Source organism: Lotus japonicus, chromosome 1 (genome assembly GCF_012489685.1).
Source record: "Lotus japonicus ecotype B-129 chromosome 1, LjGifu_v1.2".
Lineage (NCBI taxonomy): Eukaryota > Viridiplantae > Streptophyta > Magnoliopsida > Fabales > Fabaceae > Lotus > Lotus japonicus.
This window is the reverse complement of record NC_080041.1, coordinates 39,755,217-39,816,164: the sequence shown is the minus strand read 5'-3', so window position 1 is coordinate 39,816,164 and position 60,948 is coordinate 39,755,217. Positions and strand designations below refer to the sequence as shown.

General features: G+C 40.4%; 3 protein-coding genes across 3 annotated transcripts; 1 reads left to right on the top strand and 2 right to left on the bottom strand.

The window, feature by feature from the left end:
• The first annotated feature begins 11,579 nt into the window (after positions 1-11,579).
• On the top strand, positions 11,580-13,458 carry LOC130735691 (uncharacterized). The gene is made up of 2 exons (XM_057587603.1): positions 11,580-12,589; positions 12,696-13,458. The coding sequence occupies exons 1-2, from the start codon at positions 11,580-11,582 to the stop codon at positions 13,456-13,458; spliced, it is 1,773 nt and encodes a 590-aa protein (XP_057443586.1).
• A 6,081-nt stretch (positions 13,459-19,539) lies between these two features.
• LOC130735682 (uncharacterized) lies at positions 19,540-26,219 on the bottom strand. Its single transcript, XM_057587595.1, has 2 exons — positions 24,524-26,219; positions 19,540-19,598 (listed from the first exon to the last, which is right to left on the bottom strand). Exons 1-2 carry the CDS (start codon positions 26,217-26,219, stop codon positions 19,540-19,542), a joined length of 1,755 nt encoding a protein of 584 aa, XP_057443578.1.
• Positions 26,220-47,341: 21,122 nt separating this feature from the next.
• On the bottom strand, positions 47,342-47,884 carry LOC130735651 (secreted RxLR effector protein 161-like). The gene has a single exon (XM_057587575.1). It carries the CDS (start codon positions 47,882-47,884, stop codon positions 47,342-47,344), a length of 543 nt encoding a protein of 180 aa, XP_057443558.1.
• Between the last annotated feature and the right edge of the window lie 13,064 nt (positions 47,885-60,948).

The window sequence follows — 60,948 nt, the reverse complement described above, 5'->3', positions numbered from 1 at the left end:
TGAACGATATAAACGTTCTAGATCGGTCACCAGTGTTTGATGACGTGGAACAGGGAAAGGCTCCAAGTGTGAATTTCTTTGTGAATCAACGTCCCTATAATATGGCATACTATCTAGCTGATGGTATCTACCCTTCTTATCTCACTTTCGTCAAATCGATTAGACTTCCTCAAAGTGAACCCGGTAAGTTATTTGCAAAATATCAGGAGGGATATCAGAAGGACATCGAACGTGCATTTGGAGTGCTTCAAGCTCGTTTTAAAATCATCCGTGAACCAGCTCGTTTGTGGGACATAGATGATTTGAGTATCATTATGAGGTCATGCATCATATTACATAATATGATTGTTGAGGATAAACGAGATTCATATGCTCAAGTTGGACCGATTTTGAGCAATCTGGGGAAGGTGGATCTAGTACACCGCAACCATACTCGACCGAGGTGTTACCCGCTTTTGCAAATCATGTGCGTGCTAGATCCGAGTTGCGTGATCCAAATGTTCATCACGAACTGCAAGCAGATCTAGTGAAGCACATATGGGCAAAGTTTGGAAATGTTTCGTGATTGAAGATGATTTGTATCGTACTAATTACGTTATTTGTGTGTTGTGTGCTTAGTTTGTTGTCTTGCATTTTAAGTTAAGAAAATAAAATAAATTATTGTGTGCTTATTTTGTTGTCTTCCATTTTAAGTTAAGGAAATAAAATAAATTATTGTCTATATTTAAAAAAAAATTGTTAAGTGTTTATTGTTTTAATTTAATTTAAATCGATAATTGTAATTTTATTTAAATAATAAAAACAAAAATATAAAATTAAATAAAAATATGAAATAAAAAAGTGCTGGGGTAGGGTGTTGAATGAAAAACCATTAGAGTGAGTAAAAGTTGAATGAGTGTTGAATTGGAGAGAGAAGATGATGTGGAGTGTTGGGAAGAGAAAAAGTGGTGTTGAGAGTAAGTAAATTAAACAAACCATTGTAAATGGTCTTATTAAGACTACTATTTTAAAAACATATTTATTAATTTACATTTTTAACTAGGCTTAATTGCAGTTTTCATCCCTCATCTTTCACCTATGTGTGATTTGTGTCCCTCATGTTTAAAACGAGCGATTTTAATCCCTTAAGTTCTAATATGTGAAAATTGTAAGACCCAAGTTTTTAAGCTTAGAATAAGTGGAAGAGATTTCCATTTACGATTAGGCTTGATGTATCGTGAAGGGAAACCTGAACAAGAGTCTACCAAATGAAATAAATTTATGAAGGAGAAAGTTCAGGAAAAGTCAAAGGATTGTATCGAAGTCGATCTAAGTTATAGCACGACTAATATTCGTTTTAAAACCAAGGACAAGAACCTTAGGAAATCAGACTATGTTCCACCCTTGGAACACTATAGGAATAAAATTTCCAAAGATGTTCCACCCTTGGAACACTGTAGGAATTTAGTCCAAAAATCTTCAGAGAAATGTTAGAACTTCTCTTATTCCATATATAACCATCGTTTCGAGGCGAAACCCTAGAATCTACGAACGTCCGATTCCAACCCTCGGAAGTTTGCCGAAACTGAAACCCTGGTATTTCAAAACCCTAAAATCAACCGACAATGAAGACTTTTTCTATTCGGAACATCAAATGAAGATTCCACACGCGTACACCCATTTCTCTTGATGATTTCAATCTTTCTTCAGAAGGAAGTTTTCTATTCCGACATTCGATGTAAAAAGTAACTTATCGGGTAAAATAGTTTTTACACCGACTTTGCATTAGCCACCTAAAATACAAGGAAACCTCTGTTGAGTTTTGGATTTATGTCGCCAAAACCTATCTTAGAATTCACGGAGAATGAAGCCGGAAAAATCAGATTCGCGAAACTTTCATTTTCCCGCGTTTTGCCAACATCTATATATAGCATTAAAAACAAGCCTCGAAAACCAAAAATCATACCGATATTTCTTTGAAGAATTAGAAGATTCAGCGGGGAGAATATCGTGTCTAGAATACATTGGAATCAGTAGGAAGAATCGGAAATCACTCATATTTTTATCTTAACTCTATGAGCTAAATCCTCCGATATCTAAACAAATCTGTACCGGTTTACAAAATATCTTTTGAAAATATCTTTACAAAATATCTATTCATCCTTATCCAATCTTTGATAAATATCTATTCATCTTTATCCAATCTTTGATAAATACCTATTCATCCTTATCCGATCTTTGATATATATCTACTCATTTCTTGGTTAATGGATCATTTTAATTTGCTCAAAGTGATCATAATTTATATTTTACTATTTCATAAAGTTCCTCATAATTTTTAGTATAGTTATATATCCATTATATATTTTTCTCTTAACTTTGTGAGCTAAATTCTTCAGTGTCTAAATCAATTTATACCAGTTTACAAATATCTTTCCTAAATATCTAAACCTCCTTATCCTCCCTCACTCACTCTGTCGACATCTCTCTCTCTCATTACACTTTTTCTTCATTTTTCTTCCTTGACCCATTTCCTACTTCTTCTTCTATATATATTATGTCCATCCTCCTTTTCTTTCTACTTCTTCTTCTGCCTATTTTCCAAAAGCTGCAGCACCCACGCACATCATCAATCTTCTCATCACCATTTTCCTCCTTGCTGCCCACGCACACATGTTTCTTCTTTCTTTCTTTCCTACTTTCATGTTGTTTCCTTTCCATTGCAACAAGCCACCACCGTCACTAACCCACCACGTGCAAGCCACCACGTCCTCCCCCTCACGAAGCCACCGTGAGCAGAACGAAGCGAAACCGACGTCGCCGACGCCGTAATCTTCGATCTTCGATTCTAGTGTCATCGGACCTCTGTTCACAGCGAGGTTAGTACCGTTAGAACCCTTGCGACGTCCACAACAAAACCCATATTCCGGATCGCCGTTCCGTCGCTGTCAACCGCCGCCGTTGCCGCCTTCGGGAGCTTTTTCCGGTCAACTCCGCCGACCAATGGAAAAACGGAGTGTACTGCGACGATCCTTGCCGCGAGGAGAGCAAAACCCTATCTTCAATTTCGTATTTGGGTCATTTTATTCGATGACCCCGACAACCACCGTCGACCTTCGGCTGAACTTTCTGGGCAAACCGTCGACTCTTTGGGGAAACGGACAGCGCCGTTGAGTTTCTGGCCGCGAAAGGATGAAGGAACAACCTTCCTTTATGTCTCCGGCGACAGTTCCTCCGTCAACCCCGTGAGCCGCAACTTTGTCTGGCGACTCTTCGCCGACAAGTTTCAGAAACTTGATTTTCGTACGATGAACGGAAGCACCTTGCATCGAAGCTACACAATGGGAGGAATCGAGCCAACATATGCAAATAAAGATGTAATCGGATCGGAGTTGCACCTTAGTATGGAAATTAGGCTAAGGTGAGGGCATCTCACTGAATCTCTAGTTAATGCTTAGGGTCGATGCTTTCGACATTGTTTACTGTTTATGCACTGGATTGTGTGTGATTGAAAAATGTTTTCTGAGGCTTCGGCTGACAATGTAGATGATGCATCTACTGAATGTTTTTGATGAGTGAATGACATGCTAAGTGCTAATTGGGTAATTTAGGATGTGTGGTGCATGCCTTATATGCTAGGTGCTATGTGGTTATTGCTTAGGATATTGACATATGACATGTTGATTGATTATGATGAGTTAATTCTGCTTTTGCACTATAATCTGAGTTTCTGAACGGTGAGAAAAGCGGGCAGGTCATGCCGATTTTATTTTGAGAGTTTTGAGAAAGCTTGAAAGGACGAATGAGATTCGGGCCTTGTTGTGGTGTTGTATGGATCGAGACATTCTCTGGAGTCATTTGGGGATTAGGAGATCCCGAGAACTTATAGGATTCGCGATAAGACTAAAAGGATAATTATTTTGTAAAGAAAACTCATAAGACATTAAACAACCTCTAAATCTTTAAGTAATGGTAATAATCTCGGAAGGAAGCTTTGGATGCAAATCATAGTTTTGGAAAACGAGAAGTGTCGTCGGATCCCAGCATTGAGAAAGTTGAGGGGCTTCGAGTATGTAGATGTTGTGGTGCTGTTGGAGCAGCGTTTGTTGTTGTGCTGTTGGAGCAGCTATTGTGGTTGTGCTGTTGGAGCAGCTATGTTGTTGGGCGTATCTTCGACTTTGCGGCGCGAATCCGTATGTCCAAACCCGACGGGTTGGGCCGATTCGGCAATAATTGTTGACACGCGCGAATCCGTATATTCAATCCGATGGATTGGATCGATTCGGCGGTAGTCACTCAGGCACGCGTGAGTCCGTATGTTCAATCCGATGGATTGGATCGATTCAGCGATTGCCATTTTACCTCGCGTGAATCCGTATGTTCAATCCGAGGGATTGGATCGATTCAGCGACTACTTTTCGACACGCGCGGATCCGTATGTTCAATCCGATGGATTGGATCGATTCGGCGATAGTCATTGGACACGCGCAACGTCCGTATGTTCGACTCCTTTGAGTGAACAGACTTGGCGTTGTCATTTGTTGCGTGTGCGAGTCCGTACGTTCATCCCGATGGGTTGGATCGACTCGACATGCCTAATTGTGGGAGTTGCGTGTGCGAGTCCGTATGTTCAACCCAAGGGGTTGGATCGACTTGACATGCCTAATTGTTGGGCTATCCTGGGGATAAGTCCGGGAAACCGGTAGTTTCCGAGTATGTGATACTCTTTGCTTGTTGAGCAGTTGTGACCATCGGATTGAGATGAGTCGGATGATCCGGAGATCATCATGAGTTACTATGTTGATGTGAAGAAGTGTCTTTTGTCGCAGAATCGATTTTACCTTAGGGTAAGCTTTTAGAGACTTTAATTTACCTAGAACACGTGGCGACGTGTCGAGTGAGAGTCGGAGACGTTGTTTGACTAATCATCCTGCATTCATGCATACTGATTTAGTTGTCGAGTGTGATTGTTATTTGTTAATCCTATTTGGAACATGTTAATTGTTATTATTGCTGTTAAGTTCATTATGGAATATGCAACCCTAGGATGTTATCCCTAGCTATAAGCCTAAGTGGCTATTCTCTTATCTATATCTATTGGTGCTATTATTTATGTAATTCTTTGGAGTTGACCCTCGCGTCTTCTGTGTGTGCTTTGGCGGACAAACGCCCTTTGTCAGATGTCTTTGGCGGACTGGTTCACGACGGTTCACCCTTCGGGGGAAACTAGAGATGGGATGCTGGAACAGGAGCGCATCGCGATAGCGAGCGGAGGACGGATGGTGTACATAGACTAGGTCGTTCTGGATTTCGAATTCGGACGACGATCATGCTAGCATGTAGGTTTTAGTGCTGGTGTGAGTTCCTCGAGATGGGATTAGTGTAGGAGTAGAGTCTTAGCTCTGAACATCATTTGTTTTCTTTGGGGACAGGGTAGTTTCCCACCTATAGCTTTTTGTGTGGTTCCTTTACGGGAATCACAGAGAGTTGGTTGGACTTAAGAGGTCTTGTTTCAGGCCATCTGGGCTGACTTATTCTTATTTTGAGGGACAGTGTTGCAGACACCTAACCTTTCTTTTGGATTATACCTTTTGCCTACGGGCGTTCTTTTCTACTACTTTCCGTCACTGGAGGTTACTCGTGACGAGGTTGGGTACTTACAGCGGGGGTTGTAAATATATATTGGATAATAGTTTTATTGCTTTTCGCATTTGGGTTTTATTTAATTCAGTCTTGTCTTAGTTATTATATCGAAAAAAAAATATTCACGTATTTCCGCATTAAGTTTACTTTTGGTTACTAAAATGACGCCACCGAAATCGGGGTGTTACAAAAATTAACCCACTCCGTCAATTTACCATCCAAATTTAAACGGAAAGTGATGAGTTTGAATTTTCATTAATATTTTTGCCACTTAATTGCTGACTTAAGCATTAAATTTTCTTTTTCTTTTAAATTTTTCCATTTCTCTTTATTCATCTCTCAATCCAATCTCTTCTTCTTCTTCCCTCACACCCAGAAAAATGGGTCCTCCAAAATCAACCCAGAAAACACCTCTTCTCAAGCCACACCACCACCGTGCAATCCATATGAAACCCCATTACCCACCTAAAATATCAACCCCCTTCTTTGTCCCACCATGGCAACTTGAAACCCCATTGTTCCTAACCCCCATGATTTACTTCATTTTTTTGCAACTCTCATCGCATCCCACCAGTTTCCATCCCACAAAACCTCATCAGTCAGAAAACCCAAATAAAATTCAGAAAAGATGAATTTCAGAAGAGAAGAAAAACTTGAAAACTCCCAAAACCTAGAAAATCGAAAAATCTACAAAACCCGCAAAATTGAATCCCCAAAACCCAGAAAACCCAAAATGAAATGAAGCAGATAAAACCCACGAAGGAAGCTTTCGACGCACTTGGAGCTCCCTCTAGTGCTCGCTCCCTTGCTTTATCTAGAAGAAGAGGAGGGAGAGATCTGAGATCCGGAGAAAGGGAGGGACCGAAATCAAGAAAGAGAGAGGGGCGGTGGAGAAGAGAGAGATAGAGCGGACAAGACAATGGGGACGGAGGCTCCGCGGCCAAACTCGTGGCAGAGAGGCTTCTTCTTAGACGGTGATGTTGTGGCTGGAGCGGCGGCGACGATAGTCTGAGGCGCAATGTTGCGGTTATGGGGAAGGTGCGATGGCTAGTGGTGCACGACGGCCGGAGGTTGGTTGTGGTGGTGTGCTCCCCTTCTCTCTCGATCTGTTTTTCTTTCTTCCTCTCAATCTCTTCGATTTTTCTAGTAATAATGAAATGATGAACACATGGCATTCTTTCTGGGAAATTTTCTCTCCCGTGGTTCTTATTGGTAGTGATTTGGGTGGATTATTTAGGGTTGATAAGTAATTGTTTCTGGAATTTTTTTGTCTCATGGTTTCTAGATTTTTTTTGTTTCTGGGAATTGTTGATGGGGTGAGATGATATATGTTTAAGGGAATTTTTGGTTTGGGTGATGATAGGTTATTGATATTTTTATTTTATTTTTGGCTTTTGTAGGATTCTGTCAGAGACATGTCATTTAATGAATGCCACCTCAGAAGGTGCGAAAAACACTAGAAAGGGGGGGGGGTTTGAATAGAGTTTTCGAATAAAGGATATACTTTTGAACTTTTTCCAAACTCAAAGATAAGAACTAGGTGCTGAGGGATAAGAAGTGAAGCACGCAAGTATTTTATCCTGGTTCACTTGAGATAAAAGCTCAAGCTAATCCAGTCCACCCGTGAAGGTGATTTCTTCCTTCTTCTGATGAAGGTAATTCACTAAAATCAATGAGTGTTACAACTGCACTTTGCTACCTGCTAAGTGACTAACAATACACTGATTTTCTCACCAGTATCCTCTTAAGAAGCTGATCTACCGATCCTCTTAAGACTAGCTAAACACTGAATCAACCTAGATTCAGTCCTCTCAAGATCCGACCAACCATGGTCTCTTAAGGAACTTTACAAAGTAATGTAAAAGGTTTCGGGTTTACAAGAAATGCTTCTAAAAAGCTAATAGTAAACTCAGATATTTAAGAACAGTGAAGAAATAATGCTAAGAGATTGGTTCGTATAAGTTGAATGATTTCAGCAAAGTTTCTTAGCTTCTTTCTTCTATCTTCAGCCTTTAAATACTCCAAGGCATATGATGTAGCCGTTGCTAGGGTTTTGTCCGTTGGAGTGGCAATCTTGTAAAATCAGACTGCTAGGCTGCACGAGGTAGGTGGCGGACAGACTGAGGCTTGTACGATTTTGTACTATGACAGCGACCTGTCCTTTCACCAGCTGACTTGAGATCTGGAGTGCTTCAGAGGAACGTTGGTGAAGCTTCTGATCATAGTCAGACGGAAGCTTGGATCCTTTGACCTTGCAACTTCTGCTTCTGAACAAGTTCCTCAGAACTTCTGAACATCAGGGCTAGAATAGCTTTGGTCTTCAGATGCCAACTTCTTTCAGGTCTTCAGAACTTGAGTCTTCTACTTCTGGATCGTTCCGCTGGAACATCTGGTCTTCAGAACTTCTGACTCCGGTTCTTCAGTACCTCTTGAGAGCTTCCATCTTCAGAACTTCTGAAGGATTTGCCACTGTTCTGAACGAACATGATAATCTTTAGAGCTCTATTTGGTTCTTCTTCTTCTGAATGAATAGGCTTGGGTCAGATTCAGAACCTGTTTGTCACAACTTAAAGAGACAAACGTTAGGGTACCACAATTGTTCATCATCACAAACCTTAATTGCAATCATCAAAATATAGAGATGCAACCACTGATCAAACCTTGATCTTACAATCTCCCCCTTTTTGATGATGACAAAACAAGTATTTTGATGAACAATTCTTAAACAATAAACTGAATACACAAGAGAGAAGAGATAAGAGATTAAACTTATCCTTGTGTAACGGTTTGTATTGCTCTTTCTGAATCTGGGATAACACCTGATTCTGAACTGGGGTCTCCCCCTGACTCCCCCTAAATCTATGACTTGATGAGTGATGAAGAGTCTAGATTCGGAGTCTAGTTATGTGATCAGAACTTGCGTAGATCGCATGAGAACATAGAATATTGTCCAGGTATAATTGGAATAAGGCGTTAGAAGCAAATAAGTTCAGAATATGAACAAAATGTATTCCTTATTTTAAGACGCTTGGCAATATCTATGTGCTATAAGTATTTGATACTTATTCTCCTCTACTGGTTTTATATAATATAAGAAAGAGTTTATCAAAACCATTTTATGTACTCCCCCTTTTTGTCATAAGCAAAAAGAGTGAAAAACAAATCCAATAACAACAACAATCAAGTAAATGATGCATGAAGACGCTGTTATTATTACTTAACGAAGAAAGAGTACAGAGGATAGAGAGGAATGAAGAAAACTAGTCCTAGATACATAGGAAAGCATGGGAGTTCTTCATGGAGAGAAGCTGAAGATGCAGGGGACGCAGGTCCTGATCAATGGAGGCTAACTGGGTAGCCAGTTCTTCCTTCAGAGCTTCATTCTCCTGGACAGCATCCTGATCGGCTTGGTCTTGATCTTCTTCATGTTCAAGGAGCATACAGATGCCCTCGAACTGAGCTTCAAGGTCCTTCCGGCGAAAGGCCAGACGAAGGAAGTCATTCAGAACCTCTTGAAGATTCTGAAGACAGTGAGTCTGATGGGATGTCAGCCAACAATTCAGAAGATTCTCAATCTTCATAAGAGCTTGAGAAATCTGAGAGGTAGATAAATTAACGCTCCAAGGAAAGACTTGGTCAAATACCATAGTCTTGAATTCAGAGATCAATTCGACAGTAGTCATTTTGATTTAGAAGAGACGAGAATTGAGATGAATGGAATTTAGTTGGATTGAGTGGTGATGAAGAAGAAGGAACGTAGAGATTATAAGGAAGAAAAGTAACAGAAAAACATGCATAAAACTCATCAAATCATAAAAGCATGTGAGTTACTAAGTGGACGGTGCATTGAATAAGTAAATTAGATTTTAACACAGTCAAACATGAGATAAATTCATAGACAATTAAAACAAATGCATGCAAGATAGATGAGAGGGGTTCAATGCTTTGATGAAGAGGGAAGATTCTCGATCACATACTTCAGCATGGCTTCCATTTTGCTTGAAGATTCCTGAATCTGCCTGCTTTGTTCACTCTGAACAAGTCCTTCTTGCTCAACCATCTGAAACAATCTCTGCTGATCATCTTGAATTCTGTCAATCCTGGCAGCAAGAGTAGCAACTTTTGGATGAGGAGAAGGTTCTGGAGCTTGGACAGGGGTAGGGACTTCTGCCTCTGATGGAATTTCAGCATCAACTTGAATTGGCACTTGCTTCTCAACTTCATTAACATCTGCATCTTCCAGAATAACTATTCCTTCAGAGCTGTCTTCTGCAACCTCTGCAGAAACCATCTCAGCATCTTCTGAGGTACATTCAGATACAACATAGTTTCTTTCAGCCATAACTCTTCTCAAGGGTTCACAAACTCTGTGCAACACTCTCTGCCTTTGCTCATAAGCTCTCTCAGACGCATTATGAACTCTCAGACGTTTCTCACTGCTAAGCTGCTTCTGAAATTCATAAGCTCTGCTTTCTGACCATCTTCCGAAGGCAGACCACAAACCATCAACAAATGAAGCATCAAACTGATTATCAGTTACCTGATATAACCATTTCAATCTTCTGGTTGCCTCTTCAGAGAACTCCTAAATGAGTTGAATGAGATTTTGAGGTCGGAAGGAGGTTGCCAAGGTCAGGACAGCCTGGGGAGTTCTGGTTGCATTTGAGCTTGAAGCATTGGAACTATGAGTTCTGGGTTGTCCTGAAGGAGTAGAATCAATTGCATGGTTCTTCTCTATTCCTGAATGGTCAGATTCATCCATATGCTCAGCTTCAGAGATCGTCACTTGCCTTTGCCTGGAGGTAGCAGTCTTCTCAGGGGAGGTAAAACTCAGATCTCGTGAGTTCACTGCAGAATAATTGGACAAGGATACATAGGAAGTTTCTGCAACATCTTGGAGTTGATCTTCAAAGTTGGAAGCCACTTGTTGAATAGGCTTCACATTGAAAGGAGGTTCAAGGATCTGAACATCATCATCCTCTTTTTCTTCCTCAGCAGGGATCTCACCAGTTTGAGTTAACAGGAGGGTCTTTGAAGTGGATGGAGGTTTGGGAGAGAAGTGTTGAACCAAATTTCTCAGGGTAGCCTCACTTTGAACGATACCTTGAATGAAAGAATTGAAGGAAGGTATAGGTTTAGTTGTGGTGGATGTGGAAGAGGTTTGAATATGGATGGATGGAATGGCAGTGGTAGCTGTTTGGATGTTTGAGTGGGGGGCTTGTGTTTCAGCTTGAGAAAAGGCTTGTGTTTGAGGTTCTGTTTGAGTGGGAGCTGTTTGGGTTGATGTTGGCAGAGATGTAGATATAGGCTCAGGTTGCTCAGGAATAACTGTAAGACCTGGATTTGCAGAACAAGTTTATTTTCCGACTCACGCGTAGAATCAGTGTAAGCGTGACAGGAGTTCACTGTTCGAGAAAGTTTAATGGAGAAGAAAGTTCAGGAATTGCTTGAGGAATTGCACTCAGTTGATGTGGATGAAACAAATGTTAAAGGAGTATAATGTGCAACAAGATGTTATGACATTGTTTTGTGACAATTTAAGTGCCATCAACATATCCAAAAATCCAATTCAGCATAGCAGAACAAAACATATTGATATTCGTCATCATTTCATCAGGGAGTTAGTTGAAGATGGTACTGTTACTTTGGAGCATGTCTCAACTGAAAAGCAGTTAGCAGATATTTTTACCAAAGCTCTGGATGCCACACAGTTTGAAAAATTGAGACAGTTATTGGGTGTCTGCTTATTTGAGGAATTATAGCAATTAAAGGGATTTTGGTGTGCCAACGGCTATTTTGTCATTACTTTTGAGGCACGCTTAATCAGGAATTTCCATTGTTTCTTGATAACCTCTCCTGCCACCTCCACTGCACAACTTCAAATCTCTGAAACTCACTCCAAAACCGTCCATCTTTTTCTTGAAGACCCGTGTTTCCTTCTTTGTGTCCTCTTCACCATGAGTCAAGATTCTAGCAAGAAACTCACTCCTGAGATGAATGCTTACGGGGTAAAGGTAATGGGTTTGAAATCCAAAACCCCAAAATCTTCAAGGGTTTCAAAATCCTCTCCTCATACCTCTGAAATCGCAATTGCTCAAGGTATTCCTCAACCATCGTCTGATCCGTGCAAGAAGAAAGGGAAAAAGGCACGATCCAAGTCAGATGCGTCCAAAGCAAAGAAGAAGATGGTAACGAGAAGCTCTGAGGCTACCCAGGGAGTAAATTCCGAGGCTGAAATCAACCCAAGTACAGGTGATGATGTTGCTGATCTTCGTATCACTGAAGTGTTGGAAACTCCTCTCAAGGAAGTTTTACATGCAGATGTAGATCCAATTGTTCCATCACCAAGCAACAATCAATCAAGCCACGGTGTTGATACTGATTGCAACAAGGATTCTGATCATCTTGAGGAAGAGGTAATGGTTCCCAACTCTACTCCCTCTGTTGATAAAGATATGCATGTCGAGGGTGTTCAGGATGTCATGGAAAACTCAGAATCTGATGAGGTGTTGATCAACACCCTTGGTGCTTCTGCTTCTGTTGCTTCAAAGAGGCAAAAGATGACTATTGTTCGTAAGTACTCTACGCGTTCCTCTGGCAAGAAGTTAGGTTTGGGTTTGAGTGAGAACAAGAAGCGCAAGAAGGTCATTATTCTTGATGATGATACTCCTGTTGTTCAGAATGTCAAGAGAAAGGTTCACAAAGATAATGCTACTCCTGTTGTTGATGCGACTCCAACTGTGGAGTTGGATAAGTCAGACACTGGTTCTGCTGCTCGAAAGCGCAAGATTGGGAAACGAATTCCAGAAAATGTGCCTGCTGCTCCTTTGGATAACATTTCCTTTCACTCTGAAGAAAGTGTTGGTAAGTGGAAGTATGTTTATCAGCGCAGGATTGCTCAAGAGAGGGAATTGACTGGTGAGATTTTGCATTGTCAAGAAATTATGGAACTTATTGAGACTGCTGGGTTGTTGAACTGTTACTGAGATTGGTGGCTGCTATGACAAGTTGGTGCGAGAATTTATTGTGAATGTGACTACAAATTGCACTGTGTCTGGGCATCCTGATTTCAGGAAAGTTTTTGTGCGTGGTAGGTGTGTACATTTTTCACCTGAGATCATTAATCAGTATTTGGGAAGGAGCACTATTGCTACAGGAAATGAAGAGCTGTCCTTGAGTGTTATCACTAATGAACTCACGGCTGGTCAGGTTATGGAATGGCTTGTCAAAGGCTTGTTGTCTTCTACTCATTTGAGTGTAAAGTATGCTATCTTGAATCACATTGGTGCTGCAAATTGGGCTCCTACCACCCACAACTCAGATATTTCTTCAGGTTTGGCAAAATTAATTTATCTGATTGGTACTAAGGCTCAGTTTGATTTTGGTGAATATGTCTTTGCTCAAACTATGAAGCATGCTGACACCTTTGCTGTCAAGCTCCCTATTGGGTTTCCGTGTTTACTTTGTGGGATTATCTTGAGTCAACATCCTCAAATTCTCCTTGTTGATGAGGTTCCTAGCAAGAAGGCTAGTCTTCTCACTATTGATTACAGGCTGCTAGCTGGTGCCCATGTTTCTGATGTTGCTGGTTTGGCTGAGATGACTCAGGGGGAGGGTACTTCCTCTCAGAAGACTCCTGAGACTCCTATTGCTGCGCTTATTGCGGTGTCTGAGATGCTTCAGGACACAATTACTAGTTGTACATTGAGGAAGAAGAATATGGACACTCTCATTCTGCAGTTGACTAAAGGCAAGAGGCCTCTTGACGACAATGCTGCTGCTAATGATCAAGATGATGCTGGTACTTCTGATGATGACACTAATGCTAGTGATTAGTGTATTTGTTCATTCTTCATTCAATCTGGTTGTAATATTTTGTTGGCTTCTGCTGGCTCTCTGCACCCTTTGACAAATTCTGCTAATAAGGGGGAGAATGGTACTGTTGCTTGTGTTTGTGCTGTTGTTGCTGTTGAGTGTTTTTGAGTTTCAGACTAAGTATGGTGCTCTGTTTTCCTAGTGTGTTCAATTCATCATATGCTGTGTGCTGTTTTGTGTTAATGGATGAGTATTGTTGTTTTTGCATTGTTTGGCTTTCTGATCATGTTTTAGCAAAAATTTGCCAAAGGGGGAGATTGTAGTTCTTTTGATTGGCTGCATTTTGCTCAAACCATGATGTGCAACCATATGTGCCAACATCTGGAGCAACATGGTGGAATTTCATATGTTGTTGGTTCATTCGTTAAAGTCAAGTTTGTTGTGAGGTTGCTGATTGTATGGGATTCAGAAGATTTATTCTATGCTGTGCGTTTTATCTTCTGAAGGCGTGTTTGTTTTAATCTTGGCTGAAGTAACAAGATTGATAACGTGTGAACCAAGTCTATCTCAAAGTTTGAATTCTGTTTTACTTGGTTCTGTTATTTTATTCTGGTAAGATTTGATTCCTTGAAGATTCTTTCCAGAAGTGTGTTAGTGGACTCTATGACGTTCAGCCCATTGAAGATCCAAGCCTCAAGTGAACGTCTATATAAAGGAGCTTATAAACCCTAGTTGTACAGGGGATTCAGAGTGATACATACTGATCTTAGGGTTTTTGTTTGTGAGTCCTCTTGTGAGTTTTGTACCAACTTAGTGCTTTCGTTCATCTAAGTACTAAGTTGATTTGTTTAGTTGAGTTGTAATCTCATCAAACTTGTTTATTGATAAACATGACTTGATCGCTGTGGCAGTGGTCATTAGGGGTTAGAGAAAGTTTTCTCATAGCTTAGAGGAGAAGGGCTAAGCTAGATTCACTTGTGTAATAGTGGTGGACATAAAAGAGGCTCTATACTAAGGGGGAGTACATAGGTATAGGAGGGACTTTCATGTGACCTGTGAGCTATTATTTGATAGTGAATTGACTCCTGGATTGGTATCCTCCAAACGTAGGTGATGTTCACCGAACTGGGTTAACAACTTCTTGTGTTTGTCTGTTTAACTGTTTGTTTAGTTTTAATACTCTGATTGTGTTTTGTTGTGCTACACATTGTTGTAACATTGGGCATCACATCTGTCCTAGGCGAATACGAATTTCAAAAACCCTTTTTGCGCACATTTCGAAACTTTAATGTCGAAAAGTCGCAATCCGACTTCGTGCCTTTAGGATTAGTTGTTACAAATTTCGTTAGGAACATCGCTGTCAAATTTGTTTTCCGAAGTTTTAACTTTGAGTTTTTGAGCTTTTATTTTGGACCAAAACGCCCCTGAATAGCCGTATTTCGATCCGATCGTACGAAAATTTTTCCGACAGTTTCTTTGCCTTAGTTTTACCCTAAAACTACCTTGTAATCAGATTAGATCGAAAAAAAATCGACCCCCCTAATTGTGCATAGTGGCCGAGAGCATGTTTGTGTGGGGGGGGGGAGTTTTTCGTTTTCGAAAACTTGTCTTTTCGTACTCGATTGTTGTATTCTGAAGCTTTAATACTTTGTCTATCGTTAATGAGTTGTATTGTGATCGAGCTAATCGATTTTGTTTGGATTCTGCTTTGTTTTCTCCGAGGTTTAGTTGAAGGAACTTTGGGTTTTTCAGAGCATTTGTGTGAAGGAAACTTAGACCACAAGACTTGAGCAACTCGAGGTTAGGGCAACTTACATATTAGCTAAGATTGCATGATAGGCGTCGATAAATTCGACTTATGCTTTACTTTGATATTGATTATGATGATGAATTAATGTTATGATGTTTTCCATAACTTATAATATTGGGATGTTATTGAATTGTGCGTATTGACGCGACTTCGGAGCGAAGAATCACTGAACTGATTCCTTTTGATTTTTCGGGTTGGATGAACAACCCTAGGCAAGTCCAAACTCAAGGGTTGAGACTTAGCTATCGTTTATATACTTAGACTTTCCCCAGGGGTTACATTTGGTGGGTTTTTGGAAAACTTAGAATGAATAGAATTTCGAAAACTAAAGGCCTTAGAGAACTTAGTCTTCAAAGAATTAAACTCATAACCTGACTTATTAAATTCGAAACGTTTTCATTAACGAATGAACCATAGGGAACTTGAATGGGTTATGATTGCGAAAGACGGGGAAAAGTCGTCAAGTCTTGAAGTTACTGGGAATTGGGGAAAGCCACTGAGGCGATCTACGGTGATGATTGAAAGTCACCGAGTACTCTAGTACTCTTGTTGTTGGAGTTGTGTTGTATTGACCGACACTAAACTCTTGGGTTATGAAATTGGGTTTTAAGCTAAACACTTGTGTTGTGAGGACGATTCGATGTTTGGCTAACCATATTGCATCATGCATCATTCGGTGAAGAACGGGAATGCTTCACCAATAGTGAAGAACGGGAATGCTTCACTAGTGAAGAACGGGAATGCTTCACGAAGGTTGGGGAATTGCCTTCATCGAAGAACACCTGGGTGTATCTTCGGCATAGCGGGCTGATCCGACTATGCATGGGTTTGTAAGCGACACCCGAGCGGAAATGGTTAAACACTAGGCCGGTGTTAGGACTGACTCGATGGTGCCCATCCCAAACAACTATCCGGATCATATTGAATTGCATTTCACGCATACATTCACTCTGACTGGAATTGTGTGTTGTTTGCATTACTGAATTATTGTTAGAGCCGATAACATGCTAGGAATATATTTATATATATATATAATAACATATTTATATTCCCCAATCACATGTTGTTTGTATATCTACTCTATTCCGTGAGTTGATCCTAGCGCCGTGGCTTTGGTTTCATGTTTGTGTTTGGGCGGTCGGCCTGCTGCCAATGTCGACGGTGGATTGGGTTTCGATGGTCTCTCCCTCGGGGGGGGATCAGGTTTGAGCTGGTTGACCGACATGCCCCCACCGCTTGGGTGATCTATCTTGTGGGTCATCGGGCGACGTACCGGGGAAGGGTCATGGAGGACCGGACTGACGAGCGTGGACGTCTGACGAAAGGAGTTTTACGACGCATGGAGCTGAGCTTCAACTTGCCAACTTCAGTTCGCTGTGGACTCGGTACCGGGAAGGGTAGGTTTAGGCAGGCGCCATATTTTGTGTAGAGCTCTGATTCGTTTTGCTTTTGGGACAGGGTAGGTTCCCGATGCATGGCTTTTTCTGTGGTTCTCTTGCTGAGGATCACAGAGAGTCTGTCGGACTATAGGGGTCTTGTGTTGAGGCCATTTTGGGGCCGACTTTCTCTTGGATGACTGTACGTATGATCTTATTACTATCACTACTGGTTCTGTATATATTTGCCTACGGGCACACCGCTTTGGAGTCACTGCGAGTGCGCGTGACGTGGGAGTGCAGCTGAGGCTGTACATGTTTATATTTGATGTACATCGGTTAGTTTAGTTTGTTGGGTTATGTCTTTATTTTCTATCGCTTTAATTTAAAAAGGAATCGAACAAAAAAAAAATATACCGGTTTTTCGCGTAAAGTTTATTTTTAGTTACTAAAGTGACACCTGGAAATCGGGGTGTTACATTGTGGTATCAGAGCTTAGTCGAGTCTTTTGGGAGTCTTTGGGGAATAGGTCTTCTGTGCTAGGTTGTGTGACTCTGCAAAGAGTGAAAATTGATTGTCTGCAGAGCGATTTTCGCTCTAATTGTTTGCGTTACTACTTAATCATATTGGATGGTTTGTCTGGTACTACCTTATGGTTAGTACTAATTGGACGTTTGATGAGATATAGGATGGTGGACCCTAACCGGATGGCGGAGGCAATAGCTACACTGATCGAGGCAATGATGAACCAGGCTGCGGAAGACGCTTATATGCGCGCTGAAGAGGCTACACGTGAGCATCACCAACGACTGATGGCGACGGCGATGTATCAACAAAGAGGAATGAACCGAACAGGAGCTGGGGGACCAATGAGGTCAGGTTCCCAAGGCTACAACGGAAGGGAGAGCTACCATCAGTGGGGACCGTATCAGCGTCCCGAGGGAAGAGATCTTATCTCAAGAGCGTACGAACCAACGAATGCTGATACTGGAGGGAAGCCAGTTGGTGACAAAGGTGTGCATGTTTTCGTTGCGGAAAGTTTGGGCATTTTACTAACAAGTGCTCAGGGATTGGACGAAGATGCTTCAAGTGTAACCGAGAGGGGCATCTAGCTGTGAACTGCAAGACACTCCAGGGGGGAACGTCTGACAGTAAGATGAAAGGGAATGATGCTACCGGAGGGACAGGAAACAAGACTTCGGGAAAAACAGTGACGTGTTACAGGTGCAGGAAATTGGGGCACTACAATAACAAGTGTCCAGACGGGGGACCTCTATGCTTCAACGGTGGGGACATCGGGCACTATGCCAGTAGGTGCAAAATCAAGGGAAGTCTATGCTTCAATTGCAACCAACCGGGACATATCTCCAGAGATTGCAAGGCACCTAAGGGCGAATCATCAGGGAATACTGGAAAAGGAAAACAACTTGCTGCAGAGGAAGAGGTTCACACCAAGGAGGGTGCAAGAGCTGAGGAGTTGAACGAGGAAGAGCGTGGGGACGACGATAATATTTTAACTGTTTTCTTATTCTAGAAATAACTTACTCCTTTATCTTCGAAACGAGTGTGACGCGCCTAACTTGTATTTACTACTTAGACTATGATCTTATGATTATTATCCCTAGTAGGACCTTATTCAAAGTTGCTCGTGATTTAACTATAGAGGTTACACGAGGTCTAGGATAGCACGCTGAGCTAGGAAGTTGTTTTACCGATGCGTCGATAAGGAAGCTAGGATTTCAGGGAAATTCCTTATGGGTACGATACGTAGGATTTTAGGGCGTTTAGTTTTGAAGCGGAGTCGTTAAAGGATCTTTCGGCAAAAGGGATTCATTCGACCAAGTGTTTCACCGTGGGGAGCGCCAGTGCTTTTAGTCAAGAAGAAAGACGGGAAGTCGAGATTATGTGTGGACTATCGACAACTAAACAAGGCGACGATCAAGAACATATACCCGTTACCGAGGATAGATAATTTGATGGATCAATTACGAGGGGCTGCTGTATTTTCCAAGATAGACTTAAAGTCAGGCTATCATCAGATCAGAGTGAAGACTGAGGATATACCGAAGACTGCTTTCAGAACTCGCTACGAACACTACGAGAACCTAGTGAAGCCGTTTGGAGTGACGAATGTACCTGCTGTTTTCATGGATTATATGAACCGCATCTTTCATGAATTCTTAGATCGGTTTGTGGTGGTGTTTATTGATGACATACTGATATATTCGAAGGACGCGAAGGAACATGAAGGACATTTGCGCCAAGTTTTGGAAGTGTTGAGAGAGAAAAAGCTGTATGCGAACCCTTCCAAGTGTGAATTCTGGCTGGAGGAAGTCAATTTCTTAGGCCATGTTATCTCAAAGGAAGGCATAGCTGTGGACCCAGCGAAAGTGGAGACTGTTTTGGCTTGGGAGCAACCGAAGACAGTGACAGAAATCAGAAGTTTTGTGGGTGTAGCTGGATATTATAGACGCTTCATTGAGGGATTTGCCAAGATTGTTGGACCTTTGACTCAACTGACGAGGAAGGATCAACCTTTTGCATGGACTGAGGCGTGTGAATCAAGTTTTCAGACTCTGAAGGAACGTTTGACGACGTCACCTGTGCTTATTTTGCCACAACCGGAGGAACCTTATGAAGTTTATTGTGATGCTTCGCATCAAGGCTTGGGATGTGTTAAATACTTGTTCGATCAGAAGGAGCTGAACATGAGACAACGAAGGTGGATGGAGTTTATCAAGGACTACGAGTTTACGCTGCAATATCACCCTGGGAAGGCAAATGTAGTTGCTGATGCTTTGAGTTGGAAGATGCATGTCTCGTCAATGATGGTTAAAGAGCTGGAGTTACTGGAACAATTTCGAGATATGAGATTAGGTGTGACACCGTCTGAGGGAAAGTTGAAGTTCGGAATGATCAGAATCGCCAGTGAACTGATGAAAGAGATTGGAGAGCAACAATTGCAAGATGTGTTTCTGCTAGAAAAGAGGAACTTAGTAATTCAAGGGAAAGACCTGGAGTTCAAGATAGGAACTGACAATATCCTACGATGCAAAGACAGAGTTTGTGTACCCAACAATCCAGAATTGAGAAGGCTAATCATGGACGAAGGACACAAGAGCAAATGGAGCATTCATCCTGGAATGACAAAGATGTATCAAGACTTGAAACTGAATTTTTGGTGGCCGGGAATGAAGAAACAAGTGGTCGAGTATGTAGCTGCATGTTTGACCTGTCAGAAGGCTAAGGTAGAGCATCAAAGACCTGCTGGTATGCTACAGAGTTTAGACGTGCCAGAATGGAAATGGGATAGTATATCCATGGATTTTGTGGTAGCTTTGCCAAGAACACAGAAGAGACACGATTCAATTTGGGTAATTGTGGATCGTTTGACCAAGTCAGCGCATTTTCTACCAGTTAGAACTACCTACAACGTGGAAAAGTTGGCTGAGATTTATGTGGCGGAGATTGTGAGACTACACGGAGTTCCGACGAGCATTGTGTCTGATCGGGATCCGAAGTTTACTTCGCACTTTTGGGGAGCTCTTCATGATGCGTTAGGAACCAAGTTGAGCTTAAGTTCGGCGTATCATCCACAAACTGATGGGCAAATAGAGAGAACTATTCAGTCGTTAGAGGATTTACTACGTGCTTGTGTGTTAGATAACAGAGGAAGCTGGGATGATCTTCTGCCATTGATCGAATTTACGTACAACAATAGTTTTCATGCGAGCATTGGGATGGCACCGTATGAGGCTTTGTATGGTCGAAAGTGTAGGACACCGTTGTGTTGGTATCAAGATGGGGAGAGTTTGTTGATTGGGCCAAAACTTCTGCAACAGACGACTGAGAAGGTTAAGCAGATCAGAGAAAAGATGAGAGCTTCACAGAGCAAACAGAAGAGTTATGCTGATCAGCGACGCAGAACCCTAGAGTTTGAAGAAGGTGACCATGTGTTTCTACGAGTAACTCAGACTACGGGAGTTGGACGAGCTATTAAGTCAAGGAAGCTCACGCCAAAATTCATTGGACCTTACCAAATCACTCGACGTGTTGGACCAGTTGCGTATCAGATTGCGCTACCACCGTTTCTTTCCAACATTCACGATGTTTTTCATGTGTCGCAGTTGAGGAAGTACATTCCAGACCCGACTCATGTAATCGAGCCAGACAACGTTGAACTGAAGGATGATTTGACCTTTGAGGCACCGCCAGTAAGTATTGGGGATAGAAGAGTGAAACAGCTGAGAGGGAAGCAGATTGCATTAGTGAAAGTGATATGGAACAACGATACGGGAGACGCTACATGGGAATTGGAAGATAAGATCAAGGAACTGTATCTCGGACTTTTCGCAGAACTCTGAGTTTCGAGGACGAAACTTTCTTTTTGGAGGGGAGTATTGTAAGACCTGGATTTGCAGAACAAGTTTATTTTCCGACTCACGCGTAGAATCAGTGTAAGCGTGACAGGAGTTCACTGTTCGAGAAAGTTTAATGGAGAAGAAAGTTCAGGAATTGCTTGAGGAATGTTTCATAGTTGTTTTAGGAGTTAGTGCGAGTCGTCTGTACACCTGCCTTATGGCGAGAGTGTCCAGAATAGGCTAATTTCGCTCTTAAAGCAACGTTTAAGTGAGATTTCAAATCCTTGGGAAAATAAAAAGTTCTCCTTATTTTTTCTTCGACCAGTGTTTCATTTCGGAACCCTGGACTGTACGCACGAAAGTATTCACTTCTCGGAAGTCCGACGACGCTAATTTCTTTGCTTCAAAACCCTAAATTCAATCACTGAATGAAGACTTTTTCTATTCGGAACTTTTAACGAAGTTTCCGTTCGCGTTGCCAGATTTGTTTCGATGTTTCCAATCTTTCTTCAGAACGAAGTTTTGTCGTCTGACCTTCACAGCAAAAAGTAGTTTTTCGGGACAGATTAACTTACACCGCTTTTGGATCGTTTTGAATCGTTTTTCCCAAATGTTAGAGATTTGTTTTGAGTTCTGGAATTCTGTCGCAAGAATCTCTCTTAGAATTCACCGATGAACGTGCTGCAAAAATCAGAATCGCGAAATTTTCATTTTCCCGCGATTTCACCTTCCTATAAATAGTTGAAAAACTCAAAATATCTCACATTTTCTTCCATTGGAGCCGCGAGCTTGAGGAGAGAAAAGAGGAGAGGAGATTTTCTCCGAAACTCGACCAATCTTCGCGCAGTTCGTTCCTACTTCAAGGTATCGAGGTAACTAGCTTGATTCTTACCTCTGATCATCGTTTCTACTGCTTTTCTTTAGTTGTTTATGTGCTCAAAGTTTCGAGCTTTTCGTAAAACTATCCGTTTTTCTTGATTTTTCGCTTGGGATATCTTCTGTACGTGCCCAAGAGCCTAGAACACTCGCCGGTATTCGCCGATTTTGATCGAGTTGTCAAGGATCTGAAAAACTGATTCAAAACCCTTTTTGCGCACATTTCGAAACTTTAATGTCGAAAAGTCGCAATCCGACTTCGTGGCTTTAGGATTAGTTGTTACAAATGTCGTTAGGAACATCGCTGTCAAATTTGTTTTCCGAAGTTTTAACTTTGAGGTTTTGAGCTTTTGTTTTGGACCAAAACGCCCCTGAATAGCCATATTTCGATCCGATCGTCCGAAAATTTTTCCGACAGTTTCTTTGCCTTAGTTTTACCCTAAAACTACCTTGTAATCAGATTAGATCGAAGAAAAATCGACCCCCCTAATTGTGCATAGTGGCCGAGAGCATGTTTGTGTGGGGGGGGGGGGGGGGAGTTTTTCGTTTTCGAAAACTTGTCTTTTCGTACTCGATTGTTGTATTCTGAAGCTTTAATGCTTTGTCTATCGTTAATGAGTTGTATTGTGATCGAGCTAATCGATTTTGTTTGGATTCTGCTTTGTTTTCTCCGAGGTTCAGTTGAAGGAACTTTGGGTTTTTCAGAGCATTTGTGTGAAGGAAACTTAGACCACGAGGCTGGAGCAACTCGAGGTTAGGGCAACTTACATATTAGCTAAGATTGCAAGATAGGCGTCGATAAATTCGACTTATACTTTACTTTGATATTGATTATGATGATGAATTAATGTTATGATGTTTTCCATAACTTATGATATTGGGATGTTATTGAATTGTGCGTATTGACGCAACTTCGGAGCGAAGAATTACTGAACTGATTCCTTTTGATTTTTCGGGTTGGTTGAACAACCCTAGGCAAGTCCAAACTCAAGGGTTGAGACTTAGCTATCGTTTATATACTTAGACTTTCCCCAGGGGTTACATTTGGTGGGTTTTTGGAAAACTTAGAATGAATAGAATTTCGAAAACTAAAGGCCTTAAAGAACTTAGTCTTCAAAGAATTAAACTCATAACCTGACTAATTAAATTCGAAACGTTTTCATTAACGAATGAACCATAGGGAACTTGAATGGGTTATGATTGCGAAAGACGGGGAAAAGTCGTCAAGTCTTGAAGTTACTGGGAATTGGGGAAAGCCACTGAGGCGATCTACGGTGATGATTGAAAGTCACCGAGTACTCTAGTACTCTTGTTGTTGGAGTTGTGTTGTATTGACCGACACTAAACTCTTGGGTTATGAAATTGGGTTTTAAGCTAAACACTTGTGTTGTGAGGACGATTCGATGTTTGGCTAACCATATTGCATCATGCATCATTCGGTGAAGAACGGGAATGCTTCACCAATAGTGAAGAACGGGAATGCTTCACTAGTGAAGAACGGGAATGCTTCACGAAGGTTGGGGAATTGCCTTCATCGAAGAACACCTGGGTGTATCTTCGGCATAGCGGGCTGATCCGACTATGCATGGGTTTGTAAGCGACACCCGAGCGGAAATGGTTAAACACTAGGCCTGTGTTAGGACTGACTCGATGGTGCCCATCCCAAACAACTATCTGGATCATATTGAATTGCATTTCACGCATACATTCACTTTGACTGGAATTGTGTGCTGTTTGCATTACTGAATTATTGTTAGAGCCGATAACATGCTAGGAATATATTTATATATATATATATAATAACATATATATATTCCCCAATCACATGTTGTTTGTATATCTACTCTATTCCGTGAGTTGACCTTAGCGCCTTGGCTTTGGTTTCATGTTTGTGTTTGGTCGGTCGGCCTGCTGCTAGATGTCGACGGTGGATTGGGTTTCGATGGTCTCTCCCTCGGGGGGGATCAGGTTTGAGCTGGTTGACCGACATGCCCCCACCGCTTGGGTGATCTATCTTGTGGGTCATCGGGCGACGTACCGGGGAAGGGTCATGGAGGACCGGACTGACGAGCGTGGACGTCTGACGAAAGGAGTTTTACGACGCATGGAGCTGAACTTCAACTTGCCAACTTCAGTTCGCTGTGGACTCATTACCGGGAAGGGTAGGTTTAGGCAGGCGTCATATTTTGTGTAGAGCTCTGATTCGTTTTGCTTTTGGGACAGTGTAGGTTCCCGATGCATGGCTTTTTGTGTGGTTCTCTTGCTGAGGATCACAGAGAGTCTGTCGGACTATAGGGGTCTTGTGTTGAGGCCATTTTGGGGCCGACTTTCTCTTGGATGACCGACGTATGATCTTTTTTCTGCTTTTGGGGCCATTTTGGGGCCTACGGGCACACCGCTTTGGAGTCACTGCGAGTGCGCGTGACGTGGGAGTGAAGCTGAGGCTGTACATGTTTATATTTGATGTACATCGGTTAGTTTAGTTTGCTGGGTTATGTCTTTATGTTCTATCGCTTTAATTTAAAAAGGAATCGAACGAAAAAAAATATACCCGTTTTTCGCGTAAAGTTTATTTTTAGTTACTAAAGTGACACCTGGAAATCGGGGTGTTACAATAACTACTAAAGCAGAATCTAAATTAATGCTTTTAGTAAGTTCCTTACTTGATTCTCTGAGAGGGGTGGATCTGGTGGGTCTAGCAGTCCTTGCAGGATCTGAAGCTGTCTTTGACCTCCTTTCTCTTTGTACTTCTGAGATCTTTTCAGATGTTTGTTTTGGTCCTGATTCCTTCTTCTGAAGTGGACCCTTCAGAGGCAGTTTTAGCCTCTTGCCTATGGGCTCGACATCTGAATCAGTGGAATCTTCAGCTTCTTCTGATTCCCTTATTACTTGGAGCACATTTTCAATGATCTCACAGTCATCCTGCTCAACATCTTCTTCAACTTGAGCTATTTGAATTCTTTGCCTTTTTACCAGAGGAATATCATCTTCGGTTTCCTCATCAGATGATTCTTCAATAATTGCTTTCCTCTTGACATTCTTTCTTGGTGGAACTTCTTCTTCTTGGTTTCCAGAGGAAGAATCCATAGAGCTTTCAGAATCATCAGATTGAGATTCCTCATATGACTCTTCTGGAGTTCTTTCAGGAGAGGGTTCTGGAACTGGTTCCCTGATTACTACGAACTTTGATCCTGCTTTTGTTTTCTTGGTCTTCTCTATCAGAATCCCTTTGCCTTTGGGATCTGAAGGCTTGCTGATTGTTCTCTTGGCTCTTCTTGTTGGCATTTTAGGAGGACTGTCAGGAAGAGTCCTGACAAATTCTTCAAGAGTGATTTGATCTCCATTGCTTCTGAGCATTCTTACATATTCCAGAATGCTTGCTGGATTGTCCTTCTTGGACCAGAGAGGATAGTCTTCAATAGGGTAGTTCTTCTGACGAACTTCTTCAGATGTGTCTTCTGTGGGCTCAACTTGGACTTTCTCAATGATTTGCATTCTTTTCAACTTGGTCCCATTGAGAGCATCACCAATGGACATGGTCAGATCTTCATGAAGTCCAAGGTCTGACAAGGTCTTGACTAGTTTATTCTGGATGAAGATATCTGAAAGCAACCTTCCATAAGGAATGTAAGAAATTGACCTCTTGTTCTCAGTAGCTGTGGTCCTTGACTTCTCAACGCATTCCTTCAAATAGTTGAAAAGCAGAAACGGCAGGCATATAGGCTCACCCTGAGAAATATAGTACATGATTACCTTTTGAGTTGCATTAAGATAATCAGTTCCACCGGTTCTGGGGTGAATGCAGGATATGAAAATCTTCTGCCAAATCTTCATGTTTGGCTTCAAATCCTTTATGTTGTACTTGGTCCTCTTCAGAGACCAATTATCATAAATCTCCTTATTGACTAAGTTCCTCATCCCAGGAACATTAGCATCAACGTTTTTGATCCTTTTTCCTTGTTGGAACTCCATACCCAGCAGCTTTGCGATGGATTCTTCTGAAATTACAATCTTCTTGTCCAGCACATGAGAGACGACATAGTAGTCGTTGCAAACTGCGTTTTTCCAGAATTCTACAACCAGTTTGTTGTAAATCGGACCGCAGAGCCTATCAAAGTAACCAGACCACCCTTGCAAGTTGACTTGATCCCTGATATCAAACCCATGATCAGCCAGGTTGTCGAAGTCCACTATTGCTTCGTTGCACTCAACCAGTTCTTCAACTTTCTTGACGCAGGTAACCACATTGGGTGTGTTCAAAATTTGTTGTGCTGCTTCAAATCTCTGAGTTTCTTGGTCTTCGGCGGTTGGTTTGGAAGAAGTAGTAACACTTGCTCTTGATTTCCTTGATTTGCCCATGATTCTCAGGTAGTGAGGTTTAGGGTTCAGAGAGAGAGGAATATTGGAGAGAGGAGTATGAATGAATGCAATGCACACAAAGAGTTTGAAAAACCGTCTGTGTAAGTGTGTGGAAGATCGTGTGTGAAAAGTGCGTATAGTGGGTTTAATGGTAACCGTTGCGATTTTAAGAGGTAAAAAGTAAAAGCAAAATCAACGGTTGTAAAATAGATAGTCTGAAAATAGCATAGTGGAGGAGAGTAGGCATCATCATTATGGCAGATACACCACGCGACTCAAGGAACTATGTCACAAATGAAGTGACACGTGTATTGTTGCCTACCACAGAAGTTTAACCAGTGGGTTAAGTGCTTCTGATCGAGTACCTTCTGAAAAGGGTAACATCTGATGACTTCAGAGGTACCAAGGTCAGAAGTTCTGAGAAAAACCTTACTCTGGACAAAAGTCCATGTTCAGGTTTTCAAGAATAAATAAAAACCTATCTTCTGCTAAGGGTTTAGTGAAAATATCTGCCCACTGATGGTCAGTATCAACATACTCTAATGATAGAGTGCCCTTCTGAACATGATCACGAATATAATGATACTTTACCTCTATATGCTTTGCTCTTGAGTGTAGAATGGGATTCTTGCTGAGTGAGATAGCAGCTGTGTTGTCACAGTAAATAGGAATCTTCTTCAGAGACAAACCATAGTCCTCAAGATGATTCTTCATTCATATGGTTTGTGTACAGCATGTGGCAGCTGAGACATACTCTGCTTCAGCAGTTGATAGAGCAATTGTGTTCTGTCTCTTGCTTGACCAAGTGACAAGATTTGTTCCAAGGAAATGACAGCTTCCAGAGGTGCTTTTCCTTTCCACTCTGTCTCCAGCAAAGTCAGCATCACAAAAACCTGAAAGTGTATACTCTGATGTTTTTCTATACATCAAGCCAAGGTTAGTGGTTCCTTTCAGATATTTGAGGATCCTCTTAACAACAGTTAAGTGAGTCTCTCTAGGATCTGATTGGAATCTAGCACAGAGATGCACACTAAACAATATATCAGGTCTGGAGGCAGTTAAGTAAAGAAGAGAGCCTATCATTCCACGATAGAGCTTCTGACAAACCTTAGAGGAAACTTCCTCTTTCTCAAGAATGCATGTTGGATGCATTGGAGTCTTAGAGATGTTGCAGTCACTCATGTTGAACTTCTTCAGAAGTTCCAAGGTGTACTTCTTCTGATGGATATAGGTGACTCCTGGTCGTTGATCTATTTGAATTCCCAGGAAGTATTTGAGTTCTCCCATCATGGTCATTTCGAATTCAGCCTGCATCAACTTAGAAAATTCCTTGCATAGAGAGGGATTAGCAGAACCAAAAATGATGTCATCAACATAAATTTGAACTATAAGAATATCATTCTTATAGGTTCTGCAGAAAAGAGTATTGTCACCTTTACCCCTTACAAACTCATTCTGTAGAAGAAAGGAGCTAAGCCTTTCGTACCATGCTCTGGGAGCTTGTTTCAGTCCATAGAGTGACTTCTTGAGCTTGTAGACATGCTCTGGATGTTTGTCATCTTCAAAGCCAGGAGGTTGCTTGACATACACTTCTTCAGAAATGTAGCCATTGAGGAAGGCACTCTTGACATCCATTTGATGGAGAATGATGTTGTGATTCACTGAGAAGGAGATCAGTAGCCTTATAGCTTCAAGCCTTGCTACAGGAGCAAAGGTCTCAGTGTAATCAATCCCCTCTTCTTGACTGTAGCCTTGAGCCACCAGTCTTGCCTTGTTTCTTGTTACTTCTCCTTTTTCATTCAGCTTGTTTCTGAATACCCACTTGGTTCCTATGACATGGAAACCTTTGGGTTTAGGCATTAAGGTCCATACATCGTTCTTGCTGAACTGATCTAGCTCTTCTTGCATTGCCAGAATCCATCCTTTGTCTTCAAGAGCTTCATCAACTGATTTGGGCTCAATGAGAGATACAAGTCCCTTCAGACTCAGAAGAGTCTCTTCTGAAGGTTTGAGCATAGACCTGGTTCTGACGGGAGCATCTTTGTTGCCAATAATCAGTTCTTCTGGATGAGAGGCGGCTATTCTTTTCTTCTTCTGAAGTTGATTAGAAGTTGTTGGAGCAACTTCAGATGCTTCTGCCTCTGGAGCAACATCCTCTGAGCTGTTCTTTGGTTGATTTGCTTCCGAATAATCAATGCTTAAATCTGCAAATCTTTCAAATAGCTTTGACTTTTCTGAGCCAAGTTTATCATCAAATCTAATTTGGATAGATTCCTCAACAGTTTGATGAATAATATTATAAATTCTAAAACCTTTAGGTTGTGTTTGGATGGGGTGATTTTTGGGGGGAATGTAATTCTAGAGGGTATTTTAAATCCCTTAAATTGAAATACCTTGTTTGGATATTTATGTGTGGAATTCTGAAAATACTGGTAATTAAAAGAGGTAATTTAATTGAGGGATTATCGGGTAATCAGAATACCCTCAAAATAGGAAGTAATTGGAAAATCCCTCACTGCTCGTGTCTCTCACTCTCTCGTTCTCGCTCCCAATCTCACTCTCTCTGCAATTTCGCTCTTTCGATCTCACCCTCGCTCCCGATCTCACCCTCTCGCGATCTCGTTCTCTCGTTCTCGCTCTCCCGATCTCACTCTCTCTGCAATCTCGCTCTCTCGTTCTTGCTCTCCCGATTCATGGAGTGGCTCTTTCTTCCCTCTTGATTCAGGTAAAATCTCTTGATTCTTTCACAAATTTTGCAGTATTGTTGTTGTGGTTGTTTTTTTTTTTCGAATTTGATTTTGTTTTTGGAGTTGAAAATATCTGTTTTGTTCTTGTCTTGAGTTTTGTTCGTTGATGCTAGTACTGGGTTTGTGATGTTTTTTTTCTCCATTTTGTGCCTGGTTCAGAAGCAGATGAACATAGGTGAGGAAGGCAATAGTTTCTATTTTTTTACCAAAACAATAATTAGAGTTACATAAGAATTGCTCAAACTGAATCTGAAAATTGACTAGGCCTCAATTCATGTGTAAATCAAAGGTACTTTAATCCTCTGTTGCTCTTGGCCTTGACCCACCTTGATTTCCAACCACCCTTTTGGAATTTCTTTGGTCCTTCCATGGTGATGGTATGCTTTTGTAGGTGGATTTCTAGATTAGGATGGTTTTGGGGAGAAACAAAGGGACAAAAACCCATTATGCAGAGAAGGAGTTTGATGAATAAAGAGTATTTTTATAGCAAGTAGCAATAGCATGATGTGTGTTATATATAATAAGGTGCATTGCATTCCTCAAGCATTATTCAAGTTGTCATCATGACAGTGATTTGTGTTTATTGTCACTGTTTTTTGCTAATCCTTGATGATCGGAAAAATATTTCAGGCTACTGCTATAAGTGGATACACTAGCAACTCTGCTTCTGCCAAGAAGTGCAGAAAGAAGAAGGTAAAGTTATTCATTTCATCTTATAGTCAAGCCTGTGATTTTAATATTTGTAGTGAGTTTTATTTCAAAACAACCATGGACATATTAGGATAGAAAGAACTTTTCACTACACTTCAGACGTTCATTGCTGCTGCTATATTGTCTTGCTATAATAACTAGGTAGTATTAAAAGATGAATTAATTTATCAGCAAAAAGAATTTATGGAGTAAAGGAGATTTTATTACATTTTCATTGCTGTGGTTATTCCGGAATAGATTAAGTTTAGTTGGAAAAGGGGTCCATCAACTCTGCTACTATGTCCAAGTTTAGTTTTATAATCTGCACAGAGATAAGACTTGCAGCTTATAGTCTGAATTTATTTTAGAACATTTCATCATAAAACCAAACACATATATGTTTATTTCAGGATTTAAAAGTAAAGGCGAAAAATGGACTTGCAGCCCTTACTCCAGGATTTGCTGGAGTCGACATTGCTAATGTTTGCAATGAAGCTGCTCTGATTGCTGCAAGAGGTGACAAAACACAAGTCACAATGGACCATTTTGAGGCAGCTATTGATAGGATTATTGGTGGTTTGGAGAAGAAGAACAAGGTATGCCATTTTTAGTTTTTATATTCATATTTAGAAAGATCTAGCCTATAGGAAATAGGCAGGGTAGGGCTTAGTAATTAAGTTTATAAAAGATCTGTACACTATAGGCATAGTTGTAGCCTTCATTTTTTCCATATTACTTTCCTTTCATCATCATTGTGAGAAAAATGAAGCTTTAGCAGATAATATTGTTCATTTATTTTAATAAATATTGTTCCACATGATATTTGGTTACGTACCATGGAGAATGATAATGTTCCTGAGTAGACTGTCCATTATACCCCAAATCTTCTACTCTATCTGTGTATCTAATCTGCAGAAATAGTTGTTCTTTGGCTGTTGTTGCAATTTAAGACTTCATGATATATGAAGACTATAGGCTGCAATGAATTGAAAGTATTGAACTGAGTTTGGAGCTCTCACTTTGCTTTTTTCAGTTACTGGTTAAAGTTTATCTAATACCCTGTTTCATATCAAGGTAATAAGCAAGCTGGAAAGGCGTACTATCGCTTACCATGAGTCAGGCCATGCTGTTGCAGGTTGGTTCTTGGAACATTCTGAACCCTTGTTGGTCGGGCTGCAGAGCAGGTTGTATAGCATTTCCTATTTTGTTTACTTATTGTTTTTGTCTTCTGTTTTTTCATTAGCTCTTTGTTGTATGAGTAATGCTGAATTGCTGATCTTTCTAGTTAAAGGGTGTAATATGATTCAGACTTTTATTTTTCACATTGACTAGTGATATCGCTTAATAAGTCATTATATATGGTAGAGCAATCCTCACCTTGACCTTAGCTTTTGGTCTTTGGGGATAAGTTAGGTCTAGCCCGAATTCGAATAGGGTATCAAGTCTATCCTAGATGTGGGCACATGACATGCAGTATTGATTTCCAAATAGACAATAACCTACCATAAACTGTAACAGCAATCAGGATCATAATCACTTATGATTTCTGCACATGATGTATTCAATCATAGAAGCTCATTTTGCTGCTATTATCTTTGTTCAGTTCTGTGGATGTATTTCAAAATTCTTCTGGTTATTAGTAATTGTCTAATGTTTGTTTATGTTTGAAGGAGAGATGAGGGGAAAAAGGAAAATGGCGGAAGCTAGTAACGAGGATAAGAAAGATGATAGCAGAGCTTACTTTACTTGGAACTTGGAGATGGACCGTGCCCTTGCTGATTTTGAAAGCTCTTCCCATGGAGAGAAAGAAAGATTACATCTTAGCTTTTATGCATTGATTCGTGATTTGCTATAGTTTATGGACTCATTTGTAGTGTACATCTTAGCTTTTATGCACTGATTCGTAATTTGCTATAGTTTATGGACTCATTTGTAGTGTTTCCAACTTTTCATTATGCCACTGTTGAGACTTTGTTTTATTTATTTTTCATTTGGATTGATGTTAGCACTTGTTATAAACACAGTTTGAAATTTAAATAATAGAAAATGTGATATCTCTATGAATGTTTGTTTGGATTGATGTTCGCACTTGTTAAAAACACAGTGTTTCCAACTTTTCATTATGCCACTGTTGTGATCCAACTAATTTCAGATTTTTGAGTCAATTCAGGGGGTTTGGGCCGATTATAAAATTATGGGATGATTTTAAGTTAAGTTTATTTTATTATAATTATTCAAATAATATTAATTAGATTAAAAAAATAAGATAAAGGAAATTCAATTGATTCAATTGAATTCCCTAGCATTACCCAAACAAAGAATTTTAAAATTGATGGAATTTCATCACCTTATCCAAACAAGGGAATTTGAAAATCAAGGAAATTCAATTGAATCAATTGAATTCCCTAGCATTTAAAATCCCTTGGATTTCTACATTCCTCCATCCAAACACAACCTTAGATCTTTCAGAATAACCAAGAAAATAGCATTTTAAAGCTTTAGAATCGAATTTACCCAATTGCTCCTTAGTGTTGAGCATGTAGCAAGTACTTCCAAATGGATGGAAGTAAGAGATATCAGGTTGTTGTGAGAGATTCCTTGGGGAGTGCGAGGACAGGAGAAGTTGTGAGAGATTCCTTGGGAGTTGAACAATTCTTCAAAAGCTTTGTTCTCAAATTCTCCACCATGATCACTTCTGACAGTAATCACTGAAGTTTGGAACTCCTTCTGAACTTGAGTAATGAAGTTGGTAAACATAGTGTGTGTTTCATCTTTGTGCCTTAGGAACTTTACCCATGTCCACCTGCTGTAGTCATCTACAATGACTAACCCATACTTTTTTCCTCCAATGGATTCAGTTTTCACTGGTCCAAAGAGATCAATGTGAAGTAGCTCAAGGGGTCTTGTTGTAGATACCACATTCTTTGCTTTAAAGGGTTTCTTGGTGAATTTTCCCTTCTGACAAGCTTACACAGAGCCTCTGATGAATACTTCAGACGAGGCAATCCTCTGACGAGATTTAGCTTGCTGAGTTGAGAGATCTTCCTGAGGCTGGCATGCCCTAGGCGTCTGTGCCAGATCCATTGCTCATCATTAACTGACATGAGACACTTGACCTTCTGAGATAGCAGTTCAGAGGATTTGATTTTGTAAATATCATTTCTTCTCTTCCCAGAAAACAGAACAGATCCATCTGTTTGACTGATAACTTTGCAGCAGGTTTGATTGAAGATCACATCATAACCTTTGTTAGCAATTTGGCTTATGGAGAGCAAGTTATGCAATAATCCTTCCACCAGAAGTACATCATTGATAACTGGAATTTTTCCATCTCCTATGGAACCTTTTCCAATGATTTTTCCCTTCTGGTTTCCTCCAAAGCCAGCGTCTCCTCCTGACTTAAGCGGTACCAGCTTTTGGAATATAGACTTTATGCTCGTCATGTGTCGCGAGTATCCACTGTCCAGGTACCATGACAGGTGTCTTAACTGAGCTGCATAAGATGTCTGCAATAGGAATAATTTTTGTGTTAGGTACCCATATCTTGGGTCCTTTCTTGTTAGTTTTCCCAGAAGTTCTTGGAACTTTGGGTGCAACAGGAGGGTAATACATAGGAACCTGATTATAATATTTAGACATGTCAAGTTTAAATTTTCCCTTTGGTTTTACCACCTTTGGTGTAACCTTTTCTGGAATGACAGTGCCAGCGGGAACGAAATGCTTATGCAATGGTTCGCGTTTGGGCTTAGATGACTCATCTCTCATGGATTGAGAGTAGCCAAGGCCACTGTTCCCATTTCTGCTTATGCCATAGATCATTGAAGCCATAAGACTTCTGTCTATGCCCTTGGCTAGGAACCTTTGAAACGCTTTCTCATATAATGTCTCATGCTTAACATCAGATGATGCAAGTTGATCTTCTAGCATCGCATTTTTAGCACGAAGAACAGAGTTGTCATTTTTAAGAGAATAGTTCTCTTCTATGAGTTCAGAGACTGACTTCTCATGAACTGGTTTTAACAGCATATTTTCTTTTAAGCTCTTTATGTTTATTTACCAGAACATCATGTTTCTCCATTATTTCAGATAAAGCAGTTCTTAGCTCAGATGGAGAAAAATTATAGAATACCTCATCGTCATTCTCAGAGTCTGAGTCATCTTCTGAAGCTTCAGCACCTCTGCTGGTGGTAGCCATCAGAGCCTCCACAGCTTCATCTTCTTCTGACTCAGCTTCATCAGAGTCAGTCGCATCGAAGGTCACGAGAGCTTTCTTCTTGAAGACTTTTCTTGGTCTCTTGTCCTTCTTTAGCTTGGGACAGTCACTCTTATAGTGCCCAGATTCCTTGCACTCGAAGCAAGTGACTTCCTTTCCATATGACTTTTTCTGACCAGATGAAGATTCAAATCTTCCTGAACTTTTCTTTGGTCCTTTGCCTTTGCTATGTCTGTTCTTCCAGAGTTTGCTTAATCTCTTTGTGAAAAGAGATAGCTCTTCATCACCAGACGCATCTGATAGCTCTTCAGAGGAATCTTCCTCTTCTGCCTGATAAGCTTTCGCTTTGTCAGACTTTGACTTAAGAGCAATAGATTTGTCTTTCTTTTGAGGCTTGTGCTCTTTGAGTTCAATCTCATGGCTTCTGAGATGACTCACGAGCTCTTCTAACTTCAACGAGTTCAGATTCTTGGAGAGTTTCAGTGCAGTGACAAAAGCCATCCACTCCTTAGGCAAACTTCTGATGATCTTTTTGACATGATCACCAGTAGAGTAGCCCTTGTTTAGCACTCTGATTCCAGCAATCAGAGTTTGAAACCTTGAGTACATCTCCTCAATGGTTTCACCAGATTCCATCTTAAACTACTCATATTGTTGTATGAGGGCAAGAGCCTTGGTTTCCTTGACCTCTTCATTTCCTTCATGCGTCATGACCAAGGAGTCATAGATAGATTTTGCTGTTTCTTTGTCAGAGATCTTCTCATACTCAATATATGATATTGAGCTGAATAGTATAGACTTCGCCTTGTGATGATCCTTGAAACGCTTCTTCTGAGCGTCAGTCATTTCAGAACGGGGGATCTTCACTCCTGAAGCATCTACTAGATCAGTATAGCCTTCCATGACCATATCCCAGAGATCTGGGTCAGTGCCAAGGAAATAACTCTCTATTCTATCTTTCCAGTACTCAAACTTTTCACTATAAAAGATTGGTGCTCTGAGTTGGTTGTTGTTGTCAGCGGAAGTATTGGCTTGGGCCATCGTTTGTTTTTCACACTAGGTTCTGGATCACTGAACACTGTTAGGTGTTTAAATCAGAACCGGAGCTCTGATACCAATTGAAGGTGCGAAAAACACTAGAAAGGGGGGGGGGGGTTTGAATAGAGTTTTCGAATAAAGGATATACTTTTGAACTTTTTCCAAACTCAAAGATAAGAACTAGGTGCTGAGGGATAAGAAGTGAAGCACGCAAGTATTTTATCCTGGTTCACTTGAGATAAAAGCTCATGCTAATCCAGTCCACCCGTGAAGGTGATTTCTTCCTTCTTCTGATGAAGGTAATTCACTAAAATCAATGAGTGTTACAACTGCACTTTGCTACCTTCTAAGTGACTAAAAATACACTGATTTTCTCACTAGTATCCTCTTAAGAAGCTGATCTACCGATCCTCTTAAGACTAGCTAAACACTGAATCAACCTTGATTCAGTCCTCTCAAGATCCGACCAACCATGGTCTCTTAAGGAACTTTACAAAGTAATGTAAAAGGTTTCGGGTTTACAAGAAATGCTTCTAAAAAGCTAATAGTAAACTCAGATATTTAAGAACAGTGAAGAAATAATGCTAAGAGATTGGTTCGTATAAGTTGAATGATTTCAGCAAAGTTTCTTCGCTTCTTTCTTCTATCTTCAGCCTTTAAATACTCCAAGGCATATGATGTAGCCGTTGCTAGGGTTTTGTCCGTTGGAGTGGCAATCTTGTAAAATCATACTGCTAGGCTGCACGAGGTAGGTGGCGGACAGACTGAGGCTTGTACGATTTTGTACTATGACAGCGACCTGTCCTTTCACCAGCTGACTTGAGATCTGGAGTGCTTCAGATGAATGTTGGTGAAGCTTCTGATCATAGTCAGACGGAAGCTTGGATCCTCTGACCTTGCAACTTCTGCTTCTGAACAAGTTCCTCAGAACTTCTGAACGTCAGGGCTAGAATAGCTTTGGTCTTCAGATGCCAACTTCTTTTAGGTCTTCAGAACTTGAGTCTTCTACTTCTGGACCGTTCCGCTGGAACATCTGGTCTTCAGAACTTCTGACTCCGGTTCTTTAGTACCTCTTGAGAGCTTCCTTCTTCAGAACTTCTGAAGGATTTGCTACTATTCTGAACGAACATGATAATCTTTAGAGCTCTCTTTGGTTCTTCTTCTTCTGAATGAATAGGCTTGGGTCAGATTCAGAACCTGTTTGTCACAACTTAAAGAGACAAACGTTAGGGTACCACAATTGTTCATCATCACAAACCTTAATTGTAATCATCAAAATATAGAGATGCAACCACTGATCAAACCTTGATCTTACAACCTCAGCTAACTCCGTCAACTTTTAAACGGCTCACTAACGGAAGGAGCTAATTTTCACAAATTAGAACTTAAAGGATTAAAATCGCTCGTTTTAAACATGAGGGACACAAATCACACATAGGTGAAAGATGAGGGATGAAAACTGCAATTAAGTCTTTTAACTATTTAGTCCCTTAAAAAGCAAATTACTATCATATTTTATCATATTTAACTATCACTAGTTGACAATGTTCTGAAAACCGGACCGGCCGGTCGAACCGGTTTGACCGGGAACCGCTACGGTGGCCGGTCCGATCTTCTTTAAAGAACCGGCCTGATTAGGACCGGTGGAAAACCGCTCGGAACCGGAAAAAACCGGGGAAACCGGTGAAAACCGACGGTTTAACGGTTGAAACCGTTTAACCATTACAACACAGAAATACATTGTTTTTTCTTCTGCAGAAACGTTCAATTGGAGGTTCCAGTGGCTTTTCAGTTTTATCAGTTTCTTTTCAAAAGGGAAAATGGCAAAATGGGTGGGGAGGAAAGAAGAACAAATGGGGGAAGATGAAGAAGAGGAGGAGGGAAGAGTTTGTAATGAATTCAGCCATTTGCAGAGCAGCACTGAATGAAAGTGCAGAACACTGTATGAGGAAGAGAAGAGACTATTAGAGCATCTCCAATGCTAGTTCTTATTTCTTAGTTCTTAGCATATTCATGTGGGCCCGTATTGCCACATGTGCTTAAGCAACTCTCAGGCAATTTTACTACAACCATGAGTTCTTAGTTCTTAGTTCTTACCACTATTCATTTGGACCCACTAACCACATTATTTATACTTTTTATTTTCATAAAGTAATAAAACAAAACTCAAAGTAATTTGGATGAGAGAGAAATAATTAATATTTTAAGCTAAGAACTCAAAAAGTAAAACTTCTTATATAAGAACTTAGTTCTTAGTTCTTATTTTTAAGAACTAAGAGCTCCGTGTCAGCACCTCCAATGATAAAGTTCTTAGTTCTTAGTTCTTAACTCAAAAATAAGAAATAAGAACCTTGCATTGGAGATGCTTTTAGGGTTGCAACCGTTTCTCTCCACTTATAATTTAAAATATAAAATAAATTACATTTAAAGTAAAAATTAAATGCTCCCTAGATTATAGCTCCATTAAGTTTTTTCGGTTGGCTCCATTATTTTAGTCAATTACCAATGCTCTTTTTTTTTTGAAACAAAATCACCAATGCTCTTTAAATACTGTTATTTGACTTATTTTCTGCATCGCTTCCTTTGACGGATAATTTTATCTATAATTAATATAAATATAGTAACTTCTTATTTAAATTTTTACTATTTGCTATTTTTTTTTTTTGGTTATTTACTATTTGTTATTTACACCATTGTTGTTGACTTAATTTCAACTTTATGTAATTTTACGTGTCAAATAATACTACTACTTTGAATAAATTTTTTTCTTTTCAAAATACTATTATACTTTTTTTTAATAGTACTTAATACAAGATCCAATTATCAAAAATACAAGATCCAATTATCAAAAAAATATTATTTAACTAATAAAGGTTCAACCACGGTTCAACTCCGGTTGAACCTTTAAACCTTAAACCACTACCTTGACTGGTTCAGTGACCGGTCCGGTTTTCAGAATATTGATAGTTGGACACATTTGAACTATATATAGTTGGATCACTAAACTTTAAATCAGTGCCTCGACCGGTTTAATCATCAGTCCAATTTTAAAACTATGTACTTTTTTTTGGACGAAATATATTGCGTTTAATGTGAGTGTGTGTTTTGTCTGTAAGTGCTCTGGGCATTTTTTTTATATATTTAATTAGTACTTTCTAGAATTTGGATTCCAAATTCCGGGAATTTAAATTCAAGAAACCATCAATTGAAGCTTACAAATTTTAAATCTCGGAAACTCTCGGAAGGTAAAACCCGGAACTCAATAAACATAGCTTTCGGCATTTAAAACCCGGAAATCAAACAGAGTGTTCCGGGTTATAATACCCAGAAACAAGAAAACACGAAGAAAAAAAATTAAAACTCGAGAAAATCAACAAAGTCACCAAATGTCAACACAAAGCAACTAAATGTCAATACAAAGTTTGATAATTAAAATCATGAACTAGGTCGATTTGTGACGAACAAACTGTCGTAATGCGTGTCAAAGTATTTTTGCTATAAAGTGCAGTACAAGGTATTGAACACTAGGATCGTTCTCACAAGGGCTCGGTGAAGTATTAATTGAGATTATAGTAAAACAAAAGCAAATAAAACTAGGGGTTTTGATTGATTTGATTGCAAGGTAACATTTATGCAATAATTAAATAAATTGGATTCAGAATAGAGAAAGCGTTAGTCATCAAATTATAACATTCAAGTGCAACAAACCTTCATTGATTATAAATGATTAATTCCTTCTTATTGTTTCCCTATTTCGTGAGAATTAATTAACTAAGTGAAAATCAATTCACAGTTCCAAAAACTAAGCGATTATGCAACAATTACGAATTAACACAAACTAAGCAATCATGCATCAACATCTAAGCGAGTGAATTAGTTGAAGCGATTGTGAATACTGATCTTAAAGGTACGTAAATCTCTAACATCGATTGGTTGTTAGCTTTGAGGATCCTGATTCTTTAGATTGTTCTTGTACTTTGAGGGGGCGATGTTTATTTCTTAACTTGAACTAATTAAATTCTGAGCGATTGTCTGGTGGAGGATCTAGGATTCCTACTCACGATTGTGAGTTGAGTTTCTACTCAGAGACTTGAATAATTAATTGAATTAATCTTTTGTAACCGATGAAGGTATGTTGCATGTGACTATTATAACCTGAAGGCTAACGTTTCTCTCATCTGATAATTCAACCTTATATTTTCATGCTTGATAATCAATCAACCAACCTCTTTTACTTGTTTTTGTCTCTGAATTCAGTTTATAATTCACTTTAGTCCCGGTAAGAACGATCCTGGTGTTACACCTTGTACTGCACTAATCAGTTTTGTTGCAGGATTACTTTGACACAGTGATTGTGGGAGAGAAAGTGAGAGGGAGTTCTCATACTTAGGGGGAGACCTAAGTAATAAGTCACGGGTAGAGATAGGTAGAAAAGGTAGTTGAACTGGGGCAGTTCTTGTGTGATCTTTTGTGTACAATTTCTCTATAATAGTGGATTATCTTTCTCGGGTGAAAACCCTCCAGACGTAGGTGATATTGCACTGAACTGGGTTAACAATCTCTTGTGTGATTTTAGTTTTTTGTCATTTAACTTGTTGCATTGTTTGCTGTGATTTGTATAATGTTGTACAAGATGTCTTAGACATCGGGTAAAACATATGTCCTACAGTTGCTAGAATTTCAGTTTGCTTAATTCCGTCGTTTTAGAAATAAGGAGGAAATTAAAACGGAATATGACTTCAAATTCAGACGTCATGAACATAAAGCATATTCAAGCATGAGAAAAGATCATAAATCAACTTTGAATAAAAGACGAATTACTATTAAGAACTGAACCTCAGGTATGCTAACACATGAAAATTAATAACCCTAGGGCTAACTGAAAAGTTTAGCAAGCCATAATTAAAATAAGGATTGTAAAAGAAAAGGGAAGATGAGGTTTGATAACAAGACCTTCAACTAGCCTATTTATACTAATAGATAAACTTGTCCATCAAGTAACAACGTCCTCACACACAATTAAGAAGTTGTTATTAGAAACAAACATGCAACAAATCTGCACATGATCTTCGAGTAATGAATAAAGGTACAGATTCCAACTTCCATAAATAGCTCCATTACACAAAGAATATTCCTTGACGGCGCATAGAAGCTTCCAACAATAACCTAACTTGATCACAAAATAATCAACTTAAAGCTTCACAACTAATCAGCCAAGTTACAGAACGTTTCCCAGGGACACATGTCATAACATGATGTTACAACAACATGGCACACAAACATACTTAGCTAAAATGCAGATAATCAAACAAAGGAACAACAATCTCCCCCTTTGTCAAATTTTAGCTAATACAATCCACTACCATACAAACTCTTTTCATCCAGCAGTACAAGAGCATCAGAACACACCATAACACACCAAGGTAGCTAGCACACCAATTCACACATAGCTATCAACAGCAGCTATACATAATCAGAAGTAGTTCAGAAGTAGTACTCAAACACACAAGGCAGTTCAGAATGCACAGCAGATAACTATTTGCATATAGCAGCATAAGCATACCATAAATAACCAGAAATAACCATAAACTACTCTGCAAACTACAACTACACTACTCCCCCTTATTAGCACAATTTGGCAAAAGCTCAAAGGAGATCATATGAAGAAACTGCATTCAGTGGAGTGAACCATAGTAGCTAACCAAAGTGAAAATATTGAGGATTATTACAGACCATGAGAGAATTAGTCTTCAGCAAATACATCCAAAACAAAAAGAACCAGAAAATAACATAAAGAGAAGCACTGAGAGTGGTAGAACTGGTAGAACCAGTTACATCCTCCTTTCCTGCTCCATCAGACTCTTCTTCTTCTTTGTCAGATCCATTTTCTTCTTCTCCAGCAGTTTCATATTGAGCTTCCTCTTCTTCAACAACTGCATTCTCATCCTCAGCATTCTCAGCTTCCTCTTCAACCTCTTCTTCCTCAGCAGCAGCAGGAACTTCAGTCAAGGCTTTGATCAGTTGATCAACATTAAGTTTCCTCTCCTTGCAAGCCTGAATAGTGTCTTGTAGTGTCTTGGAAACTTCCTGCAATTCAGAAACAATGTCTTCCTTCCTTGACCCAAGTGCCTTAGTACTACTGGCACTAGCAGTTCCTCTAGCAGCAGATATCATGATGTCTGGGACATGTGGTCAAGTAAACAGGCGATAATCAAATTTCAAAGGTTGAGGTTTCTTACCTAGAGGTTCATCAGCCCTCAGAATAGTGGGATGTTGTTGCAAGATAAGTCCAGAGAGAAGACAGGGAAACAAGATAGGTAGCTTCACAACAAAAGAACCTGCATGCTTGAGAGTTTGCTCATAAACAAGATTATCAAAATCAAATTCTCCTCCTGTGCCAATCAGGTAAAGCATTATGGCCAGGGGTGGAGTCACTCCAGAGAGATGTTGAGTAGCCATCCAGTTTGCAATGCCTATTTTTTAGAGCACAACATAATTAGCAGTAAGTTTTCCAGAGGGTAACAACCCTTTCTTTGGCCACTTTTTGACCAACTTCCCAGTAAGGGTGTTAGCAACCCTATCCAAGTCAGGCTCCTCCTCAATCACAGTCTGCCCAAATAAGTGTTGACCACTTCAGGAGAGATATCAATGCTTTTTCCTCGCACAAACACCTTCCTATACTCATTATCACAATCAGAGGGAATGTTCACAATGAATACCCTTACCAGTTGAATATAACACTTACCAATTTTTGTCACAGTCTTCAGCAGCCCTGCCTGATCAATGACAACCATGATCTCAGTGTAGATTAAGGCTTCTTCACCTAATTCTCTTTCAACAGCAACCCTCCTCTGAAGCACAAATTTCCATCTCTGAGCAAACTCAGCATAGTGGAAAGACACATTGTCCATGGGTGTATCTGGAACATTCAAGGGAATTCTCTTCCCCTTGACTCTTTCCATGGTAGTGGTGGAGATGTCTAGGACATATGGCTCGACATCTGGTTCAGAGTCAGTTTCAGAAATATGTATCCTCTTCCTTCCAGTAGAGGCAACAATCTTCTCCTCTTTCTTTTCCTTCTTTTTCTTCTTATCTGCATCATTCTTGCGTGCAGAAGCAGTGGTCTTCTTGCTAGCAGAGGCAGTGACCTTCTTGATCAATTCTTCATCATCAGATTCCTCTTCTTCAGAGGCAATCAACACTTGTTCCTTACCCTTTCTGGACAAGGGTGCAGGGGATTTCTCACGGGGCATCTCAACAGAGGGAGTCTTTTACTTGAAGATTCATGGCTTGCAACATCAGAATCATCGCCCTTCTCAGCATCAGACTCATGAGAGTTCGCTTCAGAGTTTGAATCAAAACCACGATCTTCCTGTGATTCAACATTGGTGTGACATCCTGTGCAGTGGCAGCATCAACAAGAGTCTCCAATACATCTATGATGGCTTGAGTTGCTTCATCATTGGGAACATTGATTTCTTGATCAACATCAACCTGGGGTTCAGGAATAGAATCTTCAGAGATGTCCTGAACACTAGAAGCTTTCCATGTTCCCCTCTTGACAACATGCTTGATTCTCAGACTTCTTGTCCTCTTGGCTGGTCCAGAAGATTCTGGAGAGGCAATTTTGGCAGAGGAGCGCGTAACCCTAGAGGGTGTAGAAGATGAAGTCTTCAATCCAAGAAATTTGACTCCATGAGAGTTCTTGACAGGCTTGGGTCCCGACAGCGTTCTTCTTTCCTGAATCTTGAGTCATTATTGTGAGGAACTTAAGACAAACAAAAAAGTAACCGTTAAAGGTTAGAGAGCAAGATGATTGAAAATAAGTGAGATTTGTGGAATCAAGAGGATTCAGTTCTGTGACTTCCTCAATCTCTTCAAGGGCGGTTAAATAGAGAGAAAAGTAGTTGTTGTCCTTGACATGTGTCAATAACTGCTATAAGTCAATTATTACGCAAATACCTAATTTTCCTCTAAGTTTTTCAAATTTTGCCACATCTAAGGCTTTAGTAAAAATATCTGCTAAATGCAGATCAGTTTCCACATGCTCAAGAGTGATGACTTTTTCATCAACCAAATCTCCAATAAAGTGATGACGAATATCAATGTGCTTAGTACGACTGTGTTGAATAGGACTCTTTGAAATGTTGATGGCGCTCAAGTTGTCACAGGACAATGTCATAACATCTTGTAAGACATTGTATTCTTTCAACATCTGCTTCATCCATAGTAACTGAGTGCATCCACTTCCAGCAGCTATGTACTCAGCCTTAGCAGTAGATAAGGAAACTGACGTAGACAGGCTTGCTGCGCGTTTTGATGAAGATGTTGCGCGTGTTTCCGTCTAATGCAGGAGCAATTAATTAGGAAGTTATTATTTTTAGTATTTTTAAATCAATTTAGGATTTATTATGTTTTTTTAATTAAGTTAGAATCTTTATGATCTTACTTATTTTTGGTTAGGAACTTATTTATTTTCAATTAGGATCTTTTATTTTTAATTAGGATCTTTTAGGGTATTATTTATTTTTCTGTTAGGATATTTTCTTTTCCTATTTAAGGACTTGTAAGGCATAGCCTATTTCAGTTTATTATTGACAATCAAAAAAACGAGAATTTTCTCAAATCCTGGTGGATTCCAGTTTTCTGTTACTTAGGGTTTTGTGTTTGCAAACCCTTGTGCGTTCCGCTGTGTCAAGTGGTAATCAGAGCAGGCCATATCCTGTCTTTTTGCAACCTGATCAATGGCAGACGAACAACCAGCAAGTAAGGGCGATATGGAGAGGGTCGCCACCTCCATAGAAGCACTCACGCAACAGATGGGGGCGCTGGGTAATTCGATGAATACCTTGGTGAACCTTATGACGACACGAGTACAGGACGAACCTCAGAGGAGAATCCCACGTCCAGGCAACAATAACCATACTGCCGCCGCGGAGGATTCTAGTTCTGACGAAGAGATATTCGCAGAGGAAGAAGCCAGCGAACAGGGAGGCAGAAACAACCATGATTATCGTATTAAAGCAGATATTCCATTCTTTTATGGAAACATGACCGTAGAGGAGTTCATGGATTGGCAGATTAGCGTCGATCATTTCTTCGACATCATGGATATCCCTGAGAACAAACAAGTGAAGATGGTGGCCATCAAATTGAAGAGCACTGCTGCTATATGGTGGGATAGATTGGTTGCTCAGAGGCAGCGATAAGGGAAATCAGCAGTTAGATCATGGCGCAGGATGAAGCAATTAATGACAGAGCATTTTTTGCCAGAAGATTATGAGCAAATTCTGTACAAAAAATACATTGATTGCGAGCAGGGCAAGCAAAGTGTAGCAGAATACACCACTGATTTCGTACGCCTCTCTGAGCGTAACGAATTGACCGAGTCTGAACCCCAGAAGGTGGCGCGTTTCATGAGCGGGTTGAAAGGTTCCTTGCAGGCCAAGATGGGTCTGCAGAAAGTGTGGACTGTGGCTGAAGCCTCTAATTTGGCACAGAAGGCTGAGTTGCTGGAGAAATCCCCCAGGAATTTCTCCTCTTTTCGCAACAGATTTTCTCCTCCGAGAAATTTTGATATAGCAGGTGCAGGTGATAAAGAGAAGAGTCCAGTCGCGAAAGATTCTGGAAACTCAAGCGACGTGCAGCCCAACAAAGCGCCGAACCAGAAATCAGCAAACCCCTATACGAAGCCAACCGGGGACAAGTGTTACCGATGTGGTGGACAGGGTCATCGTTCCAATGTTTGTCCTTCGAGGAGGACTACTGCCGCCATTATGTATGATGACACTGACGGGGAAGAGGAAGATAATGAGTTTGCAGGGGCTGAATTTGCTGAAGAGGAGTCCGGAGATAGAGTCAACTTTGTGCTCCAACGAATTTTACTGTCATCCAAGAACCACAGCCAAAGGAAGAATTTATTCTGTGCTCACTGTTCTATCAAGAACAAAGTATGTAACCTGATCCTGGATAATGATAGCACTGAAAATCTGGTTTCTCAAAAACTGGTGGATTACATGAATCTGCCAACTGAACCTCATGACAAACCATACACCCTGGGATGGGTGAACAAAGGCACAAAAGTGAAGGTTTCCAGGATGTGCAAGGTACCAATCTCCATGGGAAAGCATTACCAAGAGGAGGTGTTGTGTGATGTCGTGAGCATGGATGTTTGTCACGTGTTACTAGGACGTCCCTGGCAGTATGACAAAGACATTACCTACAGAGGAAAGGCTAATGTGACGCTGTTCAATTGGGGCGATCACAAGATTGCCATAGCTTCTGTTCTGCATTTCAATCAGAGTTCGGAAGAGAAAAAGACTAACTTCCTAGTGCTGAATGGGAAGGATTTTGATGGCGCTATGAAAGAAATTAAATATTTCTGCCCAGTTGTGATAAAAGGCGTGCTGAATGTTGTGAAGGAGGAGGAGACAATCCCAGCAGAGGTACTAGAAGTGTTGGAAGAGTTCAAGGAGCTAACTGCAGAGGAGCTGCCTAATGAGCTGCCTCCCATGCACGACATCCAGCACCAAATAGACCTGATTCCAGGTGTTGTCCTGCCAAACCTTCCCCATTACCGCATGAGTCCCAAGGAGAATGAGATCTTGAGGGAGCAGATTGAAGATTTGTTGAAGAAAGGCTTTATTCGTGCCAGCATGAGCCCATGTGTTGTACCTGTGCTCCTTGTCCCTAAGAAAGGAGGTCAGTGGCGAATGTGTGTGGATAGTAGAGCCATCAACAAGATCACCATCAAGTATCGCTTCCCAATCCCCCGCTTGGAAGACATGCCTGATGAGCTGGCTGGTTCTAAGGTGTTTACCAAAATAGATCTGCGCAGTGGCTACCATCAGATCAGAATCAGACCTGGAGATGAGTGGAAGACAGCTTTCAAGAGCAAAAATGGTCTTTATGAATGGCTGGTGATGCCTTTCGGGTTGTCAAACGCCCCTAGCACTTTTATGCGACTGATGAACTAGGTTCTTCGTCCCTTCATTGGTTCTTTCGTTGTAGTTTATTTTGATGATATTTTGATTTACAGTAAAACAAAGAAAGAGCATTTAGAGCATGTGAAGCAGGTTTTGCAAGTCTTACAGGAGAACCAGCTGTACATTAATCTAAAAAAAAAATGTACGTTCAACAGCGACAAATTACTTTTTCTAGGCTTCATTGTTGGAGTTGAGGGGATCCATGTTGATGAAGAGAAAATTCGTGCAATCAGAGATTGGCCAACACCCAAGTCAGTGACTGAAGTCCGTAGCTTTCATGGATTGGCTACCTTCTACAGGAGATTCTCCAAGATGACACATTTCATTGTCTGCAAGAAGACTGCTGATGCAAGCAACATAGCCAAATTGTTTTTCAAGGAGGTGGTGCGCCTTCATGGAGTTCCCCTGACGATTACCTCAGATAGGGATACCAAATTTCTCAGCCACTTTTGGATCACTCTTTGGAGGATGTTTGGCACGCAGTTAAATCGCAGTTCTACTGCTCATCCGCAGACTGATGGCCAAACTGAAGTCACCAACAGGACCTTGGGGAATATGATTCGGAGCATATGTGGTGATAAGCCAAAACAGTGGGATGTGGCACTTTCTCAAGTAGAGTTCGCTTATAACAGTGTTGTACAGTCAGCTATCTGAAAGTCCCATTTTTCTGTAGTTTATACTGTTGTTCCAAGGCATGTGGTGGATTTACTAAAGCTTCTTAAGGCACCAGGCGATAGTGCATCAGCTGAGACCATGGCCAAGGAGGTTGTTGCTGTTAAGGAATCTGTGAAGGCTAGCATAGAGGCTGCTGGGAAGAGGAACAAGGCTGCTGCTGATAAACACCGGAGGGCTAAGGTCTTCAATGAGGGAGATGATGTTATGGTGTTTTTGTGCAAGGAGCGGTTCCCAATAGGTACTTACAACAAGCTACAGGCGCGCAAGTACGGGCCATTCAAGGTGACTCGGAAGATCAATGATAATGCTTATGTGGTGGATCTCCCGGATCATATGAATATCTCTAAAACTTTCAATGTGGCTGATATTCACGAGTACCATGCAGACAAGGCTCTTTATCAAGAAGAGAACTCGGGGTCGAGTTCTTTACAGGTGGACGAGACTGACATAAACAGGCTTGCTGCGCGTTTTGATGAAGATGTTGCGCGTGTTTCCGTCTAATGCAGGAGCAATTAATTAGGAAGTTATTATTTTTAGTATTTTTAAATCAATTTAGGATTTATTATGTTTTTTTAATTAAGTTAGAATCTTTATGATCTTACTTATTTTTTGTGAGGAACTTATTTATTTTCAATTAGGATCTTTTATTTTTAATTAGGATCTTTTAGGGTATTATTTATTTTTCTGTTAGGATATTTTCTTTTCCTATTTAAGGACTTGTAAGGCATAGCCTATTTCAGTTTATTATTGACAATCAAAAAAACGAGAATTTTCTCAAATCCTGGTGGATTCTAGTTTTCTGTTACTTAGGGTTTTGTGTTTGCAAACCCTTGTGCGTTCCGCTGTGTCAGAAACACAGTTTTGTTTCTTGCTGAACCAAGAGATAAGGTAATTCCCCAAAAAGAAACATCCTCCTGAAATGTTCTTCTTGTCATCTGCATTTCCTGCCCAATTTGCATCACAGTATCCCACAAGACTAGAATTTGTATGATGAGCATAGAAAATACCATAGTCACTTGTTCCACTAACATACTTGATAATCCTCTTTACTTGAACAAGATGACTTTCCTTAGGAGAAACTTGATACCTTGCACACACTCCTACAACAAAGGCAATGTCAGGTCTACTAGGAGTGAGGTACAAAAGACTGTCTATCATACTTCTGTAAAGACTTTGATCAACATCAGGACCACTATCATCTTTTGTCAATTTTATGTGAGTAGCTGCAGGAGTTCTCTTAGTTGAACCTTCAAGACCAAACTTCTTGACTAGTTCTTTGGCATACTTGCTCTGTGAAATAAACATAGAGTCTTCCATCTATTCTACTTGCAATCCCAGGAAGTAGTTTAATTCACCAACCAAACTCATCTCAAACTCAGATTTCATATGTTGAACAAAATGTTCAACCATGTTGAACAAAATCCATCTACATATATCTGAGCTATCATAAGATTTCCACCATCATTTTTCATAAATAGGGTCTTGTCTATTCCTCATTTGCTATATCCCTTATTCATCAGGAATTCAGTCAGTCTTTCATACCAAGCCCATGGTGCTTGCTTCAATCCATACAGTGCTTTTCTCAACTTGTAAGCATGTTCTGGAAAGGTTGGATCTGCAAAGCCCTTTGGTTGTTCTACATAGACTTCCTCATTCAGATATCCATTCAAGAAAGCACTCTTTACATCCATCTGGTACTGTAAGACCTGGATTTACAGAACAAGTTCATTTCCGACTCACGCGTAGAATCAGTGTAAGCGTGACAGGAGTTTGATGTTTGAGAAAGATTAATGAAGAAGAAAGTTCAGGAATTGCTTGAGGAATGTTGCGTAGTCGCTTTAGGAATTAGTGCGAGTCGTCTGCACACCTGCCTTATGGCGAGCGTGTCCAGAATAGGCTAATTTCACTTTTAGAGCAACGTTTTAAGTGAGATTTCGAATCCTTGGAAAATTTAAAGGTTCTCTTTATTTTTCCTTCGACCAGAGTTTCATTTCGGAACCCTGGACTGTACGCACGATAGTATTCACTTTTCGGAAGTCCGACGACGCTAATTTCTTTGCTTCGAAACCCTAGATTTGATCACTGGATGAAGACTTTTTCTATTCGAGACTTTTAACGAAGTTTCCGTTCGCGTTGTCAGATTTGTTTCGACATTTCCAATCTTTCTTCAGAACAAAGTTTTGTCGTCTGACCATCACAGCAAAAAGTAGTTTTTCGGGACAGATTAACTTACACCGCTTTTGAGATTTTAGATATCGTTTTTCCCAAATGTCAGAGATTTGTTTTGAGTTCTGGAATTCTGTCGCCAGAATCTCTCTTAGAATTCATCGGTGAACGTGCTGCAAAAATCGGAATCGCGAAATTTTCATTTTCCCGCGATTTCACCTGCCTATAAATAGCTCAAAAATTCAAAATATCTCCTCATTTGCTCCAAAGAGGCCGCGAGTTCAAGGAGAGGGAAGGGAGAAGAATTTTTCGTCGAAACTCGACCGATCTTCGCGCAGTTCGTTCCTACTTCGAGGTACCGAGGTAACTAGCTTGATTCTTACCTCTGATCACTGTTTCTACTGCTTTTCTGTAGTCGTTTCTGTGCTCAAAGTTTCGAGCTTTTTGTAAAACTGTCCGTTTTTCCTGATTTCTCTGTTGGGTTATCTTCCCTACCTTCCCAAGAGCCTAAAACCTTCGTCAGTATTCGCCGATATGGATTGAGTTGTCAAGGATCTGAAAAACTGATTCAAAACCCTTTTTGTCGCACAATTCAAAACTTTTCTGTTGAAAAGTCGTAATCTGACTTCGTGCCTTTAGGATTAGTTGTCACGGATGTCGTTAGGATCATTGCTGTCAAATTTGTTTTCCGAACTGATAACTTTGATTTTTCGAGCTTTTATTTTGGACCAAAACGCCCCTGGATAGCCGTATTTTGATCCGATCGTCCGAAAATTTTTCCGACAGTTTCTTTGCCTTAGTTTTACCCTAAAACTACCTTGTAAACAGATTTGATCGAAGAAAAAGAGCCGGAGCCCTTTTTCCCTTATGGCCGAGAGCTATGTAGTGAAGGGGGGAGTTTTCGTTTTCGAAAACTTGTCTTTTCGTATCCGATTGTTGTATTCTGAAGCTTTAATGCTTTGTCTATCGTTAATGTGTTGTATTGCGATCGAACTAATCGATTTTGTTTGGATTCTGCTTTGTTTTTCTCCGAGGTTCAGTTGAAGGAACTTTGGGAGTTTCAGAGCATTTGTGTGAAGGAGATTTAGATCACGAGGCTGGAGCAGCTCGAGGTTAGGGCAACTTACTATTAGCTATGACTGCATGATAGGCGTCGATGGATTCGACTTATGCTTTACTTTGATGTTGATTATGATGATGAGTTGATGTTATGATGTTTTCCATAACTTGTGATATTGTGATATTGTTGAATTGTGCGTTTTTGACGCGACTTCGGAGTGGGGAACCTCTGAACTGATTGAAGTTGGTATTTCGGGTTGGATGGACAACCCTAGGCAAGTTCAAATGTGGGGTTTGAGACTTAGCCATTCGTTGGTATTCGTTGGAATACTTAGACTTTCCCCGGGAAACTTCTTTTGGAGGGTTTTTGGAAAATTAGAATGATTAGAATTTCGAAAACTAAAGACTTGGGAAACTTAGACTTTGAGAAATAAACTCATAACTTGACTAATTCGAATTGAAACAATTTTTATTAACGTTTAAGCATAGGAAAACTGAAGGGGAAAATATTTATGAAAGACGGGGAAAAGTCGACTTCTGTTGTGGGTTTTGGATTTGGGGAAAGCCACTGAGGTGAGCTACAGTGATGATTGAAAGTCACCGAGTACTTTAAGTACTCTTGTTGTTCGGGTTGTGTTGTATTGACCGACACTAAACCCTTGTGTACTCTTGTTGTTGGGGTTGTGTTGTATTGACCGACACTAAACCCTTGGGTTCTTTTGTTGTTGGAGTTGTGTTGTATTGACCGACACTAACTCCGAGTTGTGTTGTATTGACCGACACTAACTCTTGGGTTTGTCTTGATATTGGGCTTGAGCTAAACGCTTGTGTTGTGAGGACGATTCAATGTTTGGCTAACCATATTGCATCATGCATTATATGGTGAATAACGGGAATGGTTCACCATTGCATCATTTGGTGAATAACGGGAATGGTTCACCAATGCATTATTGATGAATAACGGGAATGGTTCATCATACGGTGAATAACGGGAATGGTTCACCAAGAGTGAAGAACGGGAATGCTTCACTAGTGAAGAACGGGAATGCTTCACTTGTGGCGAACGGGAACGCGTCACAAATATCCGGATCATATTGATTGCATTTCACGCATACATTCACTCTGACTGGAGTTGTGTGCTGTTTGATAACATGCTAGGATTATTTATATGTATATATAACAACATATATATCTATACCCTATCACATGTTGATTGTATATCTACTTATTTCCGTGAGTTGACCCTAGCGCTTTGGCTTTGGTTTCATGGTTGTGTTTGGGCGGTCGGCCTGCTGCCAGATGTCGATAACCGACTGGTTTTCGATGGTCTCTCCCTCGGGGGGGATCAGGTATGAGTTGGTGGATCGTGATGCCCCCACCGCTTGGGTGATCGATGTTGCGGGTCACCGAGCGACGTACCGGGGAAGGGTCATGGAGGACCGGACCGACGAGCGTGGACGGTTGACGAGAGGAGTGCTACGGCGTATGGAGCTGAGTTTTGACTTGCCGCCCTCAGTTCACTGTGGACCAGGTACTGGTCGAGGACCACCTGCACCACCTCCTGCTTCATCTTCTGATGACGAGGACCCAGCGGAGATCGAGCCTGTTGCTGCTGCACCTGTTGCGCCACCTCCTGCTACTGCTATCGATCCTACCGACGTGGCGTCGTCCTCTAGGCTTGTGCGGCCGAAGAGGGAGTCTGTTGTCCCATCTGCCTCACGTCTCTTTTCCTTTGCTTCACCACGTGGCTACCGTGTGGACCCCTTGGTTAGGGTGGTGGAGGAGGATGTTCTTACAGGAGAGGTGGATGTTGAGACCGGCTCGACTAGGACGGTGCGCAAGACAGTTAGGAGGGAGGTCGTGGACTTGGACACCGAGATGATTACAGTGGATTCCGACTCTGACTCCGAGAGCAGTGGGGACAGCTACTCGCCGAGCAGCGATGAGAAGGAGGAGCTTTGAGCTGGACTGGGAGGGTAGGTTAGGCAGCGTCATTTTTTGTGTAGAGCTCTGATCGTCTTACTTTTTGGGACAGGGTAGGTTCCCGATGTGTGGCTTTTTGTGTGGTTCTTTTGAGGAGGATCACAGAGAGTCTGTCGGAGTATAAGGGTCTTTTGTTCAGGCCATTTTTGGAGCCGACTTTCTCTTGGATGACTGTATATTTGATACTTTTACTTACAGTTCTGGTTCTGTATATATTTGCTTGCGGGCACACTACTTTGGAGTCACTGCGAGTGCGCGTGACGGGAGAGTGCAGCTGAGGCTGTACATGTGTATATATTTGTATATTGGTTAGTTAGTGTTGGTTATGTCTTTATTTTCTATCGCTTTATTTAAAAGGAATCAAACGAAAAAAAAAATTACCTGTTTTCCGCGTAAAGTTTATTTTTGGTTACTAAAGTGACACCCGGAAATCGGGGTGTTATAGGTACAGCTTGAACTTCAATAGACATGCTACTCCCAACAACAATCTAATTCATTCCAATCGAGCAACATGGGCAAATGTAAAACCCGTGAAAGTTTAAGAGAAATAAACTCGGTCAATTTCTCAGTTTAGTGCTTTAATGATCGGTTAATGTGATCTTTATGGGTATGACCTTGTATGATGAATTTTATCTAATGAAAGTAATATTTTGATTATTAATATTGAAGATATTTTCCAAGTGTTTCATTCTTCGTTCGTCGGAGAATTCGGCTGCAGTTCAGAAAACAGTCAAACTGATGCGGTTTCGCTTAGAGTGTGGATTGTCATTAAATTATTATTCGAGTATGAAATAAATATTTTCCTTATCATTACGATGAACTACGCGTAATTTCGAGAATTTTGACTGTAATATCGATATAGGGTCGAGAAACTCACTCGGTAGTGTTTTCGGCTCGAAAACGAGTCGAGTTCGACTCGTAAACGAGCCAATCGCGAAATTGGCCAGAAAATATCTGATCTTGGGGTTGAGTGGCAGATGTTGAGTGTGGATAGAAAGGCTATTAGGGTAGGCTCATGAACCAAGGTCAAAAAGGTTAGTATCATGATTGCGTTGCCATAAGTAGTGTGCATGAGAAGATAAACCAAAGCCAAAAGTACAAGCCACCTTTCACCTAGGGAAACGTCCATCACCTTGTCATAAGGACTTCCCATCAGATTTTTGAACCAAAAGTAAAGGAAATGAGAGGACTTTAGAGAGATAAGTGAGAGAGAGTGAACATCATCTTCATCTTATCTTCATCCTTCTTACCAAAAAACTGAAATCTTCATCATCTCTAAACACCACCAAGAAATCATCTTTTGTCTTCCATTCCTTCACAAAGGAGCTAGCATTCAAGGTGAGGATCATGGTGATGGTCTCCAAATTCAAAAAGGAGCTATCTTTCTCTTCATCCTTTTCTAAAAACCGAGTTGTTGTTGTTGTGTGCTTGTGGTGAGCTTGTGCTCCCCTTGGCTTCTTGTTTGCGAAAAGAGTTTTGGAAAAAGGTTGAAGCTTGATGTTAAGGCTTCAATCTCTTGTGTTTTGAACCTTAGATTTCGAAAATGGAGAGCCAAGGAAGAAAACTACTCATTATAAAACATTTTCTTGTTCAAAAGGTTGAATCTTGATGTTTTAATGTTCTCATGAAGTAAAGACTTCAAGAGTAGGTTTCCAAGCTTGTTTCTTAAAAGCCTTGAGGCTAAAAGTTCAGTTTTTAACTCTCAAGGATCATTCAAAGTGTTGTTTCAAACTCAAACTCTTGAGCTCTTAAGCCTAAGTTAATTCATGAGAAGTGCTAGACTTAGTTAAGAGTGTGTGTGATTTCTATGTGATTTTGGGTGATTAATGGTTGTGTGCATTATGTGTTTGTGTGAAGGTGAAGAACACCTTGAAGGAAATCAGACTAGAGAAGTTAAGAAGAAAGCCAACGATCGAGGTAAGGGCACTTCGGGTCTTGGACTTTAGCGTGCACGAATTGTGTGTTAGGATTGCATGAACTTGTATGATGATAATGAACATGTTAATGTAAGATCAAGTTTTGATCGAGTAGTACAACTCTATGTTTTGATGATTACAAGTTAACATTTTAGTATGAACAATTATGGTACTCTAACGTGTTTTTCTGAGTGTGCTATTTACAGGCTCTAACCTTAATATTATCTCACACAAATCTGAAGCATTGTGCTTAAAGAGTGACCCAAGCAAGGCTTTCGCAATATCTATGTTCAATCTGAACAGTAGAAAAGCTTCAGAAGATCTGAAGTCAACCAAGCTCTGACGTGGACTTAACTCACTTGAAGTTCTGAAGATCCAGACGTTCTGACAACCCAGACACTCTGAAGGTTCAGATGTTCTGATGGTGTAGAAGACTCTGAAGATCCAGAAGCTGAAAAGTGGAGACTCTGAAGTCCAGAAGCAAAACGGCTCTGAAGACCAAGTACTTCCCTCTGAGTTCAGAATCAGAAGGTACATCGGTAAGAGGATCCATGCTTCCCTCTGACTCTGATCAACGAGCTTCACAAGTTCCAACACGAAGCTTTCCTCTGATCAGAAGTCTACTAGGTTAAAGGTCAAGTCACTATCCAAAGTACAAAAGCAAATGTACTATCCTGACGACCTAACCTAACATTCTCAGCCACAACAGAAGCTGGAAATTCCAGATCTGCCCTCCAACGGTAGCATTCCCATGCAGCGTTCAAACCCTAATCCTTGGAGTATAAATAGAGGCTGAAGATTGAAAGATGCGGTGGGAAGAATCTCACACGCGCAAGCTATATTCAAACTTTCTAAGCATTCTTTCATCTTTGAATTCATTGTGTTTACTACAGCTTTTTAGAAGCAATCTCTTTGTAAACAATCTTTCTTAAACAGTTGTTTAGTTTACCTTTAGGAGATCAAGGTTGATCGGATCCTAGAGAAGACTAAGAGAGTGAATCTTAGTGTGAGCTAAGTCAGTGTATTGTTAGTCACTTGTAGGTTTCAAGTGCAGTTGTAACAATTACCTGATTAGTGGATTGCCTTCATTCTAAGAAGGAAGAAATCACCTTAACGGGTGGACTGGACTAGCTTGAGTGATTCATCAAGTGAACCAGGATAAAATCCTTGTGTGCTTTTCTATCTCTTATCTTAAGCACTTTATTTGTTCTCGAAAGATTTGCTAAAATCTTTAAGGTGGAAGTTTTATTCTGAAAACGTTATTCAAAACCCCCCTTTCTGCCGTTTTTCATACCTTCAGTTAAGACCTTGTAAGACTAATGTAAATGAGCTCAGTATCTTGTATGATCCTTATAAACATGAATGGAAACTTAAAGGTTAAGTCTTGGGCTAAAAAAGAAAGTTAAAAGCGAGAAAAAGCATAAAACCCGGTAAAGGGACAGGGCTGCGACGCATGTGCATGGGTGAGTGGCGCACATGCGTGGGAGACCTGCCCCTCTGGCGCATGTGCGTGGCGGAGGCGGCGCACATGCGTGGAGCTGCTGCCTCTCCAGCGCCAAGTGACGTTTTTTGCTACTTTGAATTGTTTTGTAGGCACCTATGGTTAAGAGTTGTATCATTGAATAATATGCATGATATACATGAAGTTTATAAGTTAAGAATGATTGATTAACATGAGAAATTGATTATGAATATGATGAGTTAAAAGTTTCTTAAATGCCTTGATGTATGAGAACATGAATACTAGTTGAGAACATGATTACTTGTTGAGAACATGATGAATGATAACATGCCTAAATGTCTTGAAGTTTGAGAACATGAATACTTGTTGAGAACATGATTACTCGTTGAACATGATGTGATGAACCCTTAGGATATCTATGATGAGTATATGATTTACTTATGTTCACATAATGATTTATGAAGTATGCTTGATATTTATCAAATAGTACGCGATGTATGGGTGATGTTGGTCGATCGAGAATCGAAGGTGGAACCTAAGATGGTTGGGCTACCGTGGTGACGGATAGCTGGTGACACCTATGAGTTGGTGACCCCGATCACTCATGTTAAGGTGTGGTGGAGTCGTCATCGAACGACAGAAGATTATAACTTCGTTGTTTGACTAATCCATGGAGCATATCATTGCATTGACCGAGGGTACTGCTTGGAAAGGGTACACTGAGGTGTTGGCTAATGATTGCATGGGAAGGGTCATTAGATAAGTGGCAATTGACTGTTGGATGGGTCTTTGTCCCGCCTGCCTGGTATGGAGTTGGCGTTTATCCGGATCATGTTGTGCATTGAGCATCAAGCATATTGCATATGCTAACAATATAGAGACCCATAGGTTCCCTTGAACGTCGTTGACGTTAGAACATTGGTTGTTGTCTTGTGACTTGTGTTAGATGATTGCATGCCCTATAAGGTGCGATGTGTGGTTGTGGGCCTTGTGCCTTGCTTGTTGAAGTGTCTTCCTTATCCTAAGTTAAATCTAATATTCTTTAGGGATGTATTAGTATTCCGTTTGGTAAGAATCTTGCTAGGTGATTGTATATGTGAATATGCATGCTCTTACTTGCTCGTATGTGTGCACGTCCTAATTATGGCCTTGTGGTTTAAGAAGTTGACCCTTGCACCCTTTCTCTCTTATGAATGTTCGACGACGCCGCCCTAAAGGATGAGCAAGAGACCGTTAGATGCAGGAGAGGAGGCGCTGTCGAGAAATATTGTGACGACGAGCTATTGATTCAGTGATTAGTCGTGTGGAGATTGCGGAGAGCTTGATGGGCATAGGAGGCTTTCCTTTTATATTCCTTTTGGAGTCTATGTTGTAATTAATAATTATATTCGTTGGTGTAAGGGTATTTATATTGTGGGGAATTATGTATGCATTTGTTAGAGCATGATTTGGAAAGTATGAAAATGTATTATGTTTTTCTAAAGAAAAGAAAATATACCTGTATCTTTATGATTTCGAAAGTTCATTAGCATGATTAATTTACTTTTGGATCATTAAGTAACCCTTGAAAATCGGGGCGTTACAGCAAAAGTCTCATCAAAATCAATTCCCTCAATCTGAGTATACCCTTGAGCAACTAATCTGGCTTTGTTTCTTGTCACAATACCATTTTCATCTGACTTGTTTCTGAAAATCCACTTGGTACCAATCACATTCACACCATCTGGTATAGGAACAAGATCCCACACTTCATTCCTCTTGAATTGACTCAGTTCTTCCTGCATGACATTGATCCAGTACTCATCAGTTAGAGCTTCCTTGATGTTCTTTGGCTCAATCCTGGAGATAAAAAAGGCATTTGCAATGATATCTCTAGATCTAGTGATGACTCCTTCATTCAAACTCCCAATAATGTTCTCTTTGGGATGAATTTTCTGAATTCTAATTGATGGAACAACCTCCTTTGATGGCACATGCTCATTTTCCTCTTCTGATTCAATGTCAGACCTGATGTCTGTGACATTTGGTCTTTCATCAACTATTTGAGGCACATTATCATCTCCATCTGTATTGTCTTCTTCCAGATTGTTTCCACTGTCATCCACAACCACATTTATGGACTCCATCATAGTCTTTGTGCGATAATTGAAAACCCTGTATGCCTTACTATTCATTGAGTAACCCAGAAATATCCCTTCATCACTCTTGAGATCAAGTTTTCTTCTCTGTTCTCTATCAGTTGAAATGTAACATCTACTTCCAAAGACATGAAAGTACTTAACAGTAGGTTTCTTTCCCTTCCACAACTCATATGAAGTAGAATCAGTTCCTGAACGAATAGTTACCCTGTAGTGAATATAGCAAGCAGTATTTATGGCCTCAGCCCAAAAATGATAAGGAAGTTTCTTTGCATGAAGCATCACCCTAGCAGATTCTAGCAGAGTTCTATTCTTCCTTTGAATTACACCATTCTGTTGAGGAGTGATAGGAGCTGAAAATTCATGCTTGATTCCTTCACTGACACAATATTCTGAGAATTTTCTATTCTCAAATTCCTTATCATGGTCACTTCTAATTCTTACAATACCATAGCCCTTCTCTCTCTAGAGTTGCTGGCTTAGCTCTCTAAACACTTCAAAAGCTTTAGATTTTTCTGCAAGAAAGCTCACCCAAGTGAATCTTGAAAAATCATCAACACATACAAACACATACCTTTTTCCACCAAAGCTTTCTTTCTCCATTGGTCCCATTAAGTCCATGTGCAGGAGTTCCAAAGATCTTGTTGTACCAACATGAGTTAGTTTCTTGTGAGAAGTCTGAGTCTGCTTTCCAATCTGACATTCTCCACACACTTTGTCCTCTTCAATCTTCAGTCTGGTAATGCCTCTGATAGCTTCCTGAGATATATGACCTTCTTCATGCTTTTAGGGTTTAGATGCCCTAATTTTTTATGTCATAGTTTTGCTTCATCTTCCTTTGACACGAGACACATTGAAGTCATAGCCTTGTTCTGTGGAGACCACATGTAGCAGTTGTCTTTGGATCTCACACCAGTCATGACCACTTCCTCATTCTCATCAGTAACTTTGCAGCCAACTTTGTTGAATGAGACATTCAGGTCCAAGTCACACAGTTGACTTATACTGATTAGGTTTGCAGTCAATCCTTCCACCAGTAGTACATTATTCAGATTTGGAGAGCTACCACTAACTATCTTACCAGAACCTTTGATCTTTCCTTTAGCACTATCACCAAAACTGGCTTGATATTTTCAAGATACATCTTCACACCTGTCATGTGCCAGGAACAACCACTATCAAAATACCAATCCTCCAGAGAGGTGTATGAGGTGTATGCTATTATTGCTGTAAACTTACTCTTAGGTTTCCACTCTCTTCTTTTTGGATTAGCATGAGTGTACCTCTGAGTGAGTTTCCAATTCAAAGGAGCTCCATACAATCTATAACAATAGGGTCTTATATGTCCATGCTTACCACAGTGATGACATCTCCAGCTTGAGCTTCTCACTTTCTGAACTGGAGGATAAGAATAAGGAATCTGGCGATACACTTGTTGAACACCATGTTGTGACATTCGGTTTAACATCTTGAACTCAGCCTTCTTCTCAGCAGGAATGAACTTGTTAATGACCTTGTTGTTTTCTTCTCATGCAGGGTCATCAGCATAGCCTAAACCTGTCATATCTTTTGTCACTTTTTCTGTTTCCAAAATCAGATCAAACACATCAGTTCCTTTATTCAACATACAAACATATTTTATCATACCTTCAATCTTTGATTTCAACACAGTGACTTCTTCTTGAAGATTGCCATTTATAACCAGTAAATTTTGCTTCTCAATCTCCAGCTCCTTGACAGTCCCTTCCAATTTCTTTCCCTTTTCACAAGCATCCTTCCAGTTGTTGAACATGAGTTTATAGGTTTCAGCAAGTTCCTCCTCAGATATCTCACCATCACTAGAATCAGTTTCAGAATTACACTTCACAGGCCCATGACTTGAGGTTCATCTTCCTCTTATGTATCATCATCTGACTAGGTAGCCACCATTCCTTTTCCTAGCTTCTTCAGATAAGTTTCACATTCTGCCTTAATATGCCCATATCCTTCAAATTCATGACATTGAACTCCTTTGCTTTTGTTAGGTTTGTCTTCTTCCTTGCTTCTGCGAGCAAAGCCAGAGTTATTTCCAATGTCAGACCGCTTGTCTGGCACATTTGGTCTAGGCCTTCTTTCAAACCTCCTCATAACTTTGTTGAACTTTCTTCCAAGCCTCTGCTTAGATCATCAGACTCTTTCTCACTTAGATCATCATCTTCAGCCTTTGACACAAATGCTATACTTTTATTCTTCTTATCTGACCTTTCATTAAGTGACATCTCAAAGGTTTGCAAAGAGCCAATTAGTTCATCAACCTTTATATTTCCAATATTCTGAGCTTCCACAATAGCTGTAACCTTCATATTAAATCTCTTAGGTAAGGACCAGAGAATTTTTCTGACAAGCTTTATTTCAGGCATTTGTTCTACAAGAGCAAATGAGGCATTTTCCATGTCTCGCACCCTCATGTGAAATTCAGAAACAGTTTCATCCTCCTTCATCTTCAGATTCTCAAATTGAGTAGTGAGAAGTTGAAGCCTTGATACTCTGACCCTTGTAGTGCCCTCATGAGCCACCCTGAGGATTTCCCAGGCATCCTTTGCCACAGTGCAGGTGTTGATCAATCTGAACATGTTCTTGTCCACTCCATTGAAGATAGCATTTAGTGCCTTTGAGTTTGCAAGTGCTTCATCATCTTCTTCCTTGGTCCATTCTTCCTCAGGCTTTAGTTCAGTGGTAGAAGTACCTTCTTTGTCACTCTTCACCGGGTGCTCCCATCCTTTGACAATTGATTTCGAAGTCTTGCTATCAATGGATTTCAAGAATGCAATCATGCGTGCTTTCCAGTAGTCATAGTTAGTACCATCCAAGATTGGTTGCCTATGAACGGATCCTCCTTCCTTGCTGTTGTCCATAATGCCAGAAGTGTTTCCCTAGATCTCACCCAATAATAGAACAGGGGTGCCTGCTCTGATGCCAATTGAAATTCTGGCAACTATAGGACAAATGTTTTACCCGATGTCTAAGACATCTTGTACAACATTATACAAATCATAGCAAACAATGCAGCAAGTTAAATGACAGAAAACTAAAATCACACAAGAGATTGTTAACCCAGTTCGGTGCAATATCACCTACGTCTTGAGGTTTTTCACCCGAGATAGATAATCCACTATTATAGAGAAATTGTACACAAAAGGTCACACAAGAACTGCCCAGCTCAACTACCTTTTCTACCTATCTCTACCTGTGGCTTATTACTTAGGTCTCCCCCTAAGTATGAGAACTCCCTCTCACTTTCTCTCACACAATCACTGCCACATTGATTGAACTAAACCCCGAGTTACAAAGACAGATCTCAAGATCACACAGTAAACACACAACTCTTAGCTCACAACAATTGCATAAAGCTGCTAAGAGAACACTCAGTATGAACTCAATAAACCCTAATACAAAACACACGTTCAGTACCTAGAAACTAGGTCTTGGGTCTTCATAAGTAATAGTCTTCCAGGCGTTGTCTTCGTTGGGCTTGAAAGATCACAGAGTCCACACACACAATTAGGAAGTTTTTATTAGAAACAAACACGCAACAAATCTGCACATGATCTTCTAGTAATGAATAAAGGTGCAGATTCCAACTTCCATAAATAGCTCCAAATCAAGCCCCCTTGAACC

What these genes read in the sequence shown, in the direction of transcription:
- LOC130735691 (XM_057587603.1), top strand. Translation starts at nt 11,580, where the DNA reads ATGAGTCAAGATTCTAGCAAGAAACTCACTCCTGAGATGAATGCTTAC. An exon ending in GAACTTATTGAGACTGCTGG is followed by an intron (nt 12,590 to 12,695) that starts GTTGTTGAACTG and finishes TCCTGATTTCAG; the next exon opens with GAAAGTTTTTGTGCGTGGTA.
- LOC130735682 (XM_057587595.1), bottom strand. Translation starts at nt 26,219, where the DNA reads ATGGGCAAATCAAGGAAATCAAGAGCAAGTGTTACTACTTCTTCCAAA. An exon ending in CACCCCTCTCAGAGAATCAA is followed by an intron (nt 19,599 to 24,523) that starts GTAAGGAACTTA and finishes CTTTTCTAGCAG; the next exon opens with AAACACATCTTGCAATTGTT.
- LOC130735651 (XM_057587575.1), bottom strand. Translation starts at nt 47,884, where the DNA reads ATGGAAGACTCTATGTTTATTTCACAGAGCAAGTATGCCAAAGAACTA.